General features: G+C 34.1%; 3 protein-coding genes across 6 annotated transcripts in view; all 3 read left to right on the forward strand.

Moving 5' to 3' along the window:
- Positions 1-5278: 5278 nt before the first annotated feature.
- On the forward strand, positions 5279-26389 carry LOC118266520 (probable cytochrome P450 305a1). The gene is made up of 8 exons (XM_035579997.2): positions 5279-5474; positions 19499-19756; positions 20606-20824; positions 23786-23967; positions 24236-24335; positions 24418-24595; positions 24992-25251; positions 26154-26389. The coding sequence occupies exons 1-8, from the start codon at positions 5387-5389 to the stop codon at positions 26336-26338; spliced, it is 1470 nt and encodes a 489-aa protein (XP_035435890.2). The 5' UTR covers positions 5279-5386; the 3' UTR covers positions 26339-26389.
- Positions 26390-28127: 1738 nt separating this feature from the next.
- LOC118269047 (sodium-dependent nutrient amino acid transporter 1) lies at positions 28128-42523 on the forward strand. Of its 4 annotated transcripts, none has more exons than XM_035583937.2 (13): positions 28128-28404; positions 28533-28650; positions 29598-29715; positions 29973-30145; positions 30889-31070; positions 31559-31673; positions 33916-34047; positions 34184-34507; positions 35114-35233; positions 36680-36874; positions 37058-37201; positions 38915-39043; positions 42271-42523. In XM_035583937.2, exons 2-13 carry the CDS (start codon positions 28585-28587, stop codon positions 42433-42435), a joined length of 1863 nt encoding a protein of 620 aa, XP_035439830.1. In that variant the 5' UTR covers positions 28128-28404; positions 28533-28584; the 3' UTR covers positions 42436-42523. The 4 variants fall into 4 exon arrangements, with proteins under 4 accessions (XP_035439830.1, XP_035439821.1, XP_035439849.1 ...); XM_035583928.2 differs by having other exon boundaries at positions 28128-28319; XM_035583946.2 differs by having other exon boundaries at positions 28129-28404; positions 29598-29702.
- A 9698-nt stretch (positions 42524-52221) lies between these two features.
- LOC118263634 (gamma-aminobutyric acid receptor subunit beta) overlaps positions 52222-72089 on the forward strand; it is a 33470-nt gene continuing 13602 nt past the window's right edge. The window contains exon 1 of the mRNA XM_035575737.2: positions 52222-52425. Within this exon, the coding sequence (XP_035431630.1) occupies positions 52337-52425 (89 nt within the window). The 5' untranslated portion in view covers positions 52222-52336. The remainder of the gene's footprint in view (positions 52426-72089) is intronic.

Genomic DNA, 72089 nt, shown 5'->3' on the forward strand with positions numbered 1-72089 from the left:
TGGTACTACTACTACTACTACTATAATATTCATCGTCTATATTTGCGATCGCCCTAAAGAGTTATTTTATTTTGCCACACCTGTTATTACCTACTTTCCTGTACACATGTACATATAATTTCATTATAAAGTATATATGTTACGGTAAATCTGATTAATTGAAAATTATTAATAATTTTACAAAATTATTAATAATAATCACACGTTTTGGTAAATGTGATTAATTGATCGAAATTTATTACTTTTAGTAGTAATTATTAATAACTCACGACACATATTGGTGAAAGTAATAAAATAAATATAATCACCCAATGTTTTACCTTGAGTTTCAGCCGATATTTATTTAATAATATTAAACACAGTCTTACGATTATATTAATTAGAAATCACACAAACAAGGTTACTTGGACTTGCTTTAAAACGAAAGGACAACATATACACTCATTCTGAACTATGAAAACTATACCCTTCAGTTTTGTAATTTAAAGATTTCAGCATGAGTATGTTTTGAATGAACTTTGTGTAAAGAGAACCTAACTAAATCCTTACATTTCCATTAATTCCTATAAAATTTGGCTTTTCACATGGGTAAACAATTCTCATTTACTTACAATAACAATATTTTACATTTTGCATTAATTAAAAAGTTGTGGAGTAAGAACATCAAAAATTCTGTTTTGTTTACATTTTTACGATTCTTAATTCTTCTAATTTCGTAACGCGTTGACCCATTTATATGATTCAAACGGATAAAATAGTTATAGACCTAGGACTCTCATTTGACACCATAATCGTTAAAAAATCTCAACAAACAAAATAAAACCGGCCAAGTGCGAGTCGGACTCGCCCATGAAGGGTTCCGTAACAGCAAGTAGATGACATAATATAAAAGTTACAAAATAACTTGGTTTTACATAGTGTTTGTATGAACGACAAAGTTATATTTGCGGTTTTTGAAAATGTTTTATTTCTTAAAAACTAATAATGATATCTTGTTCAAACCAATTTTCGTTGTTAGTTTCTATTGAAATCTACAGCATATCTTTTTTTCAGTTTTCTCACTCTCTTATTTAAAAAAATAATTTTAATCACTTCCATGTATGGAAATTATAAATTTAAAAGTAAAAGGGGGCCACCCTTTAATTTTTAAATTTATAATTTTTTATTCAAAATTCGAATAGCGGTTACCGAAATACATCATCCTACAAAGTTTCAACTATGTAAGCCCAACAGTTTCGGAAATAAATGGCTGTGACATACGAACGGACAGACAGACAGACATGACGAATCTATAAGGGTTCCGTTTTTTGCCATTTGGCTACGGAACCCTAAAAACACATGTTCAAGTTGCTCTCGTAATTATAAAAAACAAATTCCTTAAATTCAGACAAGAGTCCATATTATTAGTAAGTATCAACAAAGTAACTAATTAATGTTAGTAATATGAAGAATGTAAAGGTAGTTTCACAGTTTTAAAATAAATTTGAACTTACATTTTCTCATCTGCAGGTAATGAAAAAAATGACAATCCCTTGTGCTTTTGTCTTGACATACATCCATCAAACGAAGCCAGATGATCTACTTTAAGCCAGTCATCTATACTTATAATAATTATAAATAAATGATAATAAGTTCCACCAAAAATACGTCGGAGCTCTATAGTCCAGTCATTTGGTAGTTTTGCCTGGAAAGTTTTCCGGGAGTTTTGAAAATTGGTGAATTTATAGATTTGGGTATGCTCTTTTCAAATTTCAACTTTGCCACATCGTACAACCGCCGCTCGCGCCGCCATGTTGAAAATTGGCGCCTAAAAACGGTTTTTTAGTAATATCTCCGTTTCGACGCATTTTACGAAAAAATATTTATATACAAAATTAAACTAGAAAAAAATTCCTACAATTTATGTATTGATAACTTTTTCATAAAATCAATAGTTTTTGGCGTACGAGCGCCGCAAAGTATTATTCATCTGCACCACCACGTGTACAAACAATGTTGCCGAGTGGCGGTGGCCTGTCTTTAGTCTTAAATATAAGTACCAATCCAATCATAGCGTGATGTTTTATAACCTTCCTCGATAATGGACTATTCAACACAATATAATAATGGTCTGTAAGAACTGAGAAGAGCTATTGAAACAGCACCGGAATACTTAGTAACTTAATGTTATATATCTGCTAAATGCTAAATAGTTTGTTTCTTTGAACGCGCAAATCTTACTACTATAACTACAACATCGAATCGAAGTATTCATTTTGTGTTTGATAGTCCATTTATGGAGGTAGGTTATAATTTATGAAACATTACGCTATGCTTAATAGAAAGCGAGTATCGATTGAAACTGCACAGAAGTAGTACTAATATTTTAAGCTGAAGAATTTGTTAGAACACGACGATCACCGACTACTAAAGTCGGAATCGAATAGTTTTTTTTTTGTTAATTAGTCCATTTATCGACTTATGCTATAAGCTATAAAACATCATGCTACCTACAATTAACAGGACCCGAGCAGCAGACAAAACCTCGAGAGCATTATATAAATTAATGTGTTTTATTTAATTAAAACCGCGATATCTCACGAATGAAAAGTCGTAAGAATAAAAGTGATGAACCATTTTTGTAGAAAATTGTATGATCTAAATAAAAACCGTAATTTTGACCTTTTGACCTTTAATATTTCTTTTAGTAAAAGTTAAATCGATGGGATTTTTTGTCATTTTGTTTATAATAATCACATAGTTAAACATCTATGCCATCTACATAATGGTCGATCGGACCGATTGCTGGCCTACAAGTCATGCTCGTGAACGGGTGCCTTCTGCTGGAGCAGGTCGGCTCGCTCACCGTGCTGGTGGGTTGATCCTGCAGGTCCAGTGTAATGCAAGTAATGTTATAAGATCTTATGTATTGTAAAATGAATAGTGTGTTGTAGCATGTAATATTATTGTCATAAGTTCTAGTTTTAGTATAATTATAGCAAAGAACATCGGGCATTTTTGTATGGGACACTTACCTACGGCGAACAAAAATAAAATTAGGTACGGTGGATAGGCAATTAAATCTAGTTCACAATGGTATAGTTCCCATATCTGTGGGTCGTGGCAATAAGGAGAAATTGGACATTTAAAAAATATTTATAAATGTTTTTGGGCAATAATTGAAGAGGAAAAAGGGAATCAAAAATAATTAAAACAACATATTTTTCTCTTAACTTTTGGCGAAGGACTGCGATGATGATGACGAAGGACTGCGATGTAGTAAGATAAGCTAGCTACCTGCGCGAGCGCAACATTTTACCAGTTTTAAGACTATGGGCGAGAGTGAGAACGAAACGTGCACATCAACTTGACGGATTTAGTCTGATTGGGTTTACAAAAATACCACGGAGTGATATTTTAACTTACTGAGCGGTCGTTTAGTAATTAGGAAAAATAGTCAACTTAAAATATCATTTTCATTTTACTAATTATTTCCATTTTCCCATTATTGTGAATCAAAATAACTACACGATATTAAATATGATTGCAAACACTATCATTTAAAAATGTTTTGGTTTATGTTCGCGACTTTTAAAAAATCGGGTAAAAAACGCCCGATGTCCTTTAATAACAAGGGCACGGACTCGAGTCCGTGGAGATTAAAATATATTAAAATAAAAAAAAAAAACATCTATGCCAATTTTCAGCTCCATTAAGCGATTTGGGAATTATGTTAAGGTTGCGACTTAATTTCGTCTATTTTTCGTTCTAACTTTTTTGTCCCATGGATTAAAAAAAGAATAATCATACCTAATGTTAAATAAATTTATACTCTTTCATTTGATATCATTTTCATTCGTGTCCGCGACCGGGTCGGATTCCGCCCAATGACCTTAGGTAGATACAGGTACTAGGCGATCAGATTTACAGAAGAAATGTTTCGTAATTAGCGAGTGACCCCTGTACTGTTGTTATACGTTTGTATGATGATTTAAAATCAAGAACCATGCGACACCAAGTATTTGGTACCAATTTTTTTTAAACGTATTTTAAGCTGAAACTTTGTGCAGAGATTGTATTCTTCAGTGCTTCTTGATGTATATGGGTATTTTGTAACACGCTGTTTAATAAATCAATAAAATAAATAAATCTAAAAAACAAAAAAAAAAAAACAGAAAACATAAACAAAGGGGCCCGTTTCTGCCAACAAATTACGCCATGTTATTTAACTGTTATGCAAAAAGGAAATGATTTATATGTATACATTTGAAGACTACCACATTTAATGAAGAGTTAATTACGATCTTACCTAAATATCATTAAACCGGTTATTTATAACTGAGAATGTACTAGTAAGTAGTAGTATGAATAGCTAATTTGTTGGGTCTTATTCATTATGTCTAAGCAGAAAAAAATGTTTCAATATAATCGTTCGTAGATAAGATAGCAAATGTTTTTTATGTCACATAGTTTGAATAGATGAACTCTTCCATGATTTTATGATCACTTAGCCAAAAGGCTGTGGCAGTGTATCACTTTGGTATTTTCGGTATCAGTTACTTTGTTAAACTAATGAGGCAGTCAATAAAAAAACAGTATAGATACCTAGAACCTGAATTTGAACTATTATTGAGATTTAGAACCAGATTGATGATCGTTAATGATGAATGGTAAGAACAATAGTTCTTTTATCATCATCATGATTATGTAATCATAACGACAGCCATTCAAATAATTTCAAATTATGCGAATCTCAGACCAATGATCAACAATTTGATAGACTGAAAAAAGCATTATTAATAAAATCCAATTGACTTCCAATCATCATCAGATAATTAATAGTTATTAATTGCATATCCCGGTCTTTATTGATATTACGCATACATCTCGGGATTAATAAATAGAGTCATCATTATGCATTTGGCCCTCTACATATATTTAATTTGTTTTTCAATAATTATTTACAGACTAAAGTTTAGGGTATTAAAGTATCGCTCATTTGACCATAGTGAAATATAATGAAATGTTATGATTCGGGAGCAATAATGTGAGTGATATTTGATGTGATAAATGTATGTACTTTGTCTTGCGTTGTTACAATTCGAGAAACTTTTTAGGCCTTGTGCTTGAGTTTGATATATGTATTATATTTTGGCTCAGATGAATTTCATTGATGTGTGATGATTAGATATTTAGTTCACATTTTAATAAATGGTTTAGTGATGAGTGTACAGTTATGTGATCACGCCACAAGAAGGACATCGCTAAACGTACATCCTCCATACAAAAATTGACGCTCTCCGCTCGCGTTGTACAGTTGTGTTTCGGTTGCCGAGTAGGCCAGTGGATATTTATACCTCACGCGTATTATACACAGTGCTCACTGTAAAAATATCGATCATCGAAAATGATCCCTACGTTTCTACTACTGTTCGTGGTCACGCTGATATTGTACGGCTTTATCTCGACTATAAAGCCGAGAAAGTATCCGCCGGGTAAGTGATGGTGCTACTCTAACTAAACTAAATTGTTTATCAATTAGTTTGATTGACTCGGCCTATTAACGTAACGAATGTCTCGTATTGTCACACTTTGTGTCGTGCAGTGGTTCAAGTGAAGTCTGACTAGTGTTTTAAACTAATCGTGATTATTATGACGTTTGACTGCCTTTTGCTTAGTCGTCGTTTAAACAGAATAATGAGGAAAGTGATTAAGTATATTAATAAATTAGTTTATTATATTCGTAATTTTGTTTACCCTCGCTTCATTCATGCGAACATTAATGTAGAATATGAATATAGGTAAGTGCAACGTGAGCAGATTAGTTATATACGTGCGTTTCGCGAATTGTTTTGTGATAGCTACTTTAGTAGTGGTCATATATTCAATTTTATTAAATCAGTCACCTATTAAAATGTAATGTCTTCTCTTTAAAATGTAAGGGCTGTTTATACGAAAAATAAAACGTCATCATAAAAAAAAATTAAAAACACGTATATAATAATGATAATTTATTTATTAAAACTGTTCTATTGACTGATATGATTATTATATGTTGTGTTATTAATGCGTACGAAAATAATGGCATTGTTAAACAATTACTATATACACATACAAAAGTATTTGTACCTACAAATAGTAAATTTCAAGGTCGTTGAAATTTCTTGAATTTCAAAATCTTGCGTTTTGTGTTATTATTTTCATATTATTCGTTCAGAGTATGGACCCTTCTCCAGGCGTATTCAATTATCCTTAGTTTGTCTGTTACAGACAAAATATCTCTCGTTAATGATAAGACCGCCCATTGTACTACTGATTCCTAATTGTTTGTCCTTTATATTTTTTACTGGGTACAGTAAAGAGTTTTGGTGTTGTATTGCACCATGTGTTGGTAGACGACGTCTCAGATTAATAGACAAAAGATAGAATAGAAAGTGTTATCTAAGCTTCTTCCCAAAGTCTGATGATGGTACCCCCGGCGCATTAGTTTCGAGCGTACGTTATACTTTCTGTGCTGTTTGATGGTCGAAATTAATGTCCAATTCCAAATAAGTTGAAGCAATACTGCCTTTCCATCCTTTCACATCACATCACATCGACAGCCTGTAAGTGGCCACTGCTGACCAAAGGTTTCTTCCCGCAAGGAGAAGGTTTGAGCATTAATCATCAAGATTGCTTGATGGCTAATTCAAACTTATAATCAGAAATCATAATTTAGCCCAGGTGTCCTCACGATGTTTTCCTTCACCGTAAGTCAGTGGTGTCTAAATAAACTTAGAATTAAGGAAAAACAAGAGAAACAATAAAAAGAAGTAAATATTTAAGAAATGTTCGTCATCCAGAATGCTATAATTACATACTTAAATTTCAAATCTGTGGGTCATTAAATTCCGAAGTTAAACGAAAGCAAAGTTTCGTATTCATGACACTCACGCATGACCATTGAAATAGAAGTTTTTTTGATAGAACTACGGAGATTCCAAATATTACAGTTAGTAGTCTAGAAATCCTACCATTTGTTTTTGGCGCTTATGACAGATTCATAATCTGTTTTTGTGATTTTAAAGTGAGATGCTTAAGAAATTAATTTTTTATTTTCCTTGGTTGCACCTGATGCAGGTCAGAGATTTTAAAGAAAAAAATACAAATTCAAGTTAAATTAATATATTTTATTCTGGATTTCTTTTTCTAGACTGCTGTTAACCTCTTTGCATCTTTATGTATTAATCATGTTGATAAAAAATGTGATGATAATAACTTGTCAGTTGTCAAAAAAACGTCAGATGACATAGAAATGTATACAAATATTATAAAGTGTGTTTATATTTGTTTGTCTGTCGTTCACGGCAAAACGCAACAAGGAATTGACGTGATTTTTTCTAAGAGGATATAGTTGAAAAGATGGAATGTCACATAGGCTGCTATTTGACTCTTTCGAACCCCCATTTTCCTAAAATGGGGGGTTAGAAGTTCGTACTATGGCGCAATTCGCAATTATCAAGGTAGAAAGCAGAAATTGGTATACTTCATATAACGTATTTAGGTTCCTAGGTAAAAATAGAGCATTTCGTTGGAAAGAAAAGTTAAGGTGTAAAATATTTACTCTTCCCATGTTTTTGCGAATTTATCAATATAAATGTTTAAAAGTATGTATAAAATCTCGTTGGTAATTATTCCTTACGACATAGCTGTATCAACTGTAAACACGGTATTTAAATCCTTCGACTCATAAATTACTATTAGAAAATGAAACTTCCATATTGAAATAATTAATTTTTACACCTCAAGAGATCAAAATTGATAGACCAAAATTGATTGCACTTGATCGGAGATTTCGCTTTTATTATTAGGAAATACAAAGAAAACCAAAGTCTTTTATTATTCATGTTTGTTGTTTTCGATGACTCCATGTAGAGAAAAAAACTAGAAGCATATTTTTTCTAGATAACGGCTTTAGTTAAATCCTCATAACGGTACATTTTAACTCAGTATAAGTAGAATCGAAACTTAAATGAATCAGTGAAAGTGAATAATTAAAAGAATTGTCCAGTTTCTCCGATACTATAGCGGTTGAACGAGTATTCGTTTATTACTACGACCTAAATCCTTAATATTTTGTCAAAATCTAGTTTGGTCACGCAAAAGTTTAAATTATTATTTATTGTAGTAAATTGAAAGTTTTCTAATGGTTATAATGTCAAAGAATGTTGTATCACTCCTAGGTTGTAAAGATCGCTATCGTCGTGGAAAATATACTAACTTTCACTTTATTTTTATCAAAGCCTTATTGATATTTAGTTAAGTTTTAATTTACCTGACTAATAAATCAAATTTTAAGGTTATTTGGTTATATAGAATTAAATGGGAAAAAATCATCCAATGACTTCTCCCGCCATGAGCGGAGCGAGATCCCTTAGATTTTTACTGACTAAAAACCACTTCGTTCCTATTTCTGCTTTTGGAGTCGGATCTCCGGTAAACCGCTAGGCAGTCCGCAGCACTGGGTCGGCATCAGCCCTACTGGGCTCCATCTGTGGTGACCTAATGCTCTTAGAGCCGCGCGCGCGCTGGTCTGGCGGCGAGGTACCCCCTTGCTCGCCGTCCGCATACCCGCAACAATATTAAGAGTACGTCAACATTTTTGGTCGAACAATAGGAATAACAGGTGTAGAGTTTGTAGCAATTAATTACAACTATTAATTAATTACTCATGCACCTAATCACAATAATACATTCATAATTAAACATACATGTACATCTCCATATATCTAGGTTATACGCACAATGTTTAAATATGGTTACATAAATTATAACGATATTATTATCTATTATCTATAATTATTACAGTAGGTATGTTAATTAAATTATACGAATATATTTTTTTTTGTTTTGCGACGTAAGAGGAAAAATGTTTTTATGGAGTTGATAGCACGTGGTCGGCACTTCTGATATTATACGTACAAGCGATAAATAACGTATACATAAAATAGTTACAAATTATTAATATCTAAAAACATCCGTAAAAGATTTCTAGTAATTAAGATTAGTTCAGGCGTTCTGGCGATTGTGCTTTCATTTATAAGCGCGATTTTCATGGATTGTACCTAATTGTCTATACCACACCACCTACCAAAGGGTATTGTACAAACTGACATCCTCCAATTATTTAAAAGAACATAATAATTGTCCCGACATAACTAGTCTCGTATGATATAGTTACAAACATTTAATTAGAGGTACATACAAAAACTTGGCTTAGTAACGGTATTGCCCTAATTTTGTTGTTGCCCTAATATTAAAATGTGAAATTTTACATTAAAGTATTTTTCTATTGGTGAATTTAGCCATAACTGTATGTCTAATATTAGATATCTATTCAACAATCGAGCATTAAAAATAAATAGTATGTATTCAGAATCTAGAACGAGTGGGTACCTATGAAATACAATTAAACATATTAATCAGATGTATTTTGTACGGGGTATGAAAATAAAAAATCCAATAGTCTGTCAAAGTTAGGTAATATTAGACAACACTTAGATAAAATGAATCAAACTAGGGAGTGGGAGACATTTTCAAGACTTTGTATTTACTGAATAAGTAATACCTATCAATCACAGTATTTTTACAAATACCACAGCATGAAAGATATGTTATAATTTTCCACTTATTTATTTTAAATATTTTTTCCGAGTAATATAAAAAATAAATAGCAGATTTCAATAATAATTAATAAATGTAATTAGTCACCGTGTATCCCTATGTAGCCTCTTAAATAAATCTAATTTTCACACGTCCCAGCAAAGTTACAAAATAATTTAATCTCGAAATCTTTCAATGCACAAAGGTATATTATTTTCCCATAAAACAAATGTTGAAGGATATCATTGATCCTATTGTGTAATCTAATAGTCTTAGGACTTGGTATTTTTAATCTTTATTTTATAAGTCTATTTCCGAATAGTAAAACGTCAACCCTATTATAGGATTCAGAATTAGTGCATACTACAATGAAGTAGCAAAAATGAAAAGTTTGCTTTGTTGTCCTTAAATTTAAATATAAAATAATTAAATGATACAGTGATCTAGCCTCAGCTAATAAAAGTTACGCTAAAATGCCATGAAAAAATCAATATTAAGAAAATATATTAAAACTAAAGACCTGATATCTCTGAGATTCTATTAGATATAATAATATAATATATTGATTTTTGTCATACAATGTGAAATAATAATTTGAACTAGAACGTCTAAAAATAGCATTTAACAATACAAAAAAAATTGTTATTAAAACGCGAGTTCCAAGTTTCAATTGTATTGTTGGTTTCGTCTTAAAAAATTATTTGACGGAAAAATGACTTTTTTTGCCATCTCAACTTAAATGTTCCATCGCAAAAATCATTTTTATACCACTATGGGATTTTTTATTAATAGGTACTTCGTTACTTCTTACTTATTCAAAGTCAAAATCATTTATTTCAAATAGACCGGACCGCACTTTTGAACGTCAAAGCAAATATAATAATATTAAAAACGTCTGTCTGTCGGTCAGTCCTCTAGTGAAGCTATTTGCTCGTTCCAAAGTGTAAATTACTTATGGAGAAGAACGAGCAAGAAACTCCATAGGTTACTCTTTTTCAATCAGATTTACAATACAATTCTTGGTTACATTGTTTCGATTACTTCAACTATGTGAGAACAATGTAAAAGTAATATACAGTCAAAGCGACAGAAAAAGAAAATAACCTAGAGGACAATAAAAATTAATGCAGTATTCGTTCTGGATCCCATTCTGGGTACATTCTAATTTTATCAATACCTCGTTTGTGGAGTAGGTATAATTAGACATACAGAAATGGCCAGATACAAATATTTTAAGTAACAATTGTATACGCAAGAAATATTTATAAAATAATACATTGTAATATTAAATAAAGGCTTATTTTTGAAGAAGTAGTATTTGGGCGGATAGTACATTACTGATTTGCCTGCAATTAAATTTGGCTAAGGCAAAATAGACCTAAAAACATATATTCAAACCTGAAAGTAGTTGTTTGCTTCATCCATGTGAACAAATTTAGGGCAATACCACTACTAAATCGAACTTTAAAAACAAATATCTGAAATCTTTATAAAAATAAACGTAATTTTAATATCACATTCAACATAGATGAAGATGATGTGTGTAAGTATCCACTAATGGAAAGGTAGGAGCTAATTTTCAAAGCGACTACAGAACATTCTTTGTTTATATATGTCACCGGAAAATTACAAGATCCGTAAGTTTATCAATTTACTAGGAAGTTTATAAACTTTCGTAGGATTCTAAACGGGAGATAAGTTGTAATATTTTACGTCCACATTTTCGTAAATTGATAAACTTACTGAACTCACTTGTAAAATAATAAGTAAGCATCGGATTGGTTGACTGTCACGTGTCCCTTCTCCTACCATTTGTGTGTTTTATAAGTATTCCTGTATTTTAGCTAGAAATTGTTAAATAGCTTATTGAAACTGATAATAGAAAACTCAACATACTACATCCGTGCCAGAGAGGAACCAGGCATTGTTGCTTCCAATTTATAGTTTGATAAGTCTGAATATACCAAAATCTATGGACATAAGCATTGCCACTATGACCGTTGACGAATCAGAGAGCAGTGTGTTATTTTACGTATTTCAAAAATGCGTATATTTAAAAGAGTTTCTGTGATTGGTCGAACCATATAAAATCTTACGAATAGATATCCGTTAGTTTATTAAAATTTATCTCCAGTTTAGAATCCAACGAAGGTTTATAAACTTCCTAGTAAATTTATAAACTTACGGATCTTGTTATTTTCCGGTGACATATATACCTTTTTATGGTATCTATTAAAAATGTTTGAGTAGATGAAGATTTTCATGTTTTATCGCTATTGTAACAAAATTGTAAATATTTACTGGAGTAAAAAAGTCAAATGTACAAAAATATCTGACGAAACTGAAGATTATTTATTTTCTCAAAGGTACAGGCAGGTATGGCAATGTACAATATTATTATTAGAGACATTAATTTTGTTAAAAATAACCATTACCAGCCAATCACGTTCTAAATCTGTAAGTTGATACTTTCTGGTGTCGTGCTATCGAATTTCACACAAATGTACCACAATCTTATTCTTGAATGTTTGATCACACTATTAGCAGCAAAATATACATAATGTTAAAGTAATTTGACCTTGTCTTGTGCAGAAGGACGCTAGGTACGAATGTAGAAGGTATGATCGTAGTGTGAAACAATACCTTAATATGCTATTGTGATGCACAGAGACTGTACACTCATTAGGTACTACATAATATTTGCACATTATTTGATCGTAGTTACACGACGGTGGTGACAAAGTGGAATACATTTTGGACCTTCCCGTACCTACTCTTTCTGCGGGTGTCCACTAAGGGAATTTACCAGAGACTTAGTAACAGCATTCTCAGCGTGATTACCTGATTCTTATAAAATGCAAGCTCCAACGCACTTGCCAACGGTGGTGATTATGAAGAGATATTTTTTGTCCTCAGGCTACAAAATGCAAAGTCCCTTTCAGAAAAAAAAATCCCTTAATTTTCTTTTGTATAATTAAGTTGTACATGTTACTTTCTTTTGAAACCATCAGTTTTTTATGGTTTGTAAAAGTTTGCTATTTATTATTTTTTTTTTTTTTATGTATATATATATATGTATATATATATGTATATATATATCCTTATAAAGGGATAACACATTAAACGCCATGGGGGGGGGGGGGGGGGAAGTGACCGACGCTAGAGCGGATTTGCCTTCAACCTACTTAAAAGTTAACAAAAAATTACTTTCTGAATAGCATTGTTTTTATTACAAATTTGATGCAACAACAGGCATAGCTAAATTATTATATTTAAGTCTTTGACTGCCAATAGAAAACTGTTGAAGGCAAATCCTCCGCTAACGTCGGTTACCGGTGACCCCCGTGGCGTTTAAAGTGTTAAAGTAGTGTAAAGATTGTGCACAGTTACTTAACTTCATAAGCCGTAAAATGTTTGTGTATAAATGTAGTGGATACAAAATAAATACCGTACTTGCCTACATTTCGATATATTTCCATGTAATCTTATTGCTGATTTTAGTTTTGAAATCTTTACGGTTTCTTTGATATTATATGTCTTATTAACTCGATTTTGGTAGTTTTGTGGATTGGATCCTTATTGCTATTTGTCAACCACGTCCATTTTCGTTTACAAGTTCATAGTCACACATAGTTTTAAAAACGCTCACATCTTCCAGCTTTTCGGGAACTGCGTGCAAAGAGAGCGTAGTTGGTAATGCCGATCATATTCTTAAGATGGCGCTGATATACAGAACACTGTATACGTAATTTATGTTGTAACTTGCCGTTCATAGATGTCGCTAGATATAGCGTACAATACTAGTATATTTACATTTGAATTTTATCCTTGACCGATACGATCCTCAGCTGGTCTATGATTACTGTATTGACTTTGAATGGTTTGTTTCAATCAAAATCAATTGGTTGCATTGATATGAATGTGTGGTCTAACATATTTTTTGCATTATAATATTCGTTATGGATCTGGGTACGTCTTAAAACTGTGACCAGCTACCGAGGAATGGACAGTGGGGATTATTGTAAATCCTCATTTCACTATGAGCTACAACCAAGACACACGGCCCTCAATTCCCGGCATCTCCGCTATTCTTGATCTAGCGCTACCACCCCCAATGAACATTGACGCATAACACGTGCCAGAAGTCGAATATACGCGCTCGATGATTAAATCAACGGATGACGTCATAAATCCTACATCGCAAATATTTTACATGCGAATAAACATGGATATAAAATCCCAATAACGACAGCTGGGCAAAAAGCCCGCTAGACACAATCACCTCGTCTAGTCGGAGGATCCTCCTTTTCTTAGAGAACTTTACTCACTGTTCCCTCTCTGTAAAGGACTATACCATTATCGGCGCATTCCAATAAACTACCGATCGGTAAATTTGCTTACGAGCCGTAGAATTTTGACACATTTTGTATGGAGCTTATGTCAAAATTCTACGGCTCGTAAGCAAAACCGATCACATCTTGTAAAAAAGCTCAAGTCTCGCACCTTAGTTTTCCATAAGAAAGATCAACAAAAGTAGTACTTGTGTTTTCATGCTATAGCCAAGTCAATCTATTTTATTTGCCGACTTTGTATTACATGGATCTCACAACTTTTTACGGTAGGAAAACTAAGGTGCGAGACTTGGTCTTTTTTACAGGATGTTTTGATGGTATCTCAGTTATTTTTGTAGATTCAATAATTATTCCATTAAACATTAAAATGTAACTGCATCAATAACTTTGTAATCCCATACATTTATATGGGTTTACAAAGTGGCAGTTAATTTTATCTAGAAAATATTTTTTCCCTTGAAGTAGGTACTAAACACTAAGAGTATTCCAAATTTGAAGCTTCTATGTCTGTTAGAAGTGCCTTATACTTTTGATGATCTGTCAGTCAGTCAGTGATAAAATTTCGAAACTTTTACATGTCGCTCACCTAGTAATATATTGGCACATCTGCAAAAAATGCGAAATTGACTTTATATGGTTTACGTGCTTAAAATATATTAATCTATTTATTTCCATATTCACCGAGAGAGGTCGTACGTGTCATTATACCATTGCTATAGTTTCCCCCCTCACACACGTAAAACAACGGTTCATTGGTCAGTAAGTAATGGTTGAAATTTGATGAAAATTGAACTATACCATGTTTGTACAATGCCTGCTTAGTTCAGGCTTTTTGTTTTATCCTCAACGAAGTTATAGGCGATCGAAATTGGCCTGAATGGCTTCGAGAAAAGGATGGTACGGCCGTGCCGCTTTTTTTTTGCTCGACTTGGTGTGGGCACTGCCGTGCCTCCAGATCTGCAATCCGAAGATAGGGTCAGGATACGATGGTACTGGATTCCGGCAACATGCTTTTCTTCTGGGAAGGAGACCGAAAATCCTAGGGTAGTTTCGGATATCCCGTTAGTGGGTCCCTCACTACAACGTGATTAAAGTTGAATATCAAACCGGTGTTTGTAACACATTGCGAATATACTGTATAAGCAAATTTCTCAAACCATACACACCTCCGAAGTATACTTCACCGTTGTGATGGGGGACTTCATTCTTTGCCAGTCGTCTTCGTTACCAGACGTGATATTTCCAAAACTTTTCGCGAACATATTGGAGTAGCGACCGCAGTCCGGAAGACATAGCAAAGGCAAACGTCCCAATAGATGGACCAACGATATCGACAGAGACGCGGAGAGCCACTGGATGCTGGTGGCGACTTGACATTCTAAGTGGAGGATTAAGAGGGAGGCCTTTGTTCAGCAGTGGAAGTCTTCCGTGTCCGGTACAGGCGGTAGGTGAGGACGCCGTGACGCCTCTCTAGCCATTTGTTATGAAATGAAACAATTTACGTATCTCAACACTGTTTTGTATTTTATTATCTTTATATACAATGTGATAGGGGTGAGACTTCTAACCCGTTAAGGCTGAGTACTACATCTAATTTTATCGTCAAAAAAATTAATATAAGGGTGTTGAACCCCCAATTGAAAATATTGAATAATAGCGAATTTTTCGGTAAAAATAATTCAGAAATGATTTTTTTTTTTCACCAAAACATCAAACATATGAAAAAAATTATGAATTAGTTAGCCAAGGTTATTAGCTACCGTTTGTCGTTTATTTATTTTGTTTCTACGACGCATACAACCTTTGATATCACATAAAGTAAAAAAAATATTAAAATAGTCATAATTTTTAGGGGGAGGGGGTTCAACCCCCCATATAATTTTTTTTGTCGATAAAATTAGATGTAGTACTCAGCCTTAACGGGTTAGAAGTCCCACCCCTATCACATTGTATATAATTCTTCTGTAAGTGTGTATGTCACTGAACTTCTCCTAAACGACTGGACCGATTTTGATGAAATTTTTTGTGTGTTCAAGGGGATCTGAGAATGGTTTAGATTTACAATTTGTCCGCTGGACAATGTTTTTTTAATTTATTAGTAAGTGTTGATTTTGGAATGTTTTACATTGGATCCGACAAATTTTCAAATTAAAGACGTGTAGACGGTGTGAATTCGGTTTTCGCCAACAGACAGATTGATTCCAGGGGAGGGCTTTAGAGTCTTATTTATTGAGGTTCTGTGTGTATTGGCAGAATTGGAGCTTTGTTGAGGCTCGAATCGTACCGCTAGTTCAATATAATTTCAATCACTGAGCGAAAGAAGTTTTTAAACAATCGGATTGAATGCCTGAACCGTTGTATTAAGTGTTGCTTGCGTAAGTTATTGTATCCAAATATAGAATCCAATTACTGATGCCATCACACGTTTTATTTTTTAAAGGGAAGACAAATATAAGCCATAGTGTATGTACACTATTGTTTGCCATCAATTGGAGCCCAATGCGTTAAAGGAGATTGTCCAAAGCTGGCTATTTTTAAACAGGCTGCTCAACAAAAACTTAATTTACCAATAATTTTATTTATATTTTAGTAAATGTCTGATGCTAATAACTTTGTACAAATTAGCACTATAAAAAATCGATTTTTATTGGTATTTGTTATGATAAGACCAAGTCTTTGTAGTAGTTGGCTTTGAATTTGACTTTAGTCCTGCCACTGCAACTGCTGTTTATTGCGTGGGAAAATACAAAGTAGACACATTAGTAGGAAAACATATCTTGTATATATATTATATGAAAATAACACTGAAGGCAGCACAGCCGTAAAACAATATTGCTGCAACTGCATGGTGGGTCGTAGAACAGTAAGTTGCTGTGCACATATAATGACTATTATTTGGTTTTTGAGCTGGGCAAGGTACCAGAAAATTATTAATCCACCTGCCAAGTTCCTTAAACATATTTTAATTACATTTGAATCGGATTTATTTAATAATGCATTTTAATAGAAAAAAATGTTTTATTTCATGCATAACCAGTTTCAATAAAATGTAAAAAAATATCTAAATATAAATCTTGATACAAAACTAAGTTTGTATCTTCATTCTTACTGATATGAACTATTAAATCAAACATATATTATTAGCTTAAGTGCTTGTTTAAAAATAGCCAAAGTCCCATACAAGTTATTTTATTTTATTTATTTATTCCATTTCCATACAGATTACATTTTAATATACTAAGCCCCACAAAACCGTTGTAATGGTTTGACTGTGGGGTCGCTGAGTCTCTATGTTAATATGTTAAACATTTCTACAAATTAAAAGTGTCCAAGTAATATAATTTTAATTTACGTTTAAATCTATTTAATTTTGCTTTACTTCTTATGTCTGCTGGCAGATTGTTGTCAAAAAAGTTGGTCAATCGCCTTTCAGGCACTGCACTATTACAGAATTTTGACACCAAAAATTCAGCCAGTAACCAAACCATGGTACTAACGAGGTAGACAAGTAGATAAGTAAAGTAACAATGCAAACAAACATTATAACTAGGTAATATTATGCAACTGTAGTTGTATCTACTTAGTACATTAAGTAGGTTTAGTACTCCTTCATTACTCAGCCCTCGTAGGCTCTCTGTGAACAAGGCAACACAAACATTTAGTTTAGTTTTGATGACGTTTTGGTACAGCTGGTTTCAATTGCATGTAATATTTACAGAAACAGAATAAATACAGAATATGTTTTAAAACTAAGCCTGCAGCGTTTTTGCATAGTGTTTATAATTTTTGTATTTATTCATTGAAACGAAAAAACTTTTCGATAAACCAACAACTATTCCACGCGGTGGGAATTGTAAATATATGAAACGAAAATGTGCAAAAAACGGCAACATTTTTTTTTCTACGTAAATATTCACAGGTTTTTCGTTTATATGGTGGGTAAAATTCGTTACATTTTAAATGTGAAACTGTGCCCGTGCTAAAATAAATATTACTAGTGGTTGCCTAGTGGTCGAAATTCGACCACATACCATTTAATTTACAATACCACTTAACATACGTTCAAGGATAATTTTTATTTAACGAATTGCTATTAGTTTTGTAAAATTCAAATTATTCCGGCGCATCATGAACAGGAAAACTTTATTCATATGAGAACGTAAGAATATCATCGCAATGTCTGTCGATTTTGACGTTTTGTCAAATACGATCAGATAATATGCATGGTAGTGTGTGTAATGTTTTATTTATTGATTTAATGTACTTTATAAGCATTATTTTTGAAAAATATTAGCGTTCTGCACTTCTCCTACACATAAACTATAAGTGTACCAAATTTTATGCTCCTACGTCCGCGGAATTTTCGTAAAAAGGGGTCCAAAATTTTTGCATCACGTATTATTATATAGATATTACGTATAGTAGATATTACGCATAGTAGATATTACGCATAAGATGTTATAAATGATTAAAACGTAATAATATTAGTAATTCCTACTTTGCGCATTAATAAAAAGCAGGCATTATACATATATCTGCCAAGTTAAAGATCAATTTTGTCTGCAGTATCGGTTAATTGAGTAATTGCGATTTGATCCTGAAAAAGATTTTTTATTTCGCATCGCTATCGTTTTCCGGTTCAATTAGACATTACGTGAATAATTACATAACTGGTTACATGATTGACTACTTTTTCATAGTGTACTTAGCGTGATGTTAAGTGTTATGAGTTTTGATTGTTTCTGCTTTGTAAAGGTGAATGTTTTTATTCAGTAATTATTCTTTCTGTTTACGAAGCAATGTTAATTGGATCGATATGTTTAGCTTTAACACATTCGCTTACAACATCATATCGCAGTAAAATCTTTGCCTTAGCTGATTTATGTGTTACTAATATTGTTTTATAAATGCGACAATTTGTGTATCTATTCGTAACTCAATCATATTTTGTAAAAACATTTGGAACAGCAGTAGGTTATGGTCTGAAATAACATAGAGGCTACTTTTTATCCCACGGGCGAAGCCGATGGAAAAATCTAGTAAACTATAAATACTTAATAGGTAAAGACTTTTCACCTCTACGTGTTTTGGTTGATTAAAGTTATGGTAGTTGAAATGATAGGTAAATGTATAATAATCATTGTACAATATTATGATTATTATACGTGTTTAAGTAACTAACAACCATTTAAGACTTCAGTTTAACATTATGCAAAATCGCTATTTTTCGCATTTCAATAGTGTTTTTTATGTAGACTTCACTGTAATATTCAACATAGCCTTGACTTGTTCACTGACTTTTCAGATACAGCTTGGTTAAAATGGTATTGATATTTCTCTTTTTGGCTATAAACTATGGCTTCATAGCCTTCATAGATTTTCATAATCTGTACCTGTGTTTACCCCATTTCACTTGATTTTCACTCAGTCATCGAACTTGTGACCACTTCATAAGAAGTCATCTTATTTCAAATGCAAGCAGAACCTTAGTACTTGATACTTATCTACTTGTAATATTTTTTCAGGTCCAGTATGGTTTCCATTTATCGGAAGCAGTGGTATTTTGCAGAAGATGACAAAGAAGTATGGATCGGAATGGAGAGCTTGTTTAGAACTATCCAGACAGTATTCCACGAATGTGTTAGGCATGAGATTGAGCACAGAACTATTAGTTGTCGTTTTTGGTGAAAAAAATGTACGTCAAGTATTCAATGACAAAGAATTTGATGACAGGCCTGATAATTTCTTTGCGAGGTTACGTTGTCTTGGATATAAGAACAAGGGTAAGTATAGATTTATTTATACAAGCATTATTATTGAAAAATATTAGCGTTCTGCACTTATCCTACACATAAACTATAAGTGTGCCAAATTTTATGTTCCAGCGTCCACGCAATTTTCGTTAAAAGGTGTCCAAAATTACTAAAACTATCATTACTGATGATGATGATCATAATTTCTTAAACGTTCACCTCGTTAAAGTATTGTAATGTTATTAGAAACTTACGATGGTATTTCGATTTGAAATGTCAAATATTGTTTTAGTATTTTCCTTACGATGACAAAAGTTTTCATAACTTATTAACGGACTTAATACATTTTTAATTTTCACACCCTTCTAGTATCTCTTTTAGGGACTCGGTTGCTGCAACAGCAGGCCTATCGTAAGGTCTTGTTGATTGAATGTTGTAGTTTTAATTTATTGCTGAAATGTAACAGTTGTACTTACGTGCAAAATATTCCTTTCCTATATTTTTTTAGACCGTTAAATGCTTAAGGCGTACCCAATGCCTTAGGTATTAAATACCCTTGGGCATCTGAGTAAATAAATAGAATAAAATAAAATGAGTACTTCATAGAACCGTAGGTATTAATTTATTAGTATCCTCTAAATGTCTTATTAGTACCCAGATTAGCAGTTAATGTAGAAATAATACAAATTGTAATAAAACAGCACCACACCTAATTATATTAATTAACTTTATTTATTTTGTATTTCAAGTTTATTAAAATATTCCACATAACAGCAAACTAGTTACAAGTGCTTTGCCGCATTTTAGGCATTAAATGTGCATTTGAGAATGAGGATCAAGGATTGGTATTTTTGTTATTTAATGATCATTACTTTTTAGGTATAACATTCGCTAACGGAGAAGTGTGGAAGGAGCATAGACAGTTTGCAGTGAAAAACCTAAAACACGTTGGTTACGGCAAAACTCTAATGGAAAAAGAAATACAAAATGAACTGTCCAGTTTACTGAAGCAAATAAAGGAGAATAACGACAAACCGATTAATATAGTTAATTTATTGAGCGAATCTGTGATTAACGTGTTATGGAAATTTGTGGCAGGTAAGACTTACATTATTTATTGTGTTTTAATGTACTCTTTATGTCATTTAGAAAAAACAAAACATAAAAACCACAAGTAAAATTAAATTATACCGGACATAATACTAAGTACTACACTGCTGTTGTAATTATAGATTGTTGGCGTAGTAGCTGTACAACTGGCTGCTATGCAACATGACCCGGACTCGAATTCCGCACGACACAACTTTGTATTATCCACAAATTATTGATGTGAATGTGAATTTGTATAGTTCTAAACGCACCTACGACATAGAATAAAAATTCTAGTGTGTGGCAACGTTATTGTATACATTGCATTATGCTTTCGCCTAAATCACTGATGTTATCAATCATTAAAATACATTAACATTTAAATGGTGGATTCGGTCACATGTTAACATATTTAAATGATAGATCAGCACAGTTCGATAAATACCAAAATTAATTATTTGCCATTGTGTCTAGTATTAGGTAAAACATAGGGTAGGAAACTTAGAGTATTAATTAATAGGAAAATACTATCGATCGTTGGTTTTATTAAGAGACGTACACTTTGGATGTAAATATAATTATATACGTACACTTATACAAAATTACAAGAAATTAATACGAGTACATTTACCTATGTCTTAATCGAAGTGTGTGTTAAAAATTGAGTTTGAATTTATTGATTAAAGAAAGAGTATGATGATATAATCGCCAATAATATAGTCATTGCATTTTATGAGATTTCTCTTATTTCGTTACAATATTAGAATTATCATATACTAGTGACCCGCCCCAGCTTCGCATGGGTGCAATGGGGGTATATTATGCATGTATTATACATATAAACCTTCCTCTTGAATTATTATATCTATTATAAAAAAACGAATCAAAATCCGTTGCGTAGGTTAAAGATTTAAGCATACAAAGGGACATAGAGACAGGGAAAGCGACTTTGTTTTATACTATGTAGTGATTTTGTAAACTTATAATTGTAAGTAACAGTTATAGATTTTACAGTGTCCCTTTGTTTATCTGATGCGAATATAAGGTTGTCCAACTATCATCCTTTGGTTCTCTGCTGTTTACAGTGGTTCTGATGATGATTATTGCTTACAATTATAGGATTGAAATTAGATTGTCATTGGTTTCTAGAGTAAGCATGCTGTACTGGCGAGTCAATTAGGCTGCTCGATGATGAATATACAGGAACTTAGGTCATCAGCTTCATAGAATGTCGACTGTGATGATTCACTTTCAGAGTTTTCCTCAATGTCTAGTTCTGATCGGTTGTGCGTTTGGGGGCTTTGCTTCTGACACTACTAACTCATCACCACTAGGTACATCTCGGCTTGTAGTTATCTGGTTTTTGACAGGATCATATTATACTCGACAGTTCTCTTCACATGTTCTGAATGCTTCGCAAGAATATGCTGCCTACCTTTCTTGTATCATTTGTTTCTCCTTTCTGTGGGACCATGTACTATGACTGGACTGCCGAAGATGCTTATATTACTCAAAAAAAAAATCACGAATCCAAATACCTAATGATGTTTGATCATTACATTAACCATCAGATCACAAAAATACTATAGGATTTAGTTCTCTGATTTATTGTTCTATAATGTTGAAATACCAAAAAAAAACTGAATTTTAATGTGGGAAACGTTTGTAGAAATGAAAGAAAGAGCTCAAAGTACTGATATTACGTACGAAAACAGGCATACGGGCACTGAGCACAGATTTAATTTAGATTTCAACCTAGAGGTAGTACTTTCAAAGGTTGCTTTGTTGCAACTTTCACTAATACAGGCTTTATCTACTAAATGTATTTAAAAATAGAGTTAATATGTTTTGTATATCTTATGAAGTTAATGAATGCTTAATTTTTTTTCCGAACACTAGACTGTTCGAAGTGATTCATCATCATCACATGAGAGGAATGTGGGTGGATATGGTAACAGAATAATCTTTAAGGCTGCCATAGATGTAGCTATAATATATATTTATAATGTAGCTAACCCGGCATCATGATCCGGAAATTGTTACATGGACAGGGGGCTGTGGGTCATAACGACGAGAATGAAATGTGATTACATAATTTGAGCTAATGTATATTATTTGTCATCTACATTTAATCACGGTTATTATGGTATTACAACAAAGGCAGCATCGAAAACCATTTAATATGCGTTTGATATTTCACTGGTTATATTGCAGGTCATATTTATCTTATTTTCATTAAAAAACTTGTAACTTCAAATGCGTTAGTAGTAGTTGGTTGACGCGGTGTGTGGGCAACCGACTACCGCACAATGTGTAGCGGGTTCGATTTTCGTATGGAACTGGAAATGGAAGAGAGGTCAATAGGTATAGGGGAATTCTTCATCGTATCTATTCACCTCTCTTCTATCCCTATTCACCTCTCGATCCCTATTCACCCCATTTTACGGTATGTTTGTAAACGTACCCACGACACAGGAGAAAATCCTAGAGTGTGGCAACGTTTATAACAAATAATATCGTCAACAGCTTTTAAGTCACTGCTGACCAAAGTCCTCTTCTCGCACGGAGAAGGTTGAAACATTAAGCACTAATTGTAAACTTTATTTAAATAAAATGCACGACTTAACGACAAGACTATATTTTCGGAACTGGGCGGTTAAACATATACATTATTAACACTGACAGTTATTGATTAATGTCACATTACAAAATGTTGTCTGTGGTTTGCAATTAGTAAACTAATCACAACATACTTAAATGTTCACAAATTACTACAGTACCATTATCAAACGCTTTTATATATGTATGTTTCTGAACAAAATGAGATCCGTGTTTAAAAATGTTATTAACAAAAAGGGTGTACTATAAAACAGATTTAAGTATAATACATAATAATAGGACTCTATGTCGATCCACACACACACGCACAAGAATAAGTAACTAATTTACCTTTTTGTTCATTATTTTTAGGCGAACGTATAAAAGAAGAGAAACTGAAACATTTATTGGATCTTTTTAGGCAGCGAGGGAAGGCTTTTTCAGTTGCCGGAGGCATGTTAAATCAAATGCCTTGGTGTAGATTCATTATACCTGAATTGAGTGGGTATTCACTTATAAAAAAATTGAACGGAGAAATCTCCCAAGTTATAGAGGTAATTATTTTATACGTATAATTGTATTTTATTCATTCGACATTTTTTCTTACGAAACAATTTGTTAATCCTTTTGGTACCTGGTGTACCCGGCTCTATCTTTTCATGTATTTATTAAATGTATTGTGAGTGATATGCCTTATATATTATATAGAGAGTTGTGTTACATACTCGTGTTATTTATTAGCCGCAATTTCCCTGATACCTGTAACATAGCCATCGTAAATTAAAAATACTATTTCTAATACAGATCAATAAATTATTTCAGGAAGCTATTGAAAAACATAAAAATAAAGAAGTAGAAGGTCATGATTTTATATATAAGTTCCTAAACGAGATTAATGCGAATAAAAATGCGACATTTACAGGTAAGTTACATTGTTTCTTAATGTATGCGTTGCAATTCAGTTCGAATTAAATTATTAATTAAGCTGTGCTTATACGTTTCAGAGGAACAATTGAAAATAGTATGTTTGGATTTCTTTATTGCGGGCTCACAGACAAGTAGTAACTTTCTGGGCTTCGCTTTTCTCAAGGTGTTAAAATCTCAAGACATTCAGGAGAAAATTTTTAACGAAATAGACGCAGTAATAGGAGATAGACCACCATGTTGGAATGACAACGAAAGGTTAGTGTGAGACATTCAGGAGAACACTAAATATTGAAATCAAGTACAACAATACAAAACCTATGAATGAATTTTGTAGTTCATTATTTATTTATTTCATTTCCACACAGGTAACATTATTATAGAGTAAGCCCCACAAAACCGTTGTAATGGTTTGACTGTGGGGTCGCTGAAACTCTGAGTTTCTAAATAAATATATGTATTTAAATACAAAATTTTAAATGTCGTAACATACTTGCTTAGCTTTAACGTATGATACTATGTTAAACATTTCTAAAAACTTAGTGTCCAAGTAATATAATTTTAATTTGCGTTTAAATCTATTTAGAATCTATCTAGTTAGATATGGTTGTTGTGTAGGTACAATCTTATAATACAAATATTCATCTTTTTCAGATTGGTGTACACATCAGCATTTATTCAAGAAGTCCATAGATACTACCCTATAGTTTGCATGGCCGGTCCTAGGTCCCTTCAAGCAGATACATCTATTGACGGGTACCGTATACCTAAAGGTGCCACAGTACTCATGTCTTTGGCTGATATATACTTTGATCCAGAGTTGTGGGACGACCCAAATGTGTTCAGACCTGAAAGATTCATTGATGAAAGTGGAATGTTGAAAAATTCAGAACACATATACCCATTTGGATCAGGTAGGTGACCATAATTGATCTGGTTTTGACTTAATTAAATTATTTTTTTGCTGTTACGGATTTTGGAAGGAAGTGAAGCGATTATTTTTAGCTATGTATTACTTGCTACATTTTAACGCTATGATACTTTTTATTGTTTTTTTTTCACGAATGGCATTTCAAGTTGTCATATTGTATTGCGAGCTGAAGCTTTTTAGAATTTTATGAATGCGAATTAAATTATTGTAATAAAATTATTCCTGAACTTTAATTCATAAGGCCCATTGCATATCGTATTAAAGTATAAAAGCATACTATTGATGGTCGCCACTGGTATCAATTAATATATTATTTTTCATCTGCATTGCAATGTATTTTGGTCTATGCACATTATATTAATTTCATGTTTAATGTATATATAACTCTGTAACACAATATTTCGTGAATAACGTCGTAATCTTACTAGATTGCGAAACGATACCCCAGCACCAATGTGATTTTGAACATCGAAAGAAATGTTTTACATCGTGCGACAATCACTTAAAACCATTGGCTGTGCGCTTGCAATGCATTCTGTCTCCTATCCTTGCATGGCATAATAAAAAATAAACGGCGCGTATCCTTATTGTACCTAATTATGTATGCTAATGCAAGCACTATCAAAATATCTTTGCTATAATCGAGATAGATTGACATATATGATACTTGTTACCCATTTGATTTACTTGTTACCTTTTAAAAATCTAAAATCACAATAAATAAATGATATTCACAAACACACAAGTTTAGTTTTGTTGTCTAAATTGCGACTGTATTTATTATTTATAGTTAGCTAAAATTAATGGGTATTTGTGATGCTAACTATTTATGCAATTAATATTTTTAATATGTAATATTTTTAACGGAAATTAATAAAATTTCAGGCAGGAGACGCTGCCCTGGGGACTCTTTAGCGAAGTCGTTCATATTCATCACGTTCGTGGGTATACTTCAAAAATACAGGATTCATGTCAGCAATGGCACGGTACCATCCGACATACCGGTCATAGGCATATTGTCTTCGCCGAAACCCTACACAGCTGAGTTTACATTAAGAAAATTTAATTAAATACATTTCATTTTTATTTGTGTAATTATTTAAATAAACTTTATTTCATTATTATGGTATTCATTTATTCCAGTCCATTCATCTGATGAAACCAAATAATTTATTTCAGAGAAGGACTCCGTATGATTTTTGATTACGACGCACAAAATAAAGTCCACTTGTCATAATACTGTTGACGACAAATAATTTTATTTATAAAATCTTCCTTTCCTCGAAATGAACTTTTTTCCTGTGTACATTTAATAATCCATTTTTGATTTAACTTGTAAACCATGAATATGTTTTTACTTAATTCACGTTTTTTGAATGACTACCTCCATGGTTCAAAAAATCACTTGATTTTTTTGTTATTAGCTTATTATCCTAGCTTTAGTTATCTACTAACTTGAAAAGAATTGAAGTGACTAAGTATATTCTTAGAACCTAATAGCTAACTTAAATAGCTTACCAACATATATATTTATGAAAGCTTTTAAATACTTAGGAGATAGTGCAATGTCGCGTGTCACGTGATCAATGTACTAACTAATAGGTCGCGGCGCAGTGTCTCGGCGAGGCCAAGGTTGACGTTTGAACTTGTCCCTTAAGGCTTTCTCCGATGTTGAGTGATGTTAACTTTGTCAAGTTCAATGCTACTAAGACTGCATTCTCAAGTATAGGCGACAGGACGCAAACGTGGGGTGATAGGGAGGCGGTAGTGGGGCAAACGCTCCGACACGCGGGGTGGCGCGGGCCGTTAAAAGCACACATGTATATGGAGTTGCACTCAATTAAACTAGATGTTCCAGCTAGCCGTATGACAAGAGTGTTAGCGAGTGCGGATGAACAGATCATTACCATAAAGAGCAGCGATCTTCTTTGGCACAATTTAAGTACGAGAAAACTGATCAAATTAAATGTCCTGAAAATTGAACAAATTATAAGAAGTTTCAGTAGTTTAGTGAAGAATTTACCCTGGTTTGTGTTACATATTTCATAATATTTACATACAAATTATATTGTTATATAATTTATATTGTTACATACAAATTATATTGTTATATAATTTGTATGTAACAATATATATAATATATAAATTATATTGTTATATAATTTGTATGTAAATATTGCATGAAACAATTACTTATACCTGTTGGTATAAGTAATTGTTTCATGCATGCATGGGGCAAGCCGCCACGGTCCAGTTACTATACCAAGCATGCAGTTAGCGAAGATAGTTGATGCAGGATATTGAATGTGATTCATTCAATCTATGTCTAGTATGGGCTGGGCTACTGTTACTGCTGTAACTCATGTTCAAACCTGTGTGACAACATTTTGTAATAGAACGATAGGTTGGTCGGTTGCTGTGTGATACACCAGGAGAAACAGAACGCCGATGTATTGCCTCGATATCAGTGACTGATGATCTGTTCTCGAATATTAGCTGCGGCCGCTGGCCTACTTTTATGCGGTCTTTGACCCTTTATCATACATGTCATATTCTTTACGCAATAATAATAATTATCGATAAAATACTAAAAATATCAGGTCAACTTATTGTCATCGCTTACTCCTCTCTAGTTTTCCTTAAGGCTAACATTTTTTTAAATCCTTTCTTAGTGGGTGTCTACATAACATAGCGAATATACTTTCTTTCTTGTATTTATAGTATACTACGTAAACCTCCAGGTTTCCGAGGTTTTTAAGCCTCGATAGTGAAAATGATAGTGCGAGACCAATTAAGTGTTAAACGGCGTAATTTGTGTAAACCAAAGAGCATGATATCATAATACAACCTTGACTTTATAAATTTGACAAATGTCATCCTGACTTGAAATGGCTTTGACAGACACATAGGATACAGCCGTATGCAATTAGTATTTTTGTAATTATTCAATAACAGTACATCATTTTATTCAAGAACAATATTGGAGTTTTAAGCTATCTACTTATTATGTGCACTTTTAGTTGTAGGCAAAAACTTAGAACATTTTAATATGTGAGTTTATTTTATTAGTGACATATACATTGATAACAGAAGAACCTATATTGAATTCTGGTTATTTTGCCCTGAAAGCAAAATTGTACGTATAATGTGAAGGAACATAAATCCTTAATTTCCTTAAGCTATAAATTTATTAGGTCAGTCTTGTATCCTCAATATTATATTATGTACTATTATTAAATCAATCTTTGTCTATTTCTATTTCAGTGTACCTAGGTGATAAATTTCTAAAGTGCAAGTTTAATCAGAATCCTTAAAAATGCTACGAACTTCCACAGTAATAGATATGGGATCCTCTAGTATAACACTGTTAGCCAGTCGAAAAGTAAGTAGCTACTTAGTATATTAGTGTACACAAGTGTCGTGAAGTTTTATCTCAATTAAAATAATGTTTTACAAAATGCAATAACATACCAGTTTATCATGGTCTCGCTTTGTACGACCTTTTCGCAAGTTTTGACGACCAGTTTATACTGGTTTTGCGTTGCGTATAAAAATAATAGAAACATTTCATATATAGTGTTCGCAAACTGCGTAGCGTAGGTATTGTATAACCTGTGCTCAACACCTTACCAGTGCTGAAGCTACCAAGACCTAGAGCGTCACACTGGTGCTGGCTCGAGTTGAGAAAAACGAGACGTTTACTACCCGCAAGGAGGAGCAGATAGCCACTCTTACTACTATATTGATTTTCCACAATTGTAAAGACAGGTTTTACATTTATATACGGAATTAATCATGGACCAAGTTGGGCATATCATATATGAAACAGGAAGGAAGAAGCTCACATGTTGATACAATTTCTATTTTACCAATTCTAACTTTAACAATTTATAATTTCAATCTTAGAATTACTATTGTATCACATCTAATATAGAAATGCCTATATCTATTATCTATAATTATAGACGTTTCTTGAGCTAACTTATCGTAAACTGCATGTATTAGGGTTATCTCCTGTGTCGTGGGTGTGTTTAGAGACTAAAGTTGACGTACTCATTACACTAACTGCCACACTCAGAGTCATTTAATGCTTACTTGAACTATTCTTTAGTAACGATTTTGTATGGAAAACAATTGCTAGCGAGACAAAGGAACAGCAATAGATTTTTATATATATAGAAACTTTAACAATTTATAATTTCAATCTTAGAATTACTATTGTATCACATCTGTATGACTGGGTTAAGTAACCATTAAATGACTCTAAGTGCGCGAGTCAGAGCCGGAAAAATAATTTTTGCATTACCTATTATTATTATTTCGTTCCAGGAAATCCTTGGTGACGGAGTGTTCCGATGGGAATGTATAAAGTTGTATATTTATTTATCAATCACATACGCTTCATCAGCCTATAATTTTGATGTGTTTTCCAAGGTGTGCGAAAACGGTACCTAGATGGTTTTTATTAATTATTTGCCTGCTAGTTATTGTTTAGCAAAATAGTTATATTTAACGTAGATTGATATTTACACGACTGCTTAGTAATATTGATATGTTGAATTTCTTGTAAAAAATTTACATGGCTTTAGGCAAATTTTAGTTATATATTTGTAAATGTTACATGCCTACTTGCTATTGATTTGACTTCGATTATTTAAGTTGTAATTAAATTTCATTTCTTATCTTATTAAATTTTATTTTCAGTCAGAGTCATAGATTTTATAATAATAGAATCGACTATAGGTATATCGTATATGTGCATGGATAGTTTTATTAAACAATACACCAAAAGATTTGATTGTATTAAATATATGAATCCACTTTTGCGGGGGATATCGTATGGAAGATTTTTGCAAACTTCTAAGTTTGTAGTTCTTGTAAGTATTCAAATATTATAAGCTTACTTTCTTTTAAGCCATTTACATACTCAAAATATGGAAGTATATGAGCGTTTATCCTACGTTATACGTAGACAACTTAGAGAGAGGTCTTTGTCCAGCTTCCAGCTGTGGACGTCTTCCAGATTATCAGTGAGATGGCTACTGGAATGGACAAACTAATTTTGTGCCATAATTTTATAATACTCACCAAACTCGGCGGTCTCTAGATTAGTTTTCAATTTATGTAAATATGATCACATTTCTGCACATTATCGGTTGCAATTAAAGTGGTTCCATTAGTCTGCGCAATTTGCGTTCCATTCATTTATTAAAATGTGTACGTGCAACTGCACACTACACACCTTACGATTTAACTATACAGTTAAAACTGCGCAGTTAAACCGTAGTGTATATCGCACACCTAGTAATATGTTGGCACATTTACGGTTTTCATAGTTTACCTGACTTGTTTAGTTTTTAGTTTACTGACCAATGAACCGTTGTTTTACGTGCGTGAGGGGGGGGGGGGGACTACAATAATGGTATAATGACACTTACGACCTCTCTCGATGATAATAGATTAATATGCACTTTTAAACACGTAAACCATATAAAGTCAATTTCGCATTTTTTGTAGATGTGCCGATATTTAGGTGAGCGATATATTCCTTCCGTGCTACAAATTCCATCATCTGTCATGGCGTAAATTCCACCATTTTATTTACAGTTGTTTATTTCAGCATGCAACATATTTAGCTGACAGCTTAAGATTCTTAGTGCTAAGTTTTCGAGAAGTTCCTCCTTGGTCGACCTGCCAAACCGACAACGACACGTTGTGTATAGCGGCCAAGGACATAATGGTGCGCTGCAATCATAACATGTCTACTAAGTTTGTTGAAACGTCTGCTTATTTTAATTATTTGTAAGTTACATCTTAATAACTAGATAAGGCAAATAAAATTATTAAGTGCTGGGTATTCCATAAATGACACCCTTACGAATGACACCTAAACGGATCACACCTGAAGTTTTCCACTTATCACACCCATAGGTTTCCTTCGCTTATAAGAAAAACAATATAAAATTTTCGTTTCCACGAATAACACCTACTAATTACAACTCGCATAGTGCCAGGACAAAGAAATAAAAGTATAGATACATGAAATATTTATTGTTATGAATGCCTTAAATTTGTTCTATTTTATACTCTTATGGTATTTGCTGCTTGAACACAGATCGGAACGCCATTTTAAGACTGGTGGATGAATTTCCTATGACGTAGTTGTTGGTAATGAATATCAAGATATGCCTATTATACGACGTTTAAAAGGTGTCTGTGCAATAGGAATATAAATAAGTAGTTACAAATACAATGTTATGTCTTGCAATAAAATAATATTTGCTTTTCAGAGCCTCATTCATGTCTATAGATAGAAGCACTTTGACGTCAAGGTTTTTCATTCTTGGCCTGGTCTGGATGTTAGTTTTCTTTTTTGCGTCGGTTACTGAAGAGACTATTGTGAAGGTGTTATTTTTTCGTAAATAGTAATGATGTTTGCTATTTTTTTTTTATTATGTTGAAAATTTTGTTCGGAGAGTAAAAATGTATTTCCTTACTAACTTATACAGCGGGGTAGCGGCGGAGTAACAATGTTAAATGTACAAAATGCGCTGTAAACTTTATTTGTATGTACTTGTTATAGATATGTTGCTTTAAACGTTTTATAGGTGAACTACGTGTTACGGGTTGTTTGATTGTTATTTTCGCTAAGTCATATAATTAGCCGCTGCCTAGTGCCACCAGGATCCAATGTTAACCAAAATTAATCCCTATTTTCTCCCACGCACACTCGCATAATGCACATACACATATGCATAAGCAAAAAATTTAAGAAGTATATACAAATCCTAGGAAATGTATATGTCACTAAAAGATAATGATACCCGCAAGTTTCTAACGTTAGATATAAACTTCCGCAGTATTCTAAACGAGGGATAAATATTTTACGGCTACATTTTTTTTTTAAACACGAGCTGACGTGTTTCCTTATGGTAAGCAATCGCCGCCGCCCATGGACACATGAAACACCGGAGGCGTCACAAGTGCTTTGCCGGCTTTTTGGGGGTTAGGAATTTAGGGGTTGTTGTTCGGGAATCGAGTATTGGGAATATTGGGAAGTGGGGAATTGGGCCTCCGGTAGCCTCACTCCCACAACGCTTGCGTTGTTTCACGTTGGTTTTCTGTGAGGACGTGGTATAATTCCGGTCGAGCCGGCCCATTAGTGCCGAAGCATAACTTTCCCACACTTAAAACATTTATGGTTCTTGTTATTTTTCGGTGACATAAAATTCTGAAACTATTTATTTATTTATACAGAGTTACAAGTTAACCCTGTAACAGTACTGTACGCCGGACGTACGCCTTATCAGCCAGAACGCCGCGCGCCGTAGGACCGGCTCTGGTTCTGGTCCGCCAGCGAGCTACCCACGTCCACGGTCCTACGGCGGTAAACCAGCAAGGAGATTCGCTGTCTCCCCGGACATCGAGCCATACGGATCATGCGAAAGGCCATGACCTTCTGGGACGTGAACAGCGACCGAGCTGGCCTCCGCATAGGTACGGCGCCCACACTCGGGCGCCGTAGAGGCCATGAACCGCACGGTCTCCGCGTACATCCTCTGGCAGAAGACGTTTGATCCCCCGAGGTTGGGTAGGAGCCGCTAAAGCGCAGCTCCCGTCCGTTTCAACTTAGGAGCCAAACGTCGGAAATGTTCCTCGAAGTTCCACCGACTTTCCAGAACAAGATGAGACGATGATGAAATACCTTGATTCCATCGTCGTCTCGACGCCGATGGTAACGCTGTTCATTGGGACTCACTCGAAGGTGACGCATTTCCGCGGCCATGTAAGGTTGAGTCAATCTAAATCCTTTAAGAGACGACAATTTCCATTATTCATTCAAAAAATATTTATCAATTTAAACATTTTATAATACATACATGTCCTAGGAAGAGTTTACATTTCTTCAAAATTGTATAAAATTCCAATATCGTATTAGAAAATGTATAAAAAAGTTGATTCTTGTAATAAAATACATTGTTCAATAGAGAATAATAATTTTCATCGAGCCACTTATACCACTCCCATGACAACATACCATTTTCGAGAAACATGTTTTCATATTCTAACCTTAATATACACTCAAAACCTACCTGAAATGCTTAAGAATCTACAGCAAAAAATTATGTTGCGCTCGGCAGTCGCTGCTGTGCCACCTTCGCTTTCATCGCCCGCCTCCCGTGTTAAGGGTTGTTTCTAACTTAACCAAAATCGGGGAGCCCCAAGACGTGCTTCAATCCTAAATCTTCAACACAAAAATCACCTGAAATGTTTAGAAATAAAAAAAATCGACTTGGTGACCGCTGCCATCGCACGCCGTTTTCCAGACGATTTAAGGAATTTCCTACATACATTTCCTAGTAATTGTATACTATGACGAATTACACACGTTTCGGTTAACATATATAAATAGAGTTTTAATGTAATATCGTTTACAAAGAACCAAAATTGTATTGGTAATTGACAGCTTCGTTCAGGCCCATACTATATTTATCACATTACACATAAAATATATCTACATATTTGACTCAACGTATTTTTACTGTTGGTGTACGACAATTTTACTATCCTTACTTTAATTTGTTGCACATTTTAAGTATCTGATAGGTGGATCTTAATACATATTACAAAAATCTTATTTTTACAGATTTTTAAACTAACATTTATGTGTAGAGCTATGTCTACACTACTTACACTTATATTTATATTTATTTCTACGGAAAATGTTGCGACTGAGGCATTTTCTCAAATAGTGGATATCGCTGCACCAAGTGATATCGTAAGTAACATTTTTCTGGTAAAAATAGAGCTATATACAATACATATACCAATATAATAAGCGCGGTATATGTATATGAGGTGTGCTAGATAGGATAAATTTATGTTAATTATGTTATTGTTTTTTTTTTTTGCAGATGTTATCCGTAAAACATGTAGTGTACGCATACGGCATCGGGTTTTTGGGTATTTATGACTTTGGGGCCCTATCCACATATACCATGATAGACACTGCATCTGTATTTTTTGTAGCAGTGTTCACACTTTTGTCTTTTTTGAGATCATGGATTGTAAAAATTTTATATATAACGATGACAAGATGTGTGAATATAGAAGATCAATATAGCACACATGTATTAGTTTACGCAATTTTGCCGTTGACTACAGAATTCTTATATGCTCATAAGTTGTATGTATTTTATTTTTACGGAAACGTATTTCTTAGCACGTTAACTTTTATGGTAAGTAATAAGTTTTGATAAACATGTAACGCACTCTTTCTAGTAGAATCCGAATAAACAATTAAGTACCCTTGAGCTTATTTTTTATTGAATTTGAAACAATTCGACTTGAAAAGTTTTTTGTTAAGTAATGAAAATAGGCATTGTTTTTTTATAATGTTACTATTTTTATTCAATTGGTCACATAATTACGTGATCCATTGTTCATAATGCCTAAATAAATACAATGCATACCCACTTTTCACCAATTATGTATGTTATACGTCCCAAGGGTGAGTCTATTGCCATATACCGGATACAATTTCAGATACCGTGCTACTACTACTGATAAATTTTAGAAAACCGAAACAATGTCAGTAATTAAGTACATCAGTAATATTGTTTCACCCATTTATAAATTAATATAATTTTAGTCAGATGACAGAACTTTCGATGAAGCGAATATGTAGTAGGTATATGTATAGGTACATAATTATGTATGGGGAGGCCGTACTCGATTTTTGGTGAATGTTTCAATGTGAATTTCTAGGATTGACAAAGTCATTCATGTCAGTCATTCATGTCAGTCAGTCATGAAAACATGTACTCAACTGGTTTTTGTTTCAGACATATCTAATAGCTATACTTGCAAAGTTCCTAAGTTATGAGTTCCGTTCTGTCAAGCAAGTTTATATTGTTGGTTTACTGTGCTGTTTGGGTTTGGCCCTGTCTTTACCTCTGTTGGCGGTCAGTGTAATATTTTTCTTTTTAAAATGGTCCGTAGACTTAAGCCTTCGTGAAGAAAAAATATCATTGAATTTATGTTAGTACGAGTAGGTACAGAAGAATAGATAATACTAGCGGACCCGACAGAAGTTGTCCTGTCTACACGTCTTTAATTTGAAAATTTGTCAGATCCAATGTAAAACATTCCAAAATCAACAACTACTAATAAATTAAAAATTAATTAAAAAAACATTGTCCAGCGGACAAAATTGTGAATCTAAACCATTCTCAGATCCCCTTGAACACACACAAAAAATTTCATCAAAATCGGTCCAGTCGTTTAAGAGAAGTTCAGTGACATACACACTTACAGAAGAATTATATATATAAAGATATCTCACTAGCTGACCCGGCAAACTTCGTACCACTATAAACATTTTTTCTCACCTTTTAACCTGCCGTGGTCAAATTTGATCTCGAGTTTTAGTGAGACTAACGAACAGCAATCGTTTTTATATATGTTACGGTAAATCTGATTAATTGAAAATTATTAATAATAACTACATGTTTAGGTAAATGTGAATAATCGATCGAAATTTATTACTTTTTGTAGTGATTATAATTCACGACACTTATTGGTGAAAGTAATAAAATAAATATAAACCCAATGTTTAAACAGTCTTGCTCAGTATAATAATTAAACAGTCTTACGATTATATTAATAATAAGTCCCCTGTTTGAGGAGTAGCTAGAGAGGCATCACGGCGTCCTCACCTACCGCCTGCGAGGACCGCCCGGAGGACACGGTGGAGCATACGGTAGCGGTGTGCCCTGCATGTGTTCGGTTACGGCAACCTCTCGCGCCCGGCATTGGTTCAGGCCATGGTATGAAGCGAGGGGACTGAGATGCCGTCTCCTCATTTTGCGAAGCAGTCATGCTAGCTAAGGAGAAGGCGGGGCGCGTGAGAGAACGAACCTCCCCAAAAAGGGCACATTTATCACAAAATTAACAATAAAATTCTTTTTAAAATCAAATCTACCATCAAATTAATGCAAGAAAGTCTTTCGTGGTACATAAAATTGTAACAAAAATAAAATTAAACAATTATTGTTTCATTAACAAAATCAACACGAATCCTAAAAGCAATTATCAACAATCATACTTGGTTTGCCTCTAAATTTTCTGTAGCATAAATGAAATAAATTTAAATTTTAAAAATATTATCATAGAATTCAACAAATATTTGTTGTGCAAGTACAATATATTGCCGTTAACATCTTGGCCAATTATTACATTTATCACTACTAGGGTAGAATTATTAATAGTAACCGACAAATGTGATAAATATATCACTTTTACCTCGAGTTTCAGTAATTATTAATAATAGTAGATAATTATTAATAATTTTCAATTATTCACTCTTACCGTAACATAACATATACAGATTATCATTGTTTTTGTTTTAGATTGTGACATCATGGCATCGACGCTTTACTCTTGGTATAGACTTGGTTGACACGTACCTAGGTGGTGCTTATGTGGCCATAGTCATGTGGCTGTACGGATTGAAGAAATTTTGCACTGATATACAATTTTTGTTAGGATTCAGGCCGACGCGGTTTTGGACAATAAGTTGGGCGCTACTCCCAGCTGCACTTTTTGTGAGTATTTACAATTTTACATCGTAACTTTTTTTATTTATAGCTATATGAAAGCAAAAAAAAAACATATTTTAAATGAAATTCCGTTGCATATTTCCTACGAGTCTATTATTCTAACTTACTTAGTGTGTGTTACAAATATGCACGATTTGTACCTAATTTGTTTCCAATTTTTTCTTCCAGTGTTGTACTGCACGTAATGTCTATAACTTGGTACAAATGAAAGCTTCCATAACGAAATATATGGCTATTGCTTGGGGAGCAATAACATTCGCTTTCGTAGCTGCAATTAACATTAAAACGATGGCTGGTTTTTTAATGAGAAATGTATGTATCTAATTTGTAAACTTCTCGGTAGGTATATAGGTTGCATTCTAAGTCCTGTATAGGTAGAATTTGTATTTTATTGACATGACATTGACATCATCATAATTATTATAATTTTAATTCATCATCTGTACACTATATTTCTTATCTCTCTTTCTTCGTCTGTCGTTTTGATCTAAACGTTGAATTTATCACACATCAACTTTTTGATATCAGTATTTGAGTAATTTGGCAAGTTTTTTTTTGTACTTTAACAAAAATAGGGGCCCGCTTACGATTCTTGATTTTCGCAAAAGATCTTAAGCCTTTGGGGTCGTAAAATAGAATTGAATTAAAAACGGTTCCACTGGTTCACTAACGCTCTCTTTTCTGTTACAAGTTTATCAAGCGCAATAAAAAAATTAAACGAGAAAGTGTGATTATAGTTCACTATTTTATATCCTCACGTATTTTTTCTCTGGAGGGGTAAGCAGAAGCGCACGTAATGACTCGTAATGCCTTACATCCATTTTTCAGTTATATTATGAGTTCCGTGTAATATTTATGTCTGCATTTTAGCCATAAATTATTTGATTTTATTGTAACTTTCGTGAGACATACTAAATTAATTATTATGATCGGCTTACTCACGTAAATGTTTTGACGAGGAACTCGACTAGTTTCAAGCACTAGGTTGACGCAGATTGTAGATTTGGCTTCGATGAGCAGCATTTGTGCGTGTTTTGAACGAAGTTTCGCGCCCAATGACAGTTACAATAACTGAACAACGTAATGACAGTTAAACTCCGAATAAACTTCGAATACTGACCAAAGCTCGCCGTGTATCGGTTCCATAACTTTATTTGACGTTTCATTCTGTGACATAAGCTACATAAACTTTTATGTTTATACGTATTATTTAAAACTATTATCAGTGAAAACTAAATATTTTAACAATATATTAGCATCATGAATACCAGCAGTTCATCAGAGTCTGATGTGGAAGTACTGGAGTTAATTTCGAATATATCAGTACCCCGAAACTTACGAAGTAGGAGAAATCCTTTCGAAATACATATTTTCTAATGAAGAATTTAAATTGAGATATCGTTTTGAGAAGAACACTGTAATACACCTCAGTGAAGTCATCAGCCCTGCTCTAACAGTACTCTAACTCAATGACATTATATATAATTGGTAAAACCTCATTGCTTTAACTCCTAATGAGTTTGATAGTTATTTTTTTAAAGAACTGTCAGTGATGTTGTTCATGCAGCCGCTGTATTTATAATTATTGTAAATAATAAATAAAACTATTTGTGGCCACACATCTAATAATAATTAAATTATTATAAAATATTTCATAATAATTTACAAATAATTTAATTGATAAAATTAATTTTAGTCGATACTTTTTTATGAGACCCACCTAGTGGCGTAATAAGGAACTAACTATCGGTTTCATAGTTATAGAACGGCTCTTCGCGCATTCAGATACGTAAAAATAGTTAACCGAGGTTTATCTTTTTCATAACTTTATTGAATCGATAGTTGGTGACAGTATAACGGATATCTTCAGAAACCGGGCATAAGCCGATCATAATAATTAACATAAATTATTTCCTTTGAAATACATCTTTTGATGTACATTAATAAATGTATTTCTATATTCAACACTATATAAGTACAGTATAAATTATTGGTTATACATAATATAATCCCAATCTGTTGCAGAATTTGGCAGGTATGTTTAAATCACATAAAAATTATGGTCCGCCAGAGACTGAAGATCGAAAACGAAGATTGTATTATTGTGAGTTCACGCGACAACGAAAATGTAGACATAATTGTATGGTGATAGATGTGAGTACTCCGTGAAACATCATAACTTCACTCCTTATGGTTCCCCAATTAATTGCTATATCCATCATCTTCTTCATATGAGACACAAGACGTCCACTGAACATAGACCTCTCATTATTTATTTACATCTATTGATGTATGATTTCCAATTTCGAACTCCGTCCGAACTGAGAATTTACGCAAATTAATAGTTTATGCACCCTGAGAATCAAACATGAAATGAATTTGCAAATACTTAACTAATAAGGCAGAGGAGAAACTATACTATTTATATTTAAAACTAGCTTTTGCCCGCGACTTCGTTCGCGTGGAATAGTGACTTCCGGCAAATTTTTGGTTTTAACCACATAGTTCCCATAGCTATAGGCTGATGATGATGATGATGAGTTCCCGATCTCGCGGGATCTCTTCAAAAATGAGATGTGGAAGATATTCCAGGGAACTCTTCAAAAATCAACATAATGAGCTCTGCGTTTGATTTTAATAGATGTATACTCACTTAGGGCATTGAAAAAATAGTTTAAAAACGGACTTAAACTAACTTAAAACTAAAGAAAGCTACGAATTACGAATTTATAACAATTAAAAAAGAAATTATATTAGAACCTATCCTTTATGCTATAATAACCAAGCTTAAACTAAATAATTTAAAAGAAACGACTTAAATCTAATCTAATTAATTTATAAATTAGACTTACAATTTTATTAAAAAAACTAACTACAGTAACTACTAATAATCGATATCAAACTAAACCTACGTTAAAAAGTTAAACCAGAAAACCAGGAAAACCCAACAAATAAACTTATTAATTGACAAATACAACGAAACCAATTTAGAATATACGAAACAGCAGGACCACTACAGACAAATAATCATACGACTGATAATACACATTTTCTACAATAGTACCGAAGCGCTCGGCCGATACCCAACCAAATAATTGTAACAAAACCATAGCGCAATCTATTTCGATCCCAACGCCATCTATCGAGGATAAAGACAACTTGGATTATTTATTTATACTCCGTTCGGGCATTTTCTTTGTACTAAAAGTTTAATTATATTGATATAATTTTTTTCATACCTTTTTACTATTTTGTAAAAACAAATTTCCAATGAATTAAAACAATAACATGAACTGAACAATTGTAATTACACCATTGCGCGATCAACGCCATCTATCTACGGAGTATAGGAACAGCCCGACATTGTTCAATTCCGTACTATAAGTACGAAATTGAACAATAGATGGCGCTGTATGTCCGGAATAAATTAATTTTTTTTTTTATTTATTTTTTGTTTTTATTTTATTATTTTATTTTTATTTTTATTTTATTTTTATTTTATTTTTATTTTATTTTTATTTTTATTTTATTTTTATTTTATTTTTATTTTATTTTTATTTTATTTTTATTTTATTTTTATTTTATTTTTATTTTATTTTTATTTTATTTTATTTTATTTTATTTTATTTTATTTTATTTTATTTTATTTTATTTTATTTTATTTTATTTTATTTTATTTTATTTTATTTTATTTTATTTTATTTTATTTTATTTTATTTTATTTTTATTTTATTTTATTTTATTTTATTTTATTTTATTTTATTTTATTTTATTTTATTTTATTTTATTTTATTTTATTTTTATTTTATTTTTATTTTTTGATTTTTGAAATAAAAAATATATCTATGTCCTTTCTAAGGTTCTAAACTATATCTGTACCAAATTTCAACCAAATCCGTCAAATAGTTGCGGAGATTAATGGTATAAGCATAGAATGTTCGACGTGATTCTTTAATTTGACATAACTTTTTTATTTATGAACCGATTGACATGAAACAAACACTAAATGTAAATTTAAGCATCCCATAATATATTCGTGAAAACCGCATCCAACTCGGATCAGCCGTTTCTGAGATTAGCGCGCACAGACGAACAGACAAACAGACAAACAGACAAACAGACAAACAGACAAAAAAAAAGTTAATTACATTTTTGGGTTCGACATCGACATAACAATAACCCCTGCTATTTTTTTTATTTTTATTTTCAATGTACAGACAGCACTTTTCTACGATTTTATTATATGTATAGATATTTTTATTTTATTTTATTTTTATTTTATTTTTATTTTATTTTAATTTTATTTTATTTTTATTTTTATTTTATTTTTATTTTATTTTTATTTTATTTTTATTTTATTTTTATTTTATTTTTATTTTATTTTTATTTTTATTTTTATTTTATTTTATTTTTATTTTTATTTTATTTTTATTTTATTTTTATTTTATTTTATTTTATTTTTATTTTATTTTTATTTTATTTTTTTTTATTTTTATTTTATTTTTATTTTATTTTTATTTTTTGATTTTTGAAATAAAAATATATCTATGTCCTTTCTAAGGTTCTAAACTATATCTGTACCAAATTTCAACCAAATCCGTCAAATAGTTGCGGAGATTAATGGTATAAGCATAGAATGTTCGACGTGATTCTTTAATTTGACATAACTTTTTTATTTATGAACCGATTGACATGAAACAAACACTAAATGTAAATTTAAGCATCCCATAATATATTCGTGAAAACCGCATCCAACTCGGATCAGCCGTTTCTGAGATTAGCGCGCACAGACGAACAGACAAACAGACAAACAGACAAACAGACAAACAGACAAAAAAAAAGTTAATTACATTTTTGGGTTCGACATCGACATAACAATAACCCCTGCTATTTTTTTTATTTTTATTTTCAATGTACAGACAGCACTTTTCTACGATTTTATTATATGTATAGAAGAAAACCTCTGTGAGAAAATCCTAGTGTGGTGTTAAATACAATTTCACATACACATAACACCCAGACCCGAAACAACCATTTGTGGATCGCTCAAAGAACTTCTCCGAACGGGAATCGAACCCGCTAACCGTTACATGGCAGTCGGTTGCCCAGCCACCGCACAGACCGTGTAATCAAAATGTTAATAATTTTATCTAGTGACAGAATTATTACTGTTTGTATTAATACTAAAGTAAAATATTTTAATTACGCTTCATTATCTTTGTTCGACTAATATGTTGAATGACTGTTCTATAACCGCATACGCTCTCATAACAAGTCACCTATGTAGAAGGTACAAAGTATACATACTTTTGCATATGCTGTCCGGGTAAGATATTGTGTAGTGAAATCCATTTTATTTACAGTATTGTATATTTTTATAGGAATGGTTTAAATGCAATCATCAAGAATATATACCAGAAACCACAAGTTCAAATGAATTGTCCAGTTCGTCTGACCCCTCATTAATGAACGTTTATGAAGACAAGCCTACGAGTCGGTTACGGAGTGCTGCTGCCTCAAACACTCCAGCTCCTGCCTCAATATGATGAATCAGCATCGTTGACTGTGTCTGATGTTTATAAGCGTTTGTTTTAGGCCAAGTTTGTTACAAATATATTATTTTATGAGTTTTTATTTGGCTAATTTAGACGTTCTTAGAACCTCGTGTTTCCCTTATCTACGAGAGGGTATCAGGGTAGGGTAATTATCCTACTCTATTTCAGAATGACACCGATCTTCTCGCGTTTTTAGGTTAAAAGTGATGCTGCATTCGCATTCTGAAAATGTTCGTTAGTAAAATTAAAGAAAACTCATACGAATGGTAATTAATGGAAATAGAGATATTAAATACGTACACAATTTTTTATTCTCAAACAGTAAACATGGAAAGATGGAGGTAGTCGGGTAACATAATTACTTAGAATAAGTAGAAATAAATAGTTACTGAATAATATTTATACTTCATAATTACTGTAAACCATATTAATTAATAAGAAAAAGTTTAAAAAGTATAAAGTATATTTCCTATGTAGGGCGTACAAACGCGGAATTAAAATATTATTGATAGGAAATATGCTTGCGGATGAAAAATTTTATAAGTAATATTTGCTTTTCATTTAATTTCCACATTAGAAAAACTTTATTACTGTGTACAGTTATTAATTAGCCGCTTTGTATGTTGAAACTTTAGTATGTTGGAAAATAAAAATGTATAAATATTTATGTACATTACCTACTTACGGGATTCTACTAGGATAAACATAATCAATATTAATATTAGGTATTCGTTTATGTAAATCCTTTTCATTACTGGTGGCTTAGTAAATGGGTAAGTTAGCAACTGCGTAACCTACAAAAATGCATTACCGAATGGAAAGAAAATTTACATTACGCTAACCTGCAACTGATCTAAAATTATTGTAGCGGTATACGACTACGTACGCGGTGCATCTTCCGTCTGACGTGAACTTACCTTAATACAGGTTCATTAAAGTTTAGATCTAGTGCACATAGAAAGGAGGGTGCCAGAGTTTCTATGAAATCTGCTCCCGCTTCCAATAGCTATGTGAGTTACACATCATTGGATAGGTAATTTTTAAGCTGAATAAAAGTTAGTGTAGTGCCAAGTTCGAAATCTTAGTCCGTTCCGAGTTATTCTTCATTTAACATGGCAGTTTTGATAGTTTTAGTAATGCTATTTTTGCGTCATAATTGCCTGTGGGCTTTATACACAAATACGTATTTGTGTGATGACCATTCATGGTCTATTGAATGGACCATGAATGATTTTAATGGACTCTGGGTTTTTGGCCATTCTCCTTTAAACTTAAGACGTACACATACTTAATAATAAAGGTTTCTATACAAATATAACATTAACAATAACATGCTTAACATTTATAACTACCGAGTAACTAAATCATGAAACTAACTTCTTAAAAATATAACACCTAAAAATAAATGTGGGTATTTATGTGATAAATCATATTATAAACAATCGATAATCATAAACAATATTTTACCTAACAGCTGTTAAATACGTACTTACTAAAATATAATCATCCACAAATACAAATATAGCACATAAACATCCTTTAAATCAATGAAAATAATGAACAATCATATAAAAAAGCAATTGCACGAGAATGTAGTTATTAATGCGGCTATGTAACTCATTCACTATGCGAAAGGTTTGAGTGAGCGGGTCTTGAGTTTTGACCAGCACGTTGGTCCTGGCCACGGGCACAGCAAGCTGTGGCGGATGGATTAAAAACTTTTTCAAAACAGGCTTTTATGCAGATGAGCATTTATGGTTTTGCAAACTAAATGTGTAGGTATACAAATTTTCTTTAAAATTCATTTGCCAGATTCCACTTCACATACATACATTCATACATTAAATAAAGGCTTGAAATAATATAGGCATGTTCTAAGACACCAACTGATATGTTCTTTAAAAACTTAGATGGATAAGTCGAGCCTCTGTGGTGTGCGTCCTTCAAATCACAATGGCACCCGCATCCAGGCACAAGGAGTACTAATTGGATGGGGAAAAGTAATTATGGACGGTAACTTTGGTTAAGGTCAAGAGCAGTCGTCGCGTCGCGCGTCGCGTCGTGTCTTCTATTTGTGAACGCTTCTTTTTCCAGGGTTCTATGTCAGTGTCACGACATGGCATAATCAATGCATCATATGCATTACATAAAACCCAGTATCACGTTTATATGTATTTCCTGGAAATACAGTGCACCGTTTTTCTCAAGAATGAGGGTGCTTTTTCACCAGAATTGTGCTATGTTGCCTCGTTGCTGTGGATGTGTTTGGCTTCCATCAATCATATTCATTGGTACACATTGCGCTACACACCGGCTGCTATATTGGTATACATACCAGTGCCCAGCACTAGTGGAAACGAACTCAACTAAGCTATGTTTTTTAAATGAAAAGATGCGTGCCTTTCTTGTCCGTGATCCCTGTGATAGTCCCTGGAAAGTACCACAGGAAGTAAATTACCCGTGGTCCCTAAATATAATCCAAATAATTTAAAAAGGCATAATAACTTAACTGTATTTAAAGATAGCAACAAAATGAAACATAAGTACCTACATACTCCATGGGTTTGTGCTCTATTAGAATAACATAATAATTAGCAATATAATTCTTTCTTTTGGTGTACTGAAGTTTACTACAGTACCTACATGGCCAATGTCTATGTCGCCATTAATGAGCTCTAAAGTAACATGGCGAATAACATTGTCATTCATTATTAGTTTATTATTTAGTCGGGCCTTGTTTTTTTTTTTAATTATTTTTAAGTTATTTACGATGTCCATGTCCTTTAATACATTTAAAAGACGCATCAGGTTAACTGTGTTTTTGTGAACGTTTTGTTAGTTTTTGCGTTTAGTCCTTCAGCGACATTATTTGTTCGTTGTCTTTCGGCAAAAACACTAATAAAGTTTATGTATTCCGGTCTTAACCAATTTTTTTAACGTAATCCAGAAATTTCTGCATACGGAAAATTTCAATGGCGGGGTCTGAATTTATGTACTTCCATCCATGTAAAAGTGGTAATGCTGCACATAGCGCCGCCATTCATCTTTCCCGTTTGTATCTATCCATTTTCAGGAATTTCGCATTTCTCCACATGCACTTTCCCCAATGGTAATAGCAGCCGACAATATGTATGTCGGGAAACACTTTTATAATGGCGTTTATTGCGCCAATTTCATAATCACAATGCATTTTACGGGTTCCATTGCTTCAGTTGTTACTGTATCATTTGAAACATTACATAATATGTATACACCTTAAGGTACCTTTTGAACGTTGCATCCACGAAGAATTCCTTCTTATTTCCCTTTTTTATTTACATCCACTACACACTACGCTCACCTTCGCCACTACAGTAATCGGCTAAAAGGAAGTCCTTTAATTTTTCCGGAACTTCAACTTCACCGTGTAATTTAAATTTTAATTTACGAACTCCAGCTTCTTTGTTTCTGTCGCTATATAGTGAATGTTGTACACTTGACAACTCTAGTAAGTGTTCCGCCACGTAATTTTTTCTTTAATCTAGTAATTTTTTTCGCTATAGTTGCGTGCTAAGGATGCGAGCTTTGCAGTAGGGAGGGGATGGAGGCCATCTATAGCACACATGTGCTATAGATGGCTTCCCTACTATCGATATCTTTAGAACTTAAAATGGGATATTTACATGTTATGTTTATTAGTTTTTGTGAGTTTCCGATATTTCGTTATTGTAGCGCGAGCACGTGCCGTGATCAAGGATGAACTGGAGTATTTGTCTACTCATATCCACCCGTGGCTGAATGGCTTGCAACAATTTGAGAATTGGCTTGAGAGGCGCTACGGCGTCCTCACCTAGCGCCTGACGCAGGTGCTTACTGGAAATGGGAGTTTCAGTAGGTTCCTGTGTCTGATAAGGGTGGGTGTCATCAGTGAGAGGACCGCACGGAGGACACGGTGGAGCATACAGTGCCGGTGTATCCTCAAAAAAGGCACCGACTTCTAAACTATCAGTAGGTAGGCCGATTTCGCTTGACATAATATGGCGATATCGCGCGACTTATATCCACAGTGCCGTCAGATGAAATTGTGTGACTTCACGAAACTTTGTCTGACATATACGGCGACATCGCAAATTTTAGCTACGCTACAACACAGGTCACAGGATAATCGAGCGATGTCGCGCGGTATCGCCAGACATGTCGAACGAAAGCCGACAATATCGCGCTGCTTCTCAGTTATGTCGATCAAAGTCCAGCAATGACGCCCTGGAAGTAGGGAGACGTTGGCACAAGACATTTGTCTCCTCATGTATCCTCGTCTTTATCCCTACAAATGGCCTACAAATGCTTGCATCGTACTTAGAAACAATAAAAAACTATTTACAAAGTGGCGACGTATAGGCAGTTTATCATCATTTTAAGTCATTGTATATTACAAATGTCAGTAGGCGGATTTGTATGAAGAGTGACTGACGCAATGTTGACGCTCCGTGGACACAGTTTAGTTTTGATTGTTGCTACGCAACATGCAAGCGTTATTCGCCTTACAATCGTCATTTGACAAAAAAGTTTGCAAGAAGTGCAATTCACGTGGACGATAGGCCTAATGCTCTATAAATCAGACAGGCAGCAGAAGAGGATATGAATGATAGGGTTCTTTTAAAACGAGCTGTATCAGATATTCAGATCAAGTTCTTATCACCGAGCTTATATGTGGGTACAGCATTCACTCACCATCACCACTGATGCGAATAATATCTGCGGGCAGATTGTTAACTCTATTGGGTTCGGGATTAAATTCGAATTACCTATTGCTCTAAACCTTCCATGTGGTTGTCGTGTAACTTTTATATACTAATTTATATCTTTGTACTATTTTTTTGTTTACTTTGAATAGATGTTACAACTATCGGACCGCTTTTTAAAATTCCTTCACCATTAAAGAGCCTACTTTTCAGTGAGAAACATGGGTCTTTTTATTCCGGGAAAATATTCGAGATCGATCGGGTCGTCAATTATAGTTATGTTTTTTTTTTAAAGACATGGATTAGAAATATTAAACCGGTGCACTATATTTATTTTATCACAAGAGAATCTTAAGATCTTAGCAAGCACAGACGAGAAGTCAGTGTCATTACAACACGGTATTTCTGACTGCCTTGTTGTTTGAATAATCACAAGTGCATTTGCTGAGCAATGGATATCGAATTTTAATCCCGGTTTGGGTTAACTGTTATTAGAGTTTTTAATGTTGTGCATACATAGAGCCTGGAAAAAGTCGGTTACATTACTCACATTGATACTTAGCAGGTTTCGAAACCGAGGCGACGCGACGCTACGTCGGAAGGTACATCTTTCCCATTAATTTGCCAAAAGACTGTGGTAAAATAAAGAAATAGATTGAATACAATTCTTCATTGCAAGTAGAAGGAAATAATTAAATACTGTTACACAGCTAAACAGAATCTAAGTTACACGTGTTCGTAAGCTAAAAGTACACACAGGATGGAAGTGACGCACGGAATAGTTCATTAGTGCTTAATACTTCACTGAACAATTCTCACTATTCACTGCGACACATGCACTTATTTTTAGAATAACAAGAATCTAGTAAGTATGTATGTTCATGTTGTAATGCTTACACGTGTATTTAAAGTTTAAATCCAGGTTTGATGCATGAAATTGGTATGATATGGTGTTAGATACCGTCCGAAGTCTTAAGATGCCCGCTTAACATGACGAGGGGGTGGGTTCAATACCTACTAACATCACAGCTCATCAATGATGATGCGCTTGTGGAGGCCAGGCTGCAAGCCTTTCCGTTTTTTACCGGATACATTTCGGAGAGTGTGCGCGGGAACTGCACAACTTGATTCCTCCTAGTCCTTTCCATCATCGAACCACAAGACAATCGGCGAGGCGTCACCGTTTCATGGTAGATATCCCACCCACTCGCACGAAGCGCTTCGCTTCAAGCTTCCTTCCTTCCTGCGAACAGCTAGGCTAACTCCTTGCCGGAGTCTGTTTCCTGATGGGTATAACCTGGGTGTCTTCAAAGCCCGAGTGAATAGGTTGCTTATGGGCAGACGTGCTTCATCGTAAGCCGCATAATCACTTACCATCAGGCGAGATAGCGGCCAAACGTCGTCGGCCCATTTAACATAAAAAAAAAATAGCACTCATCACCTTCCACCTTCGCTATAACTGGCCACTGTTGATCAAAGGCCTCTTCATGGAGAACATTCAAAACTAACTAACGGCAAATACCAATGTAACTTTATCGATAAGTATTATGTACGTTCCAAGATTATTTAAGACACCTCTGACAAACGGTAAAGAAATACATCATAAGGAAACTGGGGCCCAATCCGCCTTGAGCAAATGTGGTGATTAATGCTTAAGTGCGGGCCTGCGGACAGCGAGCAAGGGTAGCTCGCCGCCCGATCAGAACCAGGTCCGTGCGTGCAGGGAGTCGCGTTTCGCGCGCGCCTCAAAGAATCATAAGACCACTACAGATCCCCAACTGTTATCCGGAGCTGCGAACTATTTTTTTTATGGGACAAGCCCGCCACAGCCTTCCATACCGCTGCAACTCCTGTAAGCCAGGATCCACAGTAGATTCAAACATGAAAACACCGGAAAACTGAAGTCCGGCGCGTCTCAGGGAAATGAATGTCTGTCTTGGATCCCGCAACGAAACAAATCAGAAGATGTTATTAGAGGAGAAGAAAAAGATAACGATAATTTCCACTTCCTTCTGTGATTTAATGCAGGAGACAGAATGACTTAAGCCTAAAGGCACAAAGAGACTTCACAACTGGGAGAAGCCCAGTCGCCAAGCACAACGGAAATTTTACTTTAAACTAAATGGGTCCTATGCGTGAGCTGTTATACTTGCTTCCAATAATAGGTATGGTAAAAACGCCTAAACGCACGGAAATTTGCTCGAGACTCCACAAGGTCCGTGTAATAAACTGGAGCTGCGGACTACCTAGTGGGTTTACCGGGAATCCGGCTCGAAGGGCAGTAGTAGGAACTTGGTGGTTTTTAGTCAGTAAGAGTCTGACACTCCCTCCCGCCTCGCCGAAGGCGGGAGAAGTCATTGGATGATTTTCCCCCTCAAATAAAAATAGGCTGTTGATGATGATGATGATGAGATGCATATATATTTATACTATAAAATTCTGGCTCGCATTGTTTAATGGGTTCAATTAATTATTTGTAACACCCTTATTCAGCCAAAGAGACAGAAAGAAAAAATACTTTAAGGACGACAAAATACAGTTTATACAGTTTAATGTACGTTTTATCCGATATAAGTTTTAAAACTGACATGGTCACTAACACTACTTAGTATTAAAAATCGAAACGGGATATTTACCATGTTTTTCTATATTTCCAATAGAAAGTTTAGTTTTATCCAATATTCGTAATACAATCCGTTACTGATATCCAAATATTAGCCACTAAAATATAAAAATCTCAAAATAATAAATATCTAGTCCAAATATCTAGTCAATAAAATATCTAGTCTTTAACTAGTCCACTGCTGGGCAAAAGCTCATGCATGATGAAACTCCTTCCTACACATTTTTAGTCCTATATATATTATATTTTTATTTGAAGTTTTAATCTTGTTTCATTGACACGCATGTTAACATCGTGAGATCTAAATTGCGGAAGAGCGTGAATAAGCCTACTCAAGCGAAGTGATACCACGGCCTCAAAGAAAAATGGCGTAAAACAACGCTTGCGTTCTTTTTCCGAACAAGTACAATTACCAGAGTCCCCCCCCCCCCCTCATTATCAAATCTCCAAAAGGCCAGCAACACACTTACTTTCCATCAGGTGATCCGTGTGCTCGTTTGACACCGTGCAATAAAAAAGATTACTTACGAAACAATTAAAAATAATACTGTAACAAAGAAATATTATTGCTGTAAAAGAAAAATATGCTGCTGTCAAACTATGAATGTTGGGTCAAAGTAGTTTCGGAAACGTAAGTTTCGAAGATCTTAATATTTTGGTTACATATATATGTCTGGTTTTATTCACATACTCGACGATTTAGTCAGACAGGAACCCGAGACGAAAACGTTTGAGTGTGCGCAAATACCTGTGTATTCTCAGTTACTTCACTTACTCTCGCTATTCAATAGGTCTGCAGTTTCCATACAGGTGGAGTGATGTCAGGCGTACAAAATGGTTTTAGCAGCTTACAAAGGCACGGAGAGATATCACTAAATATACATGCCTGCACTCAATAGACCCACAATTGTAACTTGATATTCTGTTTTGTCCATCTGAAGTACCAAGACTTGGTTCAACACAAATTCCTACATGAAGTACGAATATTAAGAATACTTGACACGTTTGTTTGTAAATACCTTCTGTAAAGACACATTTCAGCATCACCGCATGAAAGATCGTCTGGGAGGGAATAGAATCTATAAATCAATAAAAAAAATTTACACCCAACGCATTATTAGGTACAGTAACTTAATAACTTTAAATAAATTAACTACATGAAAACATTGGTCTAAATCGGCGTAGCAGTAAAAACATCCTCAATTTTGTATTCTACAGATGTGAAATAGTTTTCTATATTTTTAATATACCATTTTAGCGTACTTAACTTAATATCGGTACCAAAACCAGTGCGAACTACATATATAGATGCGACATCAACAAGCGTCGTTATCTTTAACTTATCTTTATACTCAATTCAATACCCTTAATCGCAATAGTCAATAACATGCCTCATCATGTAAACAGCAGGAAACCTAGCTAAAGAAACCTATTTAAGCAAAGCACCAACCGCGTCATTAAAACATCCGTTAAAAAGCCTGCGACACTCATCAAGTGCGGCTAGCCTTAGTAAATGCGCCAATGTAGCTCGTAATTAAAAAGCAACAGAGCCACTGTTGAATACGATGCATGGTACCTACGTAGCATACCAATATTACTTTTACTTCATTTACTTTCCTACAACATTGATATCCAAATAAAGTTCTAATAAATATACATAATATTGTCATGTCTTAAAAATAAATAAAAATATATCAAACTTATCTCCTCCACACATATTTTAAGGTACACGTTTGGTCGTTTTCTAAATTAAAACAGCAATGCTGATCTCAGATTTGACGCTAGTAATGTGTACCCGTGCATGTTTACACTTTAAGACTTTCACTTTCATTAAAAGACTTGTTTTAACTTTGAATTTAAACTTGTCATCGTAAGTAAGTATTGGGACCTCTGTTCCCGCTGTAATACGTGTAATGGGCCACCCCTTACCTAGTCTGCTGCGTCACCAGAGCTGTATGCAAAGGTAAAGCGTCACAATGATTAGCAACAGCGACCGCTGGACCGCCGGACGCTCTAATCACCTTGACGTTAGTCAATACTAATTGCAACTGGAGAATCTTGTACGTTCATGCCATATAGTACTAGTTGAGAAAATTTCAATATAGTTCAAGTCTAGGTCAATGTCATATATTTTATTTTTTTATTTTGATTGTTTACAATGTTAAAATACCGGTAGTATCATTCGAGAAAATAAGTAAATAAAACCAGTGATTCAATATCAATACAGTTTTTTTTGGGATTTGCAAATGAAGAAGTGTAATTGAAAATATCAAGGTGTTAATAAAACATGAGCGGTGGCGTAGTCATATCGGGCCGGCGTCAAGATAGAGCGTTTAGAGCGTTTGTCGCTCAATAAGGCTCCCAGAGAGGATCTGAGCGTATTCGTAGCGAGCGGAAGGAGGCGGCCGGGCCGCGGTCGATAGACGCTGGGGCGCAGGCGCGGGTTCTTGCCGCCGGAGGGGCTACAAGAACACGCCAGTCCGCCGGCAAGCTGATACGCGGCTGCCGGCAGCCAGCGTCCGCAAGGACGCACGCGGACGCGCAAAACATGCATACGTGCCGTCCGCGCGGCGTGCACAGCATCGCGCTTGTGCTGGCTCTCGCAATCGCCTGGTTGCCTCATGCTGACCATGCCGCGTGAGTATCACCACTTCTATCACCAGGTTCTCGTCGTGACCATCGATCTTCTTGCGTGACTACGACGCTCAGCTCGCGCGCACCCCGCACGCACTTGAGAAGCCATAGCGTGCGTGTAAATCTCTCAAAGCCGAGAGTTCACATTGCTCGACGCGCGTCTGATTTGTTTATAACACGGCCTCGATGTTAATCCCTCGCAAATAAGCTAATAAGCAAAAGGGTTGGGGCTCAAGGCTTCTCAAGCTTATTTACTTGCTTATTAAAAAAGTGTGCCTAAAAAAACAACGAGTTCGTCTTCATTTAGTTAAAATTTTTCCTCAGTTAACTGATTCGTAATATTATAATCTCAAAATAAATTTGATCGTGTTTCATTTCGATATACATAATTATTATACTTTAGTAATACTCATACAATTTACCTATTCGTCGAGCGCTCGTTCGGGACTCATGAGAACAATATCGAAGAAATTGAGACCGCCATTAGGCCCACAGAGAACGATTTTTCGTCGCAACGCTGATTTATTTTCTCTTTCATTTATAAAATATTTTATAAATTATCTTGTTGGTGTACGTCGAGTTTCTAACTTTGTTTAAGCATCGTTGTACATCCGATAATTGAAAAATATATCAAACTGTGTATGTAACAGTTAGAAAGAGAAATGTCAGCAGTTGAGACAGCGAGAGGACTGACCTTTGATTTTTGATAAAACATCACATACCGTGTCTAAGTAATTTACAAATGATTATTTTGGGTAATTTACTTAAAATGGATAGAAGTACGCCAAGTTTTTTTATTCAAATTCAAATATAACAACTCATAAATACTGAAGATGGTATTATTCATCACCAGTTTTCAAAAATAGACAGATAATTACAACTACAAATCAGTGTAGCTACTAAAATTTTCTGTTCAGTTTATGAAGGTCAAATAAACATAATTAACGTACTATCTGTTTATTTACATAATAATTATAGTGAACATTATGATACATACCTATATTTGGTATTTGTGTTTGTGGTTATTGATGTACTGACCAACAAATAGGTGGAACGTTCGACATTCCCCTTGACCTTTACCTAAATTAATTGAAATACGTTGTTCGCAATATACTGAATACGTTATATTGCATATCAAACCGCGCAATTATCGCCACGTAATTATTTTCCCGGTATCGATGATGTGCACGTATCGGTTTACTTTTCAGTAGGTAAATAAATAATTACACAGTAACCTTGATGGAAATGTTCGCGTTTAATATTGTACGTTGAAACTTTCGCTCTTATGAGTTAAAAGTGAACGTGAAACTGATTTGTTATAATCTGCTCAAACTTTCATTTCGTATCAGTTTTAATTTTTTCATTAATGAAACGAAAAGTACTCGTCAGGATTTACGATAAATAAGTAACATTCTACCGGAATATCCTCGTGCATTAACATTTATTTTCACTTTTGAATATTGAGTTGTTGAGCTTTCACTCTCTGTGAACGAAAGTAAAAGCATACAGGAATAAAATAGGGCAGAAGCCGAGTTGAAGCATTGCTTCGAAGAAAACTTCTTCAGAGAAATATTTACCTGCTATTTCTACGATTCTAAGTTCAAGTTTATTTTACAGTAAGAGAACCAGTATTGAGCTGAAGATGTCTGGCTTTAAGTACTTGTTTATCAAAAGAAAATGTTTTATTATATTTTTAATGTGTTAGCACTTGAGACACGTCTGATGATACACTTATGTATATAAGTGTTTTGTTTTGATATCTAATGTGATGAATCAATAACTTGTTTTTTTTAGGAATAAACATGTTTCCGTTTAAGTAATTCAGAAACTTTGACAATAAAATATCAGAGGTAATAAATTGAGGACAAGCTACTTTTGTAGCCTACTAAGAAAGAAAGGGTAAACATTGAGCTGGTTGAGCAAAGCGTTGTTTGTTTATAAATTAACGGTTGCTCCTGATTATCGTTACCTAACAACAATACTTTAGTTTACAATACATTTGTCTTGTTTAAGTAGTGTTTGAGATTAAGTAACAAAGTAAAACACCACACCTACGCATAATAATTTTACAACCATGAAATAGCGACAACACATTAAATGTCAGTTCGTGTTTGATAAATAAGCTCGCCATCTCCTTATTAATATTTATATGATTGGAATCTACCGCTTAATTAAATTAATACACGTATTTGAATAATCAATTTCACTGAAAATACGTATCAAACTTAATTTGCCTTCATACGGATATTGGAAGACAAATTCTATAAATAAACGTAAACATCGAAGCTGAACGTTGGACATATTCAATAACGATTGCACCTAAAGTATTGATCGAAACTTTGATGTGTTATGCATACAGTGAATTCGTACTGACCTCTGACTTTTAAACGTAGGTACTCCGCTGTACTTGTAAATGTTTCCACAGTTAAAGAAGACGTTATGTACTGTACTGCATTTCAGCAGTAAATGCTAACTGGTACGAATATGTTCAGGGGATAAAATATTCTTTCTTTAATAAAATAGCGTTAATTATTATTATTACTTTTTGATGATTATTGCTGTTTGGGTCTGAAGTTATTAGTTATATTCATACTCGTAGAAACATTGGTCAATATTGTGGCGGTAAATTTAACATTTGAGGGTTACTTACTGTTTTTTTTTTCTAACTACGAGACACCAATGTAGTATGAGGTCCGGTTTGTACAGTATTTAATGTTCAATGATTGAACATTAGCTAATTTTGTATTGGTGACCTTATGCCCCATTACGGCCCTTTTTGGAAAATACTGATGCACATCCATACTGATCCACATATCCTCATTAGTAACAAAATAGAAAAGTAAACTTTATTATAAAGACTAGCGGCTCGCCTCAAAATAATTATCCAAATTCAGTGCAGTCATGCAGTTATTCAACAGTTATGGGCGCATATATATTTCGGTGTTACATTTTTAATTAGTATATGCACCATCGTCAACTTTTATGCAACATCGTCTACTTTTTGAGACCCATTACTTCTTTAATGGGGCGTTACTATAGGTAATGTTTATGCGATAAAATCAAATTTAAATCCTAATTGCAACGAATCAAAGATCTGACCCTGTAAAAATCTGTCTAGAGCTAAATAACTAGTAAAATGAGCTTATTCAGAATGTTGGAGCGTAAGATCTCCGAACAAAGAAAGATCATTACAAAAGTTACAGCGCTTCGATTACAAACGATGTCTGCGGTCGTCCGCCCGCCACACCGACAACTTTTTCAATGTTGGCATTTGAACTTTTCTGTTTTTCTGTTATATAGAACTAAAACTAGAGAAAACTAGTACCTGCATTATGAATGACCCTTGTTACGGAACCAATTATTTGTATTGAAGTATTAGTTAGAAAGAACACCGCGCCAGTTGAGTGACTAGTCGGAACTTTGTCTGCAACTGATTTATAGTCTTGGGTTATTAATAAGGTATTCTCCGAGTCCTTAAGTATATTTCATTAGGTATATTTGACGCTTTGGTTATTCTCTTTAAATAATTAATATTATTTTTATTATAACAGCTACTAAATATTTCTTATTTTATTCAGTACTAGCTTAAGCCCGCGACTCCGTCCGCGCGGATGTCGGTCTCGCGTGGAAGTTTTATTTCTCCATTTTGAGTAACTCTGACAATGACATCTTATAAATATCTATTGATTGGACCCAAATACGGCGAGGCCCATAATAATTAAGGAGATCCCTCTATTGAGCTACTGATGTTGAGCTCGCGTTATGTAGAATAAAACTGAAAAATAAATATATTTTTCTACGTATTTTTCAAGGATAAAAAGTATCCTATTTTATGCCTAGGATAGTAAGGTATAATTATACCAAGTTTCATCGAAATCGAACCGTTTGTTTTCACGTGATGCCTGAACATACAGACAGACAGACAGACAGACAGACAAAATTTTTTTTAATCACATATTTGCGTTTGGTATCGATCCAGTAACACCCCCTGCTATTTATTTTTTCAATATTTTCAATGTACAGAATTGACCCTTCTACAGATTTATTATATGTATAGATATTTAATATGAGGTCTATTTTTTATAATAGCACATAGCACAATCGTCACTTGAAGTAAAAATGAATAAAAACTCACAACACACACTTACACACAAACACATAGACTAGAAAGTGAAAATACAGGGCAATCACTTTAAATGCAACGTGAACTTACTGAAGGTATCCAATGTTCGTATTAGAGCATTACAAAACGAGCAGCTGTAGTTGTGCACTCGTGTCTGCGTTTTCAATGGCCATTCATAGTGAGCTTTGGAGACGCATTCAAACATATCATCGTGTCACATGCATGCTGAGTAATTACTTAAGTTCGTAGCTAGCCGGAGTCTAGTGTAGTTACTAACTCGGTCTAAATCACGGTCAAGATCAAAATGTGTTTACCAACAAGCTCTTAAGATAATTACGTATCGAACTTGATTAGTAATTGGAGCAAACCAAAACATGTCAAGCGAGTAATCTACGTCCTAGTGTAATTAACTGTTGACATGACGCTCCGAGCTAACGTTGCAGTTTGAACATTGTATAATTATATCATCTAGTACTAACTGAACGATGGTTTTAACGAGAACTATGCACTATGAACTAACGACTTGTCTTTATATAGTTGCCGTTTTTAACTTTGGTTTTTACATACATAAACTCGGATTACTGTTGGTAGGTAGAGAACAAAAAAGCGGATATAAAATTTTGAGCACGTTTTTTAAAATAATTTTGAATATCGTACAAATAATAAATAAAAAATTTTATTTTTTGCTAGGCTTCAACTTCATATAGCATTTCATGGATTTCGTACGTCAAAAGCAATGAATGATTTTTTTAAATAAAATATGCTTTATCCAATTTTCCCTGAGGCAGCGTTCTCGTTTTTTCATTATACATAGCATTCTGTATTCATTCATTCATTCCAATTAGCTCATCGTTCTTTAATTGGCCTATTTTATAGTAAAAGCTATTTGATGAACACAATAAATTGGCCTTTTAAAAAGTGAAAATGTTCTTTTACATTCGTAATCATTGTTTTGACTGCAAAAATATTTAGTGCGATAAAAATACGTGAGGAATTGAAAAACATTTTCATGCTTTTATACAGGGTGTAACAAAATACCCATATACATCAAGAAGCACTGAAGAATACAGGTTTAATAGAATCTCTACACAAAGTTTCAGCCTAAAATTCGTTAAAAAAAAAATGGTACCAAATTCTTGATGTCGTATGATTCTTGATTTTAAAATCATACAAACGTGTCACAACACTACAGGGGTCGAGACATTTCTTCTGTAAATCTGATCGCCTAGTACCTATCTACCTAATTTTGATTCGCGCGGCGACGCGACGGTGCGTGCGTAGGTACATTAGACGCTTTGTTTGCCTAGTACCTGTATGCTAAAACTTGCCTAAACCTTAAAATGGAATAGCTAAAATTTGCCTAAACATTAAAATGAAAAATTTATTTAACTTACATTTTTAAAGATATGGTTCGATGTGACTACCGTGATAGTGAATACACAACACACTTTTGCTTGCTTATAAAACAAATCTCAATCACAATCACAACAATATCAAACACCTTCTGAATGCAACGTTAAATCTTCTCTCTTACAAACACTGTTACAATACCAACGAAAGATAATTCAACTGCACATGAAAGAAATTGATAATATTTTTTCGTAAAACTAAAATTCTAATATTTTTCCGAAATACTGAGATGACTGAAACGTTCATGATGACAATATTATGTCAACCCTGACAACTAGGGCTGGCGATCTGAGATCTTCTTCCCGCGAACCAAAAAGGTTGATACCTATTTTAAATCGGTTCACATTATTATTGAATCGGTAATGTAAATTAGATTAGGAATGATATTTCTATGTATTCCACTGTAAAGAAATGCATTGAATAGTAGCCAATTAAAATACAACATGTGTGTTTTATCTATTAATTTAATCAAATACGTATTTTAGAAATAAACGTCGAATTTGACGATTTTTTTTCTTATTAGCCCTAAAAAGTTAACAACTTAGCCTTAGTTTACAAGTAACTAATGTAGTTACAAATAATATTTGATTTTTACAGTGTCCTTTTAACTATTATGAAATACATCGAACCAAGAACGATAAATCGTATTTTCTTTAAATCGGTTTCTTTCGGAGCGAGTCCCCTATCCTCAATGACAATTCCTATGTACAGAGAGAGAGAGAGACATCGAAAGAGAGTAGCCAACAGACGATGACAACATTTCCATCTCTCTCACATAATACACTCAAGCAACGCGTGCGACTGGGAAACAAGATTTTATCGTATTTAATATGAAATTAGGGATCTGTGAGTGCGCAACCGTTTTCCAATTTATGTAATGACAATTCTCGTTTCTTATGGATTCCTAGTACTTTTGCATGTTAACTAAACTAAGCTGCTGAGTTTTTCGTGAAATTTTGTCTATCTATCTGTAAATTCTGTCGATAATTTAATTAAAATGAAGAACGGAACCCCCTGTGAGTTTATTTGTACTAGGAGACACATAATTTGCTTAGAATTGATGTTTAGGGTTCAAATATTACGATATGAAATCCTTTTTCGTAGCGTCTTCAATTATTGTAATAACAATTCTCGTTTCTTATGGGTTCCTAGTATTTTTACATGTTTTTCTCATTAAGACTAAGCTAATTTGCTGAGTTTTTTTTTAAATTCTGTCAATCTCTCTAAACGCCTCCAAGTAAAAACGTTTATTAAAAAAATATTCAAAAACGGAACCCACTGGGAGTTTTTTGTACTAGGACACACATAACTTGCATAGAATTGATATTTAGGGTTCAGTTGAACACAATATTATGATATGAAACCCTTTTTCGTAACGTCTTCAATGTATGTAATAACAATTCTCGTTTCTTATGGGTTCCTGGTACTTTTGCATGTTTTTCTCATTAAGACTAGTAAGGTAGGTAAGAGTAGGAGGTACCCACAACAGAGAGATAGGAGACAGAGATTGACAGAAGTTCACGAAAAGCTCAACAAGTTAGTTTAGTCTTAATGAGAAAAACATGCAAAGGTAGATTACTTCACTCATTTGTTTGAAACCATCTTATCCAAGTAACACAAAAAAAAATGGTAACTCTTTGTATCACGTAAAGACCAGATATTCTTTTTTTTTATGAAAACCTTTCTTCTTAAAACAATTTTTACGAAGAAAAGAAAATGTTACGAAAAATAAATATCCGGAACCCTTTTTTCATTTATTCGAAGAAATACCAGGAGTAAGGGTTTTGATTTTATTTAAGTACCGGTAAACTATGGCAACTTTACCAGACCCTTGGCAACTTTACCATACTATAGGTATTCGGTACAAACTCATTTATCTAAAAATCTACCCACTAGAAATCTGTTTTGTAATAGTAGTATTTTTTAGACTTTAAAAGGAAATATTTACTATATTTTGCGTAGACGTAAGACTGCTATTATGCCAGTAATGGCCGTTACAGTGTAGTGCGTAAAAATGTGCTAAAAGTTAGTAGTTCCTAAATTGTGCTCACAGAGCCTAAATTATTTGTCACAGGTGAGTGAAATTTTGATCTTGTATGTATAATATAGTTGGGATTACTGTTGTAATGTCAGAAATTGCTTTTTCTTTAATTTATTGATAAATAATCGCTTCGGTAATGTTGACACAGGTTAGGTAAAGTTGCCACGGCCTGCTTTGTGGCAACTTTACCTACAGTTAGGGTTGGCAATAAATGTTTTTTTCCTTGTTTGTGTGTATGTAACCATTTTCGAATACCTAAATTTCCCAGCATAATAGTGAATATCCTGGATGATAAGTTATAATGTATTTAATAATACCTTTTGTTTTAGAGCCAAAATGGCTCACATGAAACAAAACCGCAGAAAACTCGGAGCTAGACAATATAAAAAGTATACCAAAGTAATGTTAAAATTAGCTATGGAGATAGTGAAGTCAAAAAATTAAAAAGTCAAAAGATTAAACATTATTTTGTAGCCTTTTTTTACAATTTTAAACATAAATACTTAAAATTTTAGAACTTAATTTAGTTTAAAAGGGAACAATATTTTTGTCAGATATTTATGCTTTTTTTTTACTTTAGGTTTAAGGTTTATAATTTTTTTTAAATATACATGTCATAAAAAAATTTCTCATTTTTTGACAACCCCGAGCGTAACAAATTATTTGTATGTAAATTACGATGAAACCCGTGGCAACTATACCAACTGTCTGTGTAGCCGTTATCTTTATAGATTTCCTCATATTGTTTGCATTATAATACGAAGAGGTCCTAGATGAAGCCCTCTGTACCTCAACAACTCTTTAATATGCAATACACGATGAATACGGCGCGTAGGTAAAGTTGCCAAAAATTTGGTATCTTTACCCATGTTGTTTTTTCTTTACTACGGCTAAAGTAAGCGTTTGTATATAATGACGATTACAGTAAAGTGAGCCAGATAGACTACAATTTTAAATATATAGTTTTGGTTTCTATGCGTCTTATGGTTAAAAATATATTTCGATTTTTGTTCCAAAATATGGTAAAGTTGCCATGTTTTACGGTACATTGAGTGCACTTGCACTGACACCGATCAGCTGATTTCTTGCAAGTGATGTAATGATTTCATTTCCAAATGTAGGATTTCATGTATCTTATGTATTGGAAAAATTCATAACTTCGTTCCATGCAAACATGAGTTTAAAAAACCCTTCCCGTATAGTTTGTTATGTTATCTAGAAACCGTGCACTTGATGTGTATACCCCTTTTTGTTACACGTTGTTTATATACTATATTGTGCAGAGATCGTGTTAGTTTCTTTATTTCCCCCTTTAAGTCTATTTTTCACAACGAATATAAAAATAAAAATTACGACATCATTACAATTGTATTATCATGTATCTCAGTTTTTATTAACTTTGAGTGCAATTCAAACTACACTTACCTACTTCACAGTAACTTTCAGCTAAGGAAGTTATAATTACAATAGCTTTCCAACTGCTGATTCCCCTTCTGAAATTAAAAACAATTTTTTATTCCCATTGAAAAAGTATCTTATGCTACTGCCTGAAATCTTAGTTAAATTCGAGCTATTAAATTCAATTCTTTCCATTTTATGACACATAAAGTATCTGTGTATATTAAAGAGTAGATAATAAGATTCAATATCTGAAACTCAGCGTTGCGATTGAATGTGAGGTGTCCACAAAAAGGAAGATACAAAATCACTCTATTATGTAATTGTTAAAGTAAATCGTGACACATTTTGAGAGCTGTATTATCATTATAATTATATTTATTAATTGTGCACACAATTTATGATATAATATAATATACATAATTGTGCTACTTTTTGTAATGAACCTACAATATATTTAAATATTCTGTTTGAAAATTACAGTAACGTTTTTAGAACATTTGCCGTAGAAATAATGGGCACGTTGACACCGGTATTAGTTAATGCAGACATTTTTTTATTTCTATCCAGGTTTCGTATTAGAGAAGGAAAGTTTATTACTTTACTCGGAACAGATTTATATGTATAAGAGCTTCGTAATAGGACTTCTGCAAATATTTTTTATTACTCTATTATATATCTTGTATCTATAAATACTAGTGGTCGCCTAGTGGTTGAAATTCAACCATATACGATTTAATTTACAATACCACTTAACATACGTTCAAGGATAATTTTTATTTAACTCAAACTCAAACAAACTCTTTTATTAAACTCTATTCATATGAGACGTCAATATCATCGCAATGTCTATCGATTTTGACGTTTTGTCAAATACGATCAGATACTATGCATGTGTGTGTAATGTTTTATTTATTGATTTAATGTACTTTAAAAGGATTATTTTTGAAAAATATTAGCGTTCTTCACTTTTCCTACACATAAACTATAAGTGTACCAAATTTCATGCTCCTACGTCCGCGCAATTTTCGTAAATAGCGGTCCAAAGTTTTTGCATCACGTATTAATACATAGATATTATGAGAACTTAGTCAAACCAATATTATCTCTACGAATGAAGTTTTTCTGAAACCTTTAAATTAACGTAACAATAAAAAATTTACCTACATCCGAAAAATATTTTTTCCATGAAAGTAAATTTTAAATAAAAGAAATAAAGGCTTGCAAAATGTAACATGAAATGGAAAAAATAAATAAAGCTACACATTGACGCATTTAACCTTTAAAAAAGTTATAGTTATGTAACTACAATTATGTTTATACATGTTCTTAATGCTTAAACACTTGCTATTGGAATGTTGATTACATAAATTGATCTTTTCATGAGTATTTTTAAACAAAACATTTTTCTGGTCTATCATTTCAATTAGGAAGTTTACTTATATCGATTACAAAGATCCGAGGATCTGTCATACGATTATTGTCCAATGGTGGTCACATGCGCCCACTAAGTTAATGTTTTCTTGCACCCGATAAGATCCGCTCTCTAGCCCCGCCCTTCTGATCCGGCAACTGGGACTCGATGTGGTGCTCCACAAGCACAAGTCCGAGGCCAAGTCTTTTCATGGCCGCAGGAATACGCACCTCCGGGCGGGACCCACATAACGGCAGGAGGGGTTGCCATCGGCATCTAGATCTCGTCCGTGACAGTCGATGGAACTTCTTGGAGCAGTTTGGCTCCCAAAATAGAATGGACGGTGCTGCGCTTTAGCGGGTCTTTCCCAACCTCGGTGGTAGAATGCCTCCTGCCTGAACTTGTACGCGGGGATCGTGTGATCCATAACCCTCTACGGTGCTCACGTGTGGGCCCCGAATCTGATACGGCGGTTGCTCACGTCACGAGAGACATGGCCATGGGTGACCCATGGATATCGCACGATCTTCGGGATGGCGGTGAACCTCCTTGGCAAAGGTGCTCGCGCGCGTTTTCAGTTAGCGTACCGACACACGTCTTCGGGTTAACGGCTCTGCGGCTCGAAAAGCAGAGTTAGGGACGGGGTGGTTTTTAGTCAGTAAAACTCTGACATTCCCTCTCGCCTCGCCCAAGATGGGAAAAGTCACAGCATGGTTTCCACACTCAAAAAACAAAAAAAAAAAAATCCCACCTCATCACGTTGAATTTACGCGGGGATCGTGCGGTCCATGGCCCTCTACGGAGCCCCTGTGTGGGCGCCGAACCTGATGCGGCGGCCAGCCCGGGCGCTGCTCACGTCCCAGAGGGTCATGGCCATTCGAGTGATCCGCGGATATCGCACGATCTCCGGAGAGGCGGCTAACCTCCTTGCCGGACTCCCGCCGTGGGATTTGGAGGCGAAGGTGCTCGCGCGCGTCTTTAGTTTGCGCGCCGACGCGCGTCGCCGGGGCGAAACTCCACTGCCGCGCCAGATTAGTGCGTGGCGGGACGAGCTCCGGCGCGATCTCATGGCGGAATGGCAACAGCGACTGTCGCAACCGAGGGCTGGGCTCGCTGTCATTGCAGCGGTAAGTCCCCTCTTTGAGGAGTGGCTAGAGAGGCGCCACGGCGTCCTCACCTACCGCCTGACGCAGGTGCTTACCGGACATGGAAGCTTCGGTAGGTTCCTGTTTCTGATTGGGCGGGAGGAAACGCCCGGGTGTCATCACTGCGAAGACCGCCCGGAGGACACGGTGGAACATACGCTTGCGGTCTGCCCTGCGTGGGCTGAGCACCGCCGTATCCTCAGAGATGTGGTCGGCGACGGCGCCCTCTCGCGTCCGGCACTGATACAAGCCATGGTGCGGAGCGAGGGGGACTGGGATGCCGTCTCCTCCTTCTGCGAAGCAGTCATGCTAGCTAAGGAGGAGGCGGGGCGCGTGAGAGAAAGAACCTCTTCACGCCCCAGCCGTCGCGAGAGACACTCTGGGCGTCGTGGAACGCGAGATGATATCCGGCCACCGTAAACATGGGTCTGCGGACGACGAGCAAAGGTAGCTCGCCGCCCGACCAGAACCAGACCCGTGCGTGCGGCGCGTCGCGTTCTGCGCGCGCCTCAAAGAGCCATCAGACCACCACAGATGGGGCCCAGTAGGGCTGATGCCTAATCCGGAGCTGCGGACAACCTAGCGGGTTTACCGGGGCTCCGGCTCGACGGGCAGGAGTAGGAACGGGGTGGTTTTTAGTCAGTAAGAGTCTGACACTCCCTCTCGCCTCGCCCAAGGCGGGAGAAGTTATTGGATGATTTTCCACCCTAAAAAAAAAAAAAAAAAAAAATCCCACCTCATCACGTTGAATTGAAGAATGAAGTGGGGTGGTGAACGCTTCCGGCGCTGGCGCATGTAGCCGAACAACAACAAACGCACCACCGACTAAGAGATAACACGTGTTGTCTCATTAAGCTATGATGTTATCGCTTTTGTATTAGATGACACATTTATGGGGCATGACTTATAGTTTTTGTTGGGTTCAAGCAATAACATTTTAAAATGTTCAGGCGGATCTGCCCTGCAAAGTACTTTTGAGTGTATTTAGCGCAATGCTAAAAGTAAAGAGTTGCAAAAAGCATTAGAATAATTTATTCGTAATATCTCCTTCCTATTCATGGTGTAAATGGAGTCTTGTTTATTTGGGAGCTTAATGCTTACAGTTAGTGTATCATTTCATTAAATTCGTCAAACAAGCAACGCGCTGTTATGTCGTTAGTTCGACCAAATTGCAATAGATCCTTACTGCGATAGCTTACCGAAGCTTCGCTTAATTGCAATTTGGTGAGTGACGTATTTACCGTTTTGAATTAGAGGATTCTTCATAATTTGTAGGTACCTAAACTGGATTAATAAAATAATACGGAAGTTTAATTAATAAATATTAACAGATTGCTTCAATGAAATAAAACTCTGTTGTCATTGAGCAAGCACATTATTTCCTGTCTTACTGATGTTCAAGGAGTTACAGTGTACCTTTCGTTAGTGGGAAATAAGTAAGAGAATGCTTAGCTATTTACAAATGTGTGTAGTGTGCATATTACTGTGATATTTATATATGTAATACAGCTAACTGGTTCTCGGTTTATGCGCTATGATGCACTTTCTTGATTAGATGTCGAGGGTCTCTCCGCCTCCCCTTTAATCTTGCAAATGTCACGGGGGTGTTGGCTTGGCTAATTTCTGTGCTGCATTATGTACTTATGATTTCGAGGAAATGTGATGCGCTATCCGAAATTCTATCTGCAAAACAAGCGATAATTTAGACCTACAATTTATTAAATACCATCAATTTATCAAGTAATTATTACTATTACCTATCAATTTGGTAATGTAATTTTAGTTTAACATACGAGTGAGCTGAGTTTATAATATTGTGTTTAAATTTTGATTGATTGAGTAAATGTGATGAATATGTCAAAAATTATTGTTATAAAAAGTCAAACAATAGTTATCTATATATTAACACGTGATGCAAAAACTTTGGACCCCTTTTTACGAAAATTGCGCGGACGTAGGAGCATAAAATTTGGTACACTTATAGTTTATGTGCAGGAGAAGTTCAGAACGCTAATATTTTTCAAAAATAATGCTTATAAAGTACATTAAATCAATAAATAAAACATTACACACACTACCATACATAGTATCTGATCGTATTTGACAAAACGTCAAAATCGACAGACATTGCGATGATATTCTCACGTCTCATATGAATAGAGATTTCCTGTTCATGATGCGCCTGAATATATTAATTTGAATTTTACAAAACTAATAGCAATTCATTAAATAAAAATTATCCTTGAACGTATGTTAAGTGGTATTGTAAATTAAATCGTATATGGTCGAATTTCGACCATTAGGCGACTACTTTTTTTTTTTTTTTGAGGGGGGAAAATCATCCAATGACTTTTCTCGCCCTGGGCGAGGCGAGAGGGAGTGTCAGACTCTTACAGAATAAAAACCACCCCGTTCCTTCTCCTGCTTTTCGAGCCGGAGCCCCGGTAAACCCGCTAGGTAGTCCGCAGCTCCGGATACTAGGCGACCACTAGTTTCTATAATTATTACAAGTTACAACTACATATTGAAAGTTTTTGACAACTGCTCCTTGACATTGGTACCGTACGCAATACACAATGAAAGATCTAATGTACCAACTCGGGAAATTATAATCAAACAATAAATTGTTAAATGGTATGCATTGTTGGAAGACAAAAGATTCATAAAGCCATTGTAAAGAGATTATTATTTTGTGAGCCTTCCGGGGAAATTAAGAGTTCATTTTTTGGTGTCTTGTTTGAATTATTATGTCGAAATAATGAAATTTTCCTGATTTCGGGAGAGAGGAAAATGGAAATCAAAAAAGCTTTCATGGATTTTATCAAGTTTGAAACATTATTGCCTAATAAATGCCTATTGTAAGTTATTTTAATAAATCAAGACAAGTCAATTGAGGATGATTTGAAATAATCCTAGATATGTTGAAGTAATGAATTTGGATAATATTTCATACTTATAGAACTTATTTACTTAAAATAAAATTATAATAAGGAAATTAGATTATAGGAATAATGCTTGCAATTAAAAAAAAATTACAGTTTGATTGTAACATATGATTTTGGGTAGTGTATTTAGGTGAACTATTATTAGTAACTTACACAAGCTTCGATCTGAATTGCGGTCTGCCTAGCGAATTAGCGGGGCTCCAGCTCGAAAAGCAGGAGTACGAACGGGGTGGTTTTAGTCAATAAGAGTCTGGTACACCCACATTACATTGACGAGATTGTGTAGAAAATACAGTTTACCCCAGCGTCATTTTAAATATATTTTTGTTGAAAATTATAGGGTTTAATTAGTATTTGTCAGTGTACTATTAGATTTTTATGTTTGAGTTTATTGAAGAAAGCTAATTTTGAGAGAGTTCTAAAAAATAATAATTACGAAAGATATACTTAGGGTCTTAACGAACTAAGACCCAGTATATTTTTGACTGGCTGACCTCGTTTGTTCTTAGCTGTAACTCAAATAGCGAGTGTCGATAGTTCGATACCACTTAAGGCTGGAAGACACGTACCTGGAGTGAATTCTTATATGTTGGAAATAGCATTTAGGAATGTCGGGGTGGAAGTGGTAACAGATCCAGGTGCATCGCTTTATGGTTTCTACTTCAGTAACTTTCAATAAAACTACGTGAAATGGAAGTTACAAAAGATTTTTCTTAAACTTCCATAATATTTCCAAGGTGCAACATTTATTTTTAACACTATTATATATGTTCCAACTGAAATCTTTCAGCAGTACAGTGTGATGGTTCAAGTTAAAATTGTTATAATCATTAAATAAAATGAAAACGATCACTGATTTACTGTCATATCCAGGGTTTTAGAAACAATCATTATTATTTTAGATATTATACAACAGAATAACAAATAAATCATTATTAATAGTAAATGGATACAATATAGGCCATTCTAGGAAGGGATTGTCAATTTTATGGATTGGCAGTTTAATCTCCAGTCGATTGAAGGCTGTATTCCGTACATTTACTGTTAAGCTTAGGTCAGCCACGCTCGGTGCTCAGGTCACCTGACCTGTATTTGTATGTACCTACTGTTCGGATGTGATAAGCAACGGGTTCTGACAGGTTTCTGATGAGCTTCGACAGGTTGATTTCGGATTCAATCCTTTGTTCTATTGTTATGCGGAGCTACACAATTACATTGCAGAGTAATTGCAACAGTAGCGGGAAACTAAAAGCAAGCAGTGAATTTACTGGGAAATACTCGTATTTGCGTTTTATAGCCAATAGCAAACAGCTATTGCTCTTAGCTTTTTCAGTGCACAGAATGTTTTTTCTAGAAGTTCGCTAGGTCAATTATTTCATATGGACGTTGTGTTAATATATAATAAAATATTAATAATTTTAAAATTACTGCTAAAAACTGTACAAATAAAGAAATTAATCAATTAATTCATGAATATAATTACGTTTATTGCATATTTAATTTAATTTCAGACTCTTAATTTATTATTTGTGTAACTTTATCGGCTTATTTCATTCGAAATACATAATATCTGCATTTTACGTTTACCACATTTAACATGAAAGCTCTGAGCTTGGTTTATATTTAAACAATATCCCAGAACTGACAGTAAATTTAACTCAGTTTCATTTAAAACCAGTGTTTATTTTGTTTCAATCTGGACGTTTCATAATAGGATTTAAACATGACATTTTGTTTATATGCAAATACCTAAATCGGAATTGGCATTTTCAGTTAAAGCTAAGCTATTTAGAAATATTTATTCCGGTTAAATCATTATGAAAATTTCGTTATCGGTTATTGGTTCGCATAGGTTTTTAAGGAAATTGCGCTGAAGATGCTCAAGTGGGATTCGAGAGTGGCGGCGGGCGTCGAGCATTCAGAATACCCCATTGACTAAGGGTACCTGTATTGAAAGCCTCTTCCTTTGATCCACGATTAGCACTTGATTTAAGCAGATTTTTTCTAATGATTTGAAAATATTGACTCTCCATATTGAACACCTAAGTGGTTACTGGTTAAGTATCATCGGTTCGAAAACCCGAGCTCTTTTATTTTTGAGAAATGGTTTTGTCTTATTTATTAAGCTATTATATACATTAAATACACATATTTCAGATTTAGTAATTTTTATTAAAATATACTCCTGAGTTTGGTAAAGCTAAGTTATAGGAATCTAGAGTTTGACGGAATAATATTAGGAGTTATAAGGAGTTTAGCTAACAGCTGCTTTGATTCCCAGTAAAATACCTAGCGTCTTAGAGTTATGTAGGTGTTGGTACTTTGGAAATTTAAGAGAAACTGCTAGAGATGTTACACATTAATCTTAAATTCTAATCATTTCTGACAAAATGGGTTGGAAAATGGAGTTTTGACTTATTATACAGTTATGTATTACGGTCACATAAATGACTTTCTGAGAAATTAATTTCGCCAGGAACAATTTTGTTTATTAAATTACTCTTAACACCAAAAGCACGCACTTTGAGAAATTATATTAAAATTTTAATAGATTCTTTGACCTTGTTACAACAACTAGTTTGCATCTGATTCGTTTAATGGCACACATTTTATGAAGTTATATACTCTACCAATTGACAGTCAAACTCTAGAATAAAATGAAGTTCTACTTTTAAAAAGTCATTCAAATGTTATTCTTATTCTTCCTTTGAATGTTCATAATGTTCTAAGAATAAAACAGATAAAGCCGTGGTTGATTTTATAACATCATCGACGTTACATATTCATAAGTGATAACACAACATTGGTTCAATGTTGGCGCAAGAATTGAATTCCAACTGGGTGGCTGGCAGGTCGGTGTGGGAGGCCAGCCAGCACTTGTTGTAGGAAGTTGACCGCGGTGGACTCGTTTCCTACCGCCGCCACTGCCACTAGTTATCGGCAGATACGTCGTACCACCAGCCGCCGGAACCCGTTATCGATTTACAACTTCAAACGTTTATCTAAAAGTTCGTCAACAAGTCTAGTCTATAAAATAACGCTTGTATCGCACCCAACTTAAACTCTATTTTTATATTATTTGCTCATTAACATATTTTTCATAATGGATTTATTTTGGACATGTAATCGACTGTTAGCTTTGCATAATTAGATGTTTAATTATATGTGTCTTGTTTAGGATTAAATCTAGAGAATGCCTTAGACAAGCACCTACAGGCGCCCCTCATTTTTTTAGGCGCCGCTGTCACTTTATGGGCGTTTGGACACTCGCGTCTCGCGGCGCATCTCCGTGACCTAGCGTCCTTGCATAGTTTGCCTTAGGGATTATACGGCTCTATTTAGAGATGATATTTTTCTAAGTTCTTTCAATGATAAGGCAAGTCATGACACAAACATTATTATCAGCATTTTATCAGTCACAAGAGACCCACCTCTGAATGTAGGCCTCTCCAATTACTATCAAATTGCCGGTTGGAAACAGTCTGCATAATAAATGATATAGGTACCTAGGTAAATAACTATATAATAATGAAACAATTAAAAATATAAAAAACACGTTTCGGTTATTATTGAAATGTGTTACCAATGTTGCGAAAAATCAAGTCATTGTGTGTGGCAACGTATTAAAAAAAAAACGAGAATTCTTAACACCGGCATAATAAAATTCTCACGATAAAATAATAGGTATTATGTACAAGTTTATAAATACAGCACATCTGTTCTACGGCGACAAGTGGCATGCGTCCGTTATCTGTGCTATTGTTCAATAAAACGACTCGATAAAAACTGCAACACGCTAGAGAAAGCATCACATACAGTCACCGGCGTTATATTTATACTACAATAGAAACACGAACTAAATAAATTACTAGCTGTGTACCGATTCTATTCGAAGACAGTGTAGATAGCAACGGACTTTGCCCTGCCTCATTTAATTGTTTTTATTACATCTTTTAAATAGCCACGCCAATCTGTAATAGTTAGTGTTCATTGGATATAATCGGTTCGACCTTATACAATTTGTTTTAATAGGTACTTATTAATACTTTGGTAGATATGATTGAAATTATTAACTTGGGCTAAGATAGGTTTTTGTCAAAAATATTTCGATCAACTGTGACAACATTGACAATTACCTATAGGTACCATTTTTGCTATCCAAGAAAAAGGCAATATAATTCTATATATTACGTAAATTGTATTATTCTACTAATAATAAATAAGGAGATAAATACGTAATTCTAGAAAATTCGGTATATTATTTAATAATCTCTTACTTACCCTTAGGGTTCTTAGTAATAGAATAATTAGCCAACTTTATTAACTAACTTACACAATAGATAGAAGATCTTTTATATGACCAATATTTTTTTGATGGGAATGACATGGGATGGGATGACACAAAAAAATATAGTTTTTTGTTTATAACTATAATTCTAATTCATGCACTAGGTGAATTAGTACATACTTTCTATAACTTTCTAATCATATCCCAGTAAAATGACTAGATATGTGAGACCATAGCATAACTCAGCTGAGTAGTAACTGATATTTGTTTTTTTTATTTAAAAACATAAAACAACCTAGTTTATGGGTCACACATTTATCTTTGTCAATAAATTGTAGCGAGATCATACACCAATATTTCATATCTGCAATAGTATTTTTATTTCAGTACGTACAGTAACACATACATACATACATGTATCCGTCAAGGTTCAAATTGCTTCTTAATTTACAGTTAGTATTACTCCTTAGTACTCTGTATGAACATGATATGATAAAAACATTAAAGTATAATTTGGTTGTAAAGTAATAGGTAGGTAAGTTTTGAATACCGTCCATAGTCACACGTCTCACGGCGACACAAACAACTCTGTTAGCGAAACTTATGGCTGTAAATGTACTATTCACGATGTTCATATTCACTTTATTCATATTGAAATTAATCTTCCGCACCAATAATTCTCTACGTGCCGCTGTACTTGAGGAAGTAAATCAGACGTTGGCAAATCCATTGTTGATGTTCATATTAGGTATTAAATAGAATTGGAAGCGGCGGAGAAATGAAATGAGGATACGTGAGGCCAGAGTACTCAATAAACATTGCTATGTAAGAGGAAAGGGTGCATCACAAAAGTCTAGTAAATATTCAATTTTGGTTGATTTTCTTATAGATTTTACAACTTTT

Source organism: Spodoptera frugiperda, chromosome 25 (assembly GCF_023101765.2).
Source record: "Spodoptera frugiperda isolate SF20-4 chromosome 25, AGI-APGP_CSIRO_Sfru_2.0, whole genome shotgun sequence".
Lineage (NCBI taxonomy): Eukaryota > Metazoa > Arthropoda > Insecta > Lepidoptera > Noctuidae > Spodoptera > Spodoptera frugiperda.

Coding starts and splice junctions, on each gene's coding strand:
- LOC118266520 (XM_035579997.2), top strand. CDS start 5,387: ATGATCCCTACGTTTCTACTACTGTTCGTGGTCACGCTGATATTGTAC. Junction 24,336..24,417: donor TAAAAATGCGACATTTACAG/GTAAGTTACATT, acceptor TATACGTTTCAG/AGGAACAATTGAAAATAGTA. Junction 24,596..24,991: donor TGTTGGAATGACAACGAAAG/GTTAGTGTGAGA, acceptor CATCTTTTTCAG/ATTGGTGTACACATCAGCAT.
- LOC118269047 (XM_035583937.2), top strand. CDS start 28,585: ATGCTACGAACTTCCACAGTAATAGATATGGGATCCTCTAGTATAACA. Junction 31,071..31,558: donor TCTGCTTATTTTAATTATTT/GTAAGTTACATC, acceptor TTTGCTTTTCAG/AGCCTCATTCATGTCTATAG. Junction 31,674..33,915: donor CTGAAGAGACTATTGTGAAG/GTGTTATTTTTT, acceptor TTATTTTTACAG/ATTTTTAAACTAACATTTAT.